The sequence below is a fragment of the Clinocottus analis genome, unplaced genomic scaffold (genome assembly GCF_023055335.1).
Source record: "Clinocottus analis isolate CAN_PGR_092001 unplaced genomic scaffold, fCliAna1.0.p SCAF_16, whole genome shotgun sequence".
NCBI lineage: Eukaryota > Metazoa > Chordata > Actinopteri > Perciformes > Cottidae > Clinocottus > Clinocottus analis.
Genome location: NW_027175887.1, coordinates 16,036,202 through 16,107,012, shown reverse-complemented (window position 1 = coordinate 16,107,012; position 70,811 = coordinate 16,036,202). Strand labels below are relative to the sequence as shown.

The 70,811-nt window shown below is 43.7% G+C and overlaps 5 protein-coding genes across 6 annotated transcripts in view; 3 read left to right on the top strand and 2 right to left on the bottom strand.

The window, feature by feature from the left end:
* Positions 1-11,144: 11,144 nt before the first annotated feature.
* atf7ip2 (activating transcription factor 7 interacting protein 2) lies at positions 11,145-17,473 on the bottom strand. The gene is made up of 15 exons (XM_068578404.1): positions 17,346-17,473; positions 16,829-16,899; positions 15,506-15,737; positions 15,100-15,172; positions 14,878-15,009; positions 14,324-14,392; positions 14,156-14,190; positions 13,997-14,043; positions 13,435-13,490; positions 13,238-13,283; positions 12,895-12,974; positions 12,543-12,688; positions 12,326-12,356; positions 12,024-12,211; positions 11,145-11,352 (listed from the first exon to the last, which is right to left on the bottom strand). Exons 3-15 carry the CDS (start codon positions 15,718-15,720, stop codon positions 11,145-11,147), a joined length of 1,326 nt encoding a protein of 441 aa, XP_068434505.1. The 5' UTR covers positions 15,721-15,737; positions 16,829-16,899; positions 17,346-17,473.
* A 642-nt stretch (positions 17,474-18,115) lies between these two features.
* On the bottom strand, positions 18,116-28,146 carry emp2 (epithelial membrane protein 2). Its single transcript, XM_068578684.1, has 5 exons — positions 27,928-28,146; positions 21,961-22,113; positions 21,747-21,855; positions 21,519-21,659; positions 18,116-20,652 (listed from the first exon to the last, which is right to left on the bottom strand). The coding sequence occupies exons 2-5, from the start codon at positions 22,036-22,038 to the stop codon at positions 20,483-20,485; spliced, it is 498 nt and encodes a 165-aa protein (XP_068434785.1). The 5' UTR covers positions 22,039-22,113; positions 27,928-28,146; the 3' UTR covers positions 18,116-20,482.
* A 12,967-nt stretch (positions 28,147-41,113) lies between these two features.
* On the top strand, positions 41,114-47,903 carry LOC137786611 (DIS3-like exonuclease 2). Of its 2 annotated transcripts, XM_068578604.1 has the most exons (20): positions 41,114-41,221; positions 41,342-41,457; positions 41,597-41,650; positions 41,851-41,952; positions 42,119-42,302; positions 42,506-42,561; positions 42,841-43,070; positions 43,145-43,318; positions 43,492-43,571; positions 43,689-43,801; positions 43,967-44,074; positions 44,228-44,461; positions 44,690-44,769; positions 44,920-45,103; positions 45,375-45,461; positions 45,786-45,930; positions 46,149-46,279; positions 46,404-46,508; positions 46,962-47,066; positions 47,151-47,903. In XM_068578604.1, the coding sequence occupies exons 1-20, from the start codon at positions 41,149-41,151 to the stop codon at positions 47,265-47,267; spliced, it is 2,478 nt and encodes an 825-aa protein (XP_068434705.1). In that variant the 5' UTR covers positions 41,114-41,148; the 3' UTR covers positions 47,268-47,903. The 2 variants fall into 2 exon arrangements, with proteins under 2 accessions (XP_068434705.1, XP_068434706.1); XM_068578605.1 differs by lacking the exon at positions 45,375-45,461.
* Positions 47,904-48,490: 587 nt separating this feature from the next.
* Positions 48,491-54,272, top strand: nubp1 (nucleotide binding protein 1 (MinD homolog, E. coli)). Its single transcript, XM_068578765.1, has 10 exons — positions 48,491-48,543; positions 49,573-49,677; positions 49,790-49,923; positions 50,693-50,761; positions 50,843-50,875; positions 50,971-51,061; positions 51,163-51,317; positions 52,649-52,759; positions 53,042-53,228; positions 53,894-54,272. The coding sequence occupies exons 1-10, from the start codon at positions 48,513-48,515 to the stop codon at positions 53,941-53,943; spliced, it is 966 nt and encodes a 321-aa protein (XP_068434866.1). The 5' UTR covers positions 48,491-48,512; the 3' UTR covers positions 53,944-54,272.
* Positions 54,273-62,046: 7,774 nt separating this feature from the next.
* The window catches only part of ciita (class II, major histocompatibility complex, transactivator), a 12,270-nt gene continuing 3,505 nt past the window's right edge, over positions 62,047-70,811 (top strand). The window contains exons 1-12 of the mRNA XM_068578949.1: positions 62,047-62,101; positions 62,563-62,610; positions 62,719-62,790; positions 63,302-63,397; positions 66,770-66,835; positions 66,949-66,996; positions 67,818-68,030; positions 68,523-68,573; positions 68,748-68,855; positions 68,948-69,007; positions 69,092-69,309; positions 69,432-70,756. Coding sequence (XP_068435050.1) covers positions 62,047-62,101; positions 62,563-62,610; positions 62,719-62,790; positions 63,302-63,397; positions 66,770-66,835; positions 66,949-66,996; positions 67,818-68,030; positions 68,523-68,573; positions 68,748-68,855; positions 68,948-69,007; positions 69,092-69,309; positions 69,432-70,756 — 2,360 coding nt within the window. The remainder of the gene's footprint in view (positions 62,102-62,562; positions 62,611-62,718; positions 62,791-63,301; positions 63,398-66,769; positions 66,836-66,948; positions 66,997-67,817; positions 68,031-68,522; positions 68,574-68,747; positions 68,856-68,947; positions 69,008-69,091; positions 69,310-69,431; positions 70,757-70,811) is intronic.

Sequence of the window (70,811 nt, the reverse complement as noted above, 5' to 3'; positions counted from 1 at the left end):
TTGTTTTTTTAGCATTTTTTCTTATTTTTTCACACTTTTATGCTATGGAGGGTGAGGGAAAAGGGATGCAATGGAATTACCACACACACACACACACACACACAGACACACACACTGTCAGGCTGGAGGTGGTTGGCTGCATGTTCTCACAGCGGCTGCTGCTGCTCTTGTAGTTGTTGTTGAAGCCGTTATTTTAGCTTTCATTTGGATGCAACCTTCTGGGGATGGTGAGCTGAATCAAATATTCATGATAGCAAAGAAAGGAAACATCAAACTCCACCAGCCGTACTTTCCCCTGCACAGAATAGAGAAGAAGAGTACGAACCCCTGCATGTGCACAGCCGCTGTCGTCTGCATGAGACGGTGTAGGCATGGAGCTCAAAGTCTTACAGGGAGACTTATTTTGGGATTTTAACTTTGCTTAAGCAAGAAATAAACCTGAATCAAGCTGATTATTCATTCATTTTGTTCGCAGGCTGTGTTTTCTTGAACAACACTACAGGACTCGATGGCTTGTCTCTCTCCGCCGTGCATGACTTGTCAGGAGACACATCTTGGCGTTTTGATGTCCGAGGCTCGCGTCTCTTTGCTCAGACAACCTGAAAAGAAATGAGGCTTTTAAATTTAACGTTTTTACTTTTTCGAAAAAGCTGGCCTCGTGAAATATTAAAGCAGAGTCTTGTCAAACAGCGATGTTGCATTAACACTCTTAACGGAGTCGTCTCTGCGCAGCCCGATGCCGCTGCTTCTTCCCTCCTTCAAGCCATCCCATGTTTCTGTGTTGTTTTTTTAAAGCAGGTATGCGGGCATGGCGGGATTAAAATAGACCACCGACATATTCCCCGTCGGCCTGTGAAGAGCTACGTTTCAAAAGATAAGATACAGAAATAGCAGCTCAGAAGAGGGGATACATATTTCTTTCAAAATAGCAACTCTTACAAAATAGGTAAATAAAGAAGGCAGCAAAACAAATCTTTAAATCCGATTTGACAAATATTTTAGATGCTTGTACAGAGTATACACAAGGTTATAAGAGATCAAGATATATTTGTATTGCCATATGCAGACAGTTACTTCAGTACAATGCTTCTACTGACACAAAGAAGTACAATACACTTAATTAGAATTAAGAACAAAACATTGCTATAAATGCTAATACTATTAGAATGTATTGAAAGATGGTGGCACTACCCACTAAGTGACTTTATACAGAGTATATGACTACATTGCAGAGTCCATCTAGTTGTATATATTGTGTACTTTGTATATTCTTGTCGTCCGTCCTACAGGACTACATTTCCCTCGGTGTTGAGCCACACAGGATCAACAGTTGGCTCATCAAGTTCCCGCCTTAAAGACGATCTCCGACTAAAAGCTCGCTTTGAGAGATTGTTGCACAGATTTAAATGCGCCGTTTGTTTTTTTTCTCCGAGCCGTTTGACAGCTCCAGGAGCCGGAGCCGAGTCGGACGCCGGCGGTACCGGGTTTCATTCCTCTCTTCCAGAGGTGCAGACGCTGACGGGCAGATCGTTTTCCTGTCAGACGGCTAAGCTACACGCTCAGATACCCGACCGACGGCTGCTGCGTGACGCTCCACGGACAAACTGATGTGGTGTCAACTCGTCTGTCTCCCAGCAAGAAGGTAGATATGCGGATAAATATATAACTATTGCCTTCAGACTTTGAGTTGGTGAAGTGGTCTGCACTTGATCAGGTTAGTCGAGATAACCACAATAACTATGTTGCGGGAATTCTTGTGTCTGTAAGTTTCTGATGCGGTTGTGTCACGTCAGATTTATTTGAATCGCTGAAAAAACATCAACTTTAGAGCAATGTAGCATGAATTATGGTCTGGAGTCTTGAACTGATTCAATAAAGTTTATTGAACTCACCTCACCGTAAGAACTATGAAGACAAAAAAATAAATAGCAATTGGTTAGCTAAAGCTCTGACACGATAGCTGTTGGTTAGCTTAAGCTCTGACATGATAGCAGTTGGTTAGCTTAAGCTCTGACATGATAGCAGTTGGTTAGCTTAAGCTCTGACACGATAGCAGTTGGTTAGCTTAAGCTTTGACATGATAGCAGTTGGTTAGCTTAAGCTTTGCAATTGATAGCAGTTGGTTAGCTTAAGCTCTGACACGATAGCAGTTGTTAGCTTAAGCTCTAACACAATAGCAGTTGGTTAGCTTGAGCTCTGACACGATAGCAGTTGGTTAGCTTAAGCTCTGACATAATAGCAGTTGTTAGCTTAAGCTCTAACACAATAGCAGTTGGTTAGCTTAAGCTCTGACATAATAGCAGTTGGTTAGCTTAAGCTCTGACACGATAGCTGTTGGTTAGCTTAAGCTCTGACACAATAGCAGTTGGTTAGCTTAAGCTCTGACACGATAGCTGTTGGTTAGCTTAAGCTCCGACATGATAGCAGTTGGTTAGCTTAAGACACAGATAGATCTTTTACAAGCAAATATTGATGAATTTGGAGCCAGTCTATAGTTCTGACGTTGGAGGAAATTAAATGAAAAGGTGCTTGTAACGCCCAGCAGACATACTGTTGAGGAAATGACATTTGTAGTAGTATAAAGTATCGTATAAACTTCTATATTTATTTTTTTGTTGCATTGTCTGCACCAAATGTTGACAAAATCAGTTTCCACTGCAGCCGACGAGTCGCGCCTCATGACCACTCGTGTGGTCTCCGTCTGCGTGGATGTGTAGCGTGTGAATGTGTGTGAGTGAACCGTCCTCATTCATAATTATGGATATGGCTTTTAGTGCATCCCACTGCAGGAACAATGGAACAACAATACCAATAGTGGCTCAAACGGCTCACCAGGTGGCTGTAAAAAAAAAAACTGTACCGGAGGAGCCTCGGGCTTGAGGATGCTTCGAAGAATTACCACTCCCTCACACACACACACACACACACACACACACCACACATACACACACACACACGATATTTGTGTTATGCAGAAAACCTCACACTCAATTATTGTTTTGCAAAAAAAAACACACGCATTAGATTAGATTTCTCAAAGTAATTATACCCGCCTGTGTTACTGTACAAAATTAAATTCTGCACTGGACATTGCATATGCATGGCGTGGGAAAAGGATGTTTTGGCAAATATATATATATATATATATATATATATATATATATATATATATATATATATATATACATATATATGAAATGTCAGCATAAGTGCGTGTGGGGAGATATGGTCCGTGTGCATGCGGTGCAGATAAAAGGTGAAGTGAGCCATATGATTTCAGTCCTCAGATGTGCGAATTTGTTGATGCAGTTGCTGTGAATGCTGTGTCGTCGATGGTCGGCCTGTCACTCCAAATCATTCGCTCCGAAACACACACACACACACACAGACACACACACACACTCTCTCCCGTCTCGCAGCTCGTCAGCTGCCTCCACAGCGGACACGACACCACGGAGTCACAAACACCAGGATAAAACATACAAACACAAACGTACGCCCTCGTTAAAGAAACACGAGAGACAACTTTGAAGCACTTTCAGAGAGAGAGGGACGGTCCACACAAAACACACACTGACACACACACACGGCCCTGGTTTTCCACCGGGGGAAGTAGTGGAGTGCAGAGGAGCGTCGTGGCTATTTTTAAGCTGGATTAAAGAATCTCTCTTTTCACATCCAAGCCGGAGCACTTGGATGTGAAAAGAGAGGAAGAGATAATGACGGAGGAAGAAAGAGGAATATGTGAGAGAGGACAGTGTGTGTCTGTGGCGGCTGGGGATCACATCGGAGGAAGCCAGAGGCCTGAACACACAACACACACACACACAGGAAATTAGATGAGACACAACTTTGACTTTTTAGCTCCAGATTTTCTGTCAAGTGACGACATGTTTCCACAGCGTGCGTATAAATGTTCTCACTCGTCTTCGTTCACGCTGAAACGATTAAAATCTCAAGTTTGGCATTTTGTGAAACATGCTTATTTCCCAAGAACATCATAACACTCGCACACCTCGCACACTTGTTGTGTAATTCCTTCTGATTTCCGGCCCATTACTCGTCCCTTCAGACTCTCTGCTGAGCTGTGATGCAACACAACACATCATTTAGTTGTTTTTTTCTTCTCATTTCCATATTTTTTTATTGTCTAATAAGTGAGAATTTAATTGTAGCTCATAAATGCTCCCTTAATGCCGTCCCCAAGGCGAACAGTTACGCTGGGATGTCCATCAAACCGCTGCTTTTTTGTTTTTTTAACGACGGCAGAGACGGAATAAACACAAGTACGGCTTAATAACAGCAGCACCTGCACGCTGCGAATGTCTTGAACGACCTTTTGTTGTGAGAGAAAGTGAGACGCAGCGGACACGTGTTCCCTCGTGCGTCCTCCTCCTCTGAAGACGACGCACATTCCAGGGATTCCTTTCTTCGTCCGTTTCCTTTCACATCGTGGCAAAAACAACAACAAAAAACTGCCGTTGCAAATGTTATTATTTGTAAGAATTGAACCCCGATGAGTGCAGCAGGCGGTAAACACCAGCTGCTCGTGAGCCGCCGCAGACGCTGTATCAAGAACCCGAGATGAGGGATCCTTCACTGCCTGGATAGCAACAACCAAAAGCTCATTTGAAATGAGGTGCAGATGTTCAACCTGGGGCAGGTGTGTGCACGGCGGTCTGCTGAGAGTTTCTACTGTCAACAGCTTCAACACAAAGACGCCGCGGCAGCACAGATGCAGCTCGTGGTTTGGCCCCGCCGGTGTGCCGTAGGTCTGCAGAGCGAAGCGTCTGAGCAGCCGATGAACACGGAGCGCCTGACGGACGCAGCAACAGCAACTATACGGGCCCTTAGTTGCTGACAAAGCCCTTAGTTGCTGACGAAGCCCTTAGTTGCTGTTGCTGTGTCCGTCTGTGTTTTGGATCATCGTTCTGTTGTTGTTGTTTTTTGGTAATTGGTTTAACAACAAACACGACTCTTCATACGCTGGTCGAGGAGTATTTAGTGAAGTGAACTGAACCAGAGATTCAGAAGATACCAGTCTACAAACATGTCTACTAAACAACTAGTAAATACAGAGTAAACTACTAGTAAATACATAGTAAACTACCAGTAAACAACTAGTAAATACATAGTAAACTACTAGTAAACATATTGTAAATATATACTAAACAGCTAGTAAACATATAGCTAATAGTAAACAGTCAGTAAACATGGTAAATATTTAGTAAACAACTAGTAAACATGTTGTAAATATCTAGTAAACAGCTACTAAATATCTAGCAAACAGCTAGTAAACATACTGTGGATATCTAGTAAACAGCTAGTAAACATATAGCTAATAGTAAACAGCCAGTAAACATGGTAAATATCTAGTGAACTACTAAACACATGTCTATGTTTTTGCATATTTAGTAAACAGCTGGTAAACAACTAGTGAACCTTTACTAAACAGCTAGTAAACAACTAGTGAACCGTTACTAACCAGCTGGTAAACAACTAGTGAACCTTTACTAAACAACTAGTGAATCTTTACTAACCAGCTGGTAACCAACTAGTGTACCTTTACTAACCAGCTGGTAAACAACTAGTGAACCTTTACTAACCAGCTGGTAAACAACTAGTGAACCTTTACTAAACAACTAGTGAATCTTTACTAACCAGCTGGTAACCAACTAGTGTACCTTTACTAACCAGCTGGTAAACAACTAGTGAACCTTTACTAACCAGCTAGTAAACAACTAGTGAACCTTTACTAACCAGCTGGTAACCAACTAGTGAACCTTTACTAACCAGCTGGTCAACAGTAGAAATGAAGTCCTTTGTCAGTGGACCATCATGCATCATGTTTCCTGCATTACGTTAAAGTTCAGGTCTCGTTTCAGACGTGAAGATTTTCATCTTCACGTCTGAATCATAACTTTCTCTGCAGAGTTTCTGAGCTGCAGCTGGTGATGAAATACAGCAGCTGGTAAAACACACAGAGTCCAGATGAGAGCTGACTCCTCTGCTGCGTCGCATGGACGAGCTTCACTCTGGACAATCACAACCTCTGGGGACAAACTGGGACAAACTGGGACAAACTGGGACAAACTGGGTCATACTGGGTCATACTGGGACATACTGGGACATACTGGGTCATACTGGGTCATACTGGGTCATACTGGGACATACTGGGTCATACTGGGTCATACTGGGTCATACTGGGACATACTGGGACATACTGGGACATACTGGGTCATACTGGGTCATACCGGGACATACCGGGTCCCCAGACTATTTTAATAATTTCGGTGAGTTTTCTTAGTTTTAAGCTTCTGAACTCGATGCGCTGTGACCTTCACCATGTGGGCAAATCAAGATGAGAATATGAATAAATAATATGCATAAATAATTTCAAACAGAAGGTGACTCATGCGTGAAGGATTTGGTCCCACCGCCTCTAAAAGTGTGCTTAGCTTCATTTATGTGTGTGTGTGTGTGTGTGTGTGTGTGTGTGTGTGTGTGTGTGTGTGTGTGTGTGTGTGTGTGTGTGTGTGTGTGTGTGTGTGTGTGTGTGTGTCCATCTGCTGTCACCTGTTCCAAGGTCCTCGTGTCCCTGAGTTGTAGTTTTACATGAAGTGGAAACATTTTTATTATAATTTAAATTCATCATTTCAGACAAACACTGCTTTTCACAGAAGCAACCCTGAAATTCAAAAGGAGTGTGTGTGTGTGTGTGTGTGTGTGTGTGTGTGTGTGTGTGTGTGTGTGTGTGTGTGTGTGTGTGTGTGTGTGTGTGTGTGTGTGCATCATTGTCTGTGCAGCAGCCCCCTCTAGTGGTCCAGCATCAGAATGCAGTGGCGGCGATGTAACGCGTGAAGTGCAGCAACGTCCTCTCACCTGAGCAGGTGCATGCTGGGAAATCACGGTTGACGCCTCAGTGTTGCCTGGAGAAAGCTTCTCTAGTGTGGAAACAGTTTGATTTAAGAGAGATTATGCGTTTATAAAGGACAACTTCTAATATTTATTGAGGGGAGGGTCTAGTTTAAAATGATGTAATCTCACCTCGAGACGACATTATGAGATTGGATGATTGTGCTAAACCCCAGATTAATTTGTAATAAATGTTAAATTCAGGGTCAGTTTTTCACATTTCGCCACTGTTTATGTATTCTTTTTGATAAGATAAAAAATGACCATTGAAAGCGTGAATCTTGCACGTGAACAAATTGTTCCTCCTCCGTTGACACAATGAAAGTATATACGGTCGGATAAGGAAGGAGAGACCCGGGAAAGGAATCCAAAAAGGAATTTTAATAGAACTTGAGTCACAGCGTGAGAAGTATAAACAAACAAATCCTCGTTCTACCAGTCTGCAGCGTATTCTGCTGAATCGACTGTTTTAATAGTTAGAAGCCATGTTTCCTTTTTTCCGTTGGCCTGCTGTAAAAAGCATCGGGGGTTGTTGTTGTTATTGTTATTGGTATTCTACTACACTCATTATATAAATAATTGCTGTCATATGCATTGAATGTGCTGTAACTATGTTAGCTGTTCATTGTGGTCACATGACATCTATTGCTTCTGCCCATCCTGATGGAAGAGGGGATGTCATCATGTTTTCTCCACATGAAGTGTAAACAAGGAGACACTTTATCATGTTTTCTCCCCAGAAAGTGTAAACAAAAAGACACTTTATCATGTTTTCTCCCCAGAAAGTGTCAACAAAAAGACACTTTATCATGTTTTCTCCAAATGAAGTGCAAACAAAAAGGCACTTTATCATGTTTTCTCCACATGAAGTGTAAACAAGAAGACACTTTATCATGTTTTCTCCACATGAAGTGTAAACAAGAAGACACTTTATCATGTTTTCTCCCCTGAAAGTGTCAACAAAAAGACACTTTATCATGTTTTCTCCACATGAAGTGCAAACAAAAAGGCACTTTATCATGTTTTCTCCACATGAAGTGTAAACAAGAAGACACTTTATCATGTTTTCTCCACATGAAGTGTAAACAAGAAGACACTTTATCATGTTTTCTCCCCTGAAAGTGTCAACAAAAAGACACTTTATCATGTTTTCTCCACATGAAGTGCAAACAAAAAGGCACTTTATCATGTTTTCTCCCCTGAAAGCTGTCAGCAAGTACTTTGTCCTCAACACTGTACCACAGTACCATGAAAGAAGAGTTTCATGTGCAGGTCACCAGCGTAGCGTCCGTGCCCTTAAGGGATGATTTTAATATCCGGCAACGTATGAACACAGAAGAGTCCACCGGCAAAAAAGAGGGCCTTCATCACCGAGGGGACGGACCCGGCTCAACACGTCTCGCTTACGATCCCCCGGCCCTCACAACCAAGATGACAAGTGGACCTGCGTCTTGAAGCGCACATTCATGAAAGGAAGTCCACACACACATCCTCCGTCGTACGGGAGGGAAGGGACTGAAGGAAGCAGGTCACCATTCTGCCAACACTTCACTTTCAAACTTTAAAGAGCGCATTTTGCTCCCTAATCACTCTCTCTGCTCCACCTCTGCTTTTCCTATCTAGCTTCTCTGCACCATCCTTTATTTTATTTTTTTTCATAAGCTCTCCCGCTCTCTCTCTCTCTCTCTCTCTCCGCTCTCTCTCTCTCTCCCGCTCTCTCTCTCTCTCTCCGCTCTCCCGCTCTCCCGCTCTCTCTCTCTCTCTCTCTCTCTCTCTCTCTCTCTCTCTCTCTCTCTCTCTCTCTCTCTCTCTCTCTCTCTCTCTCTCTCTCTCTCTCTCTCTCTCTCTCTCTCTCTCTCTCTCTCTCTCTCTCTCTCTCTCTCTCTCTCTCTCCCGCTCTCTCTCTCTCTCTCTCTCCTCTGCTGTCAGCTCTAATTAGGTCACTGTGTGTGTGCCCGGATGTGTGCGTCAGTGTGATGGTGGGTTTTGTGTTTTTAAGTGGTCTTCGGAGGCCCATCACTCTGCTGTGGTTCCCCACCGGGTCCTACTGGTCGAGGGGAGACACACACACACACACACACACACACACACACACACACACACACACACACACACACACACACACACACACACACACACACAGACTATTGCTGATGCTGCTGTGATCGGGCATGCGATGTGGTCTAATGGCTCCCGTTACAGTTGCACTCCCACTCCTTCATACACAGCATCATATCAGACACACAAGCACAACAGCACAACAACACAACAGCACAACAGCACAACAGCGGACCTTCTCTGAAACTTTCGACCCTACATGGTCACGAATGTCGTCTGGCCTGCGGGAGAGTAAATAACTCTGCAGTCGTACGAGGGGAACAGTGCAGGGGAGACAAATGACAGCAGCTCCTGAGGAAGTGCAGCTCGCTCTGTTTGCAGGGGCAAACGACCACAAACGCACCACAAGTCTTTCTATTGTACATTGTGGTGTCGCACCACAAAGAAAAATATGTCCTCAAGTGTATCTTTCTGTTGAGTTCTGCACCACAAAGCTTATCGTGCTAACAAAGCTTAGCTTATGCTAATGAAGCTAACTTGTGCAGCAGGGCTAACCGGAGATCGGCGCACAATGCATGCTGGGTAGATTTTTGTCTGACTTGCTCTGACGTCTAAGGGCGGCCGCAGTTGTTACCCTCCATCGACTGCGTGACCAGATGCATGATGGGAAATGTCTTGATGTCGTCACATCGGACAGCTGATTGGCTCTTAGATTTGACAAGTAGATGTTGTAGGAAATTTGGGAGTTATGTCTCGTGTTTCTACAGCTTCTTGTATTGCCATTCATTTCATTTCATACATTTCTCCCTTGTTGAAGATCTTTTTCTCCTGTCGTGGTTCTTTCCTTTCTCACTGGAACAGAAGACCTGACCTGCATTTAAAAACAGGCTTTTCAGTCTCTTTTTGCATTTCTCTGGTGTTTTTATCATACCTGCTGATCCATTAAAGGTTAACTGGTGCCAATAAGACAGGCGCTTATATTAAAGAAATCATAAAAAGGAATCAAATACATTGAGAAATGCACTTATTTGAGATTACGCTCTTAAAAAGAGAAACACATTTATGTGCAATGACCTACCTTTACATTGTTTTACCTCAAAGTGTCAGCTCTACATTGACTCCATCTTCTGATGTGGATTCATACGCTGATTGGCTGCTAATCTGCTAATCGCCATCATTCAGAAGTGCATCCTGTCAAAGAACTGTCAGACACAAGGCCGGACGCCACTATGAAGGATTTTGGGGGGGCGGCGGGGGGAAATCGCCTCCAGTCTTCCTCGCTTACACGTAGCTCAATGCGAGACAGCGAGGAGACTTCTGACTGCTGCCAGCTGGCGGGAGGGGAGAAAAAGCAGAAGCTCGATCAAGCGGGGAAAAAGAAGAAACATCTGGAGAGGCCGCCGCAGAGCGCCATCGCGGCTTAGCACGCACACGTGAAGGCAAAGCGCTGCGTTCTTTGTGAAGACCGCTGACGGAGGAAAAGGCTCCGTCTGCCGCCGGCTGGCACGCCGGCCTCCATCACCGTTACGGGTTACAGGTCCACAAATCATCGGGGCAAAAGGTCGCATCCCATTTGAGTCGAGTTCCAGCAGCAAAACAAGCGTCACGCTTACGTTGGAGTCTTTCAATGATCTCACACGGTGCTTCAAGCTCAATTCAAACACATGCATTTATTGGAAAAACAATTATTTGGTGAGATAGCAACGTGTTCACATACAGGCTTCAGTCTTAACACGAGCGTTACATTCAACAAGGGAAACAGAGAGAACAAGCAAACCTTTCAGATCGTAGCAGCTGTAATATCTGGTTGAGATTCTTACTTTATAAAACATTCAAAAGGACTTTAGCAGCTCGGAGGAAGAGAAAAACACTGATATGTCACTGAAACGCACAATAAACTGTTCATTTATATCCTAACAGACGTCTGCGTGAGCGCCGGACGGATGAAGAAGAAGCCTTCAACGCGGCTGTGTGCACTTCCTGCAGATAGAACTGAACTAATTACTGGACGGTTCATGAAACTGAAAATTGCATTCGACCGAGAAACCCGCGAAAATAAATCAAAAGGGTTTCCTCCCGGCCGTTGTTGTCGGTGTCGTCAACATTGAGGCACTTTGTGAAGAGCGTTTGGGGCGTAAAGCGGGCGGATCCCTCTGGCGTCCTCGTCCCGGCTACTCGGGTAAGGACGCGGTCTCCACGGCGCTGTACGGGCCGTAGCGGCCAAACTTGTCTTTGCCGACCACGGCGACGCACACCTTGCGTCCGGGCTTGTTCTTGCTGATCATCAAGCAATCGGGCAGCTCTCTCGCAACCACCTGACTGCAGGTCCAATCGGGGAAGACGTTGCTCCCCTTCGCCTTCTCCACGGTCATGTAGACGCTGCAGCGGGGACGCCGACACAGAGAGAGACAAACATGTGAGCGACTAATAGAAAGACGTGAGAAGAGACGCGGCGGACGGAAGCAGAGGATCTTTCTGCTTCCCTGAAGTCAGAGTAGTATGCTAAGCTAAGCTAAGCTACACGCCAATACCAGGCGCCACCCAAGCAAACAGGAGATAAACACACAGGCTGGAGGTTCGGGTTTAGGAACAGGATTGAGTTTGATTTCTGCAGGCGAGGATAAAACTAAAGTACGCTTCTGCCATCTAGTGGCGGTTTAAGAGTTTGCTCTCAAGGTTCTCTCATAAGACATTGAGCTAACATTTTAAATAAATGATTTAAAATTTGACTGCCAGGCCCCCGGCCCGGGTGTGATACATTCCTAAAACAATATATAATTTGAAAATCTGAAATTGTAACGGATATAAAAGTTCAAAATCTGTCGATCTTCACGAATCAAGACTTGATATATCCTGTTAAAATCAAAAAGAATCTTGCACTTTGTGAAGAAGGACCTTTCTGCAGTTCAAGCGTCTTAAATGGCCGCTTCCTTCGCCATCTGCAGCCGCACACATGCAGGACAACGAGCCGGTGGACGGGGACAAACGCAGCGAAAAGAAGCCGCCGCTTCACCGTTAACACACCAGACGCCGCGGTGGCTCGGCCTCACCTGTAGGTGGCCATGGGCGGCTTGCAGGAGTCGTCCCCCAGCGTGTTCCAGAGCACCGAGAGGCCCGCGGGGTTCCTGATGAGGCCCAAGCGCACGTGCAGCCTCTGGGGGATGCTGTACGAGGCCGCGTCCGAGTCCAGGATGGCGGGGGAGGTGTTGGTGGGGAGAGGCGGGTACGGGAGCTTGACCTTTAGAGGAAGGGGGGGGTCAAAGGAGGGGGAGGGTCAAAGGAGGGGGAGGGTCAACGCGAGGAGCAAACAAGTCACGTGGACTACAGATGAAGGGCGAGCGCGAGCGTCTACCTCCTTGGAGTCGGCGTCTTCGGGACCGCCGCTCTCGCCGAGAGGGAGGGGCTCCACTTTCACCATCCCGGCCTTCAGTTCCTCGCGTTGCTGCTGCTGCTGCTGCAGCTGCAGCTGCAGCTGATGCTGCTGCAGATGCTGCTGCTGATGCTGATGCTGCTGCTGATGCTGATGCTGCTGCTGATGCTGCTGCTGATGCTGCTGCTGCTGATGCTGCTGCTGATGCTGCTGCTGCTGATGCTGCTGCTGATGCTGCTGCAGCTGATGCTGCTGCTGCAGCTGATGCTGCTGCAGCTGATGCTGCTGCTGCGCCGTGGCGTCGTTCTCCATGTCCTGCTCCTCTTTGGGCTTTTTCACTTCCACCTTGACACGTCAGCGACAGAACAAAAACACACACAATGACGATGAAGCTCTTATACACAACCGCCGTTAGCTACAGTACACGTGTGTGTGTGTGTGTGTGTGTGTGTGTGTGTGTGTGTGTGTGTGTGTGTGTGTGTGTGTGTGTGTGTGTGTGTGTGTGTGTGTGTGTGTGTGTGTGTGTGTGTAAAGGACGACAAACAGCCTACCTTCACCACAGGAGAACCGTACGGGGTGAGAACCGGAGGAGGCGGCTCTGCGCTTAAGTCTGCGATGGCACCCGTCAAAGCTTAACGTGGATTAGGTGCAATGACAAGTAACAGGAGGAAGGAGACGGGGAAGAGCGGGAGGAAAAAGAGAAAAAGGATGCGGTTATTAATTCATGTACTCGCTGACTCATATTATTTAATTTGGGTCATTATGACAGCTTATCGTGTCAGGTTCTCTCACTGCGAGGAGGAAAGGCGTCACCAGGCGCGAGTTAGAGAGTTTAAACGAGAGCTGTTCATCCAGCGTGTGTGTGTGTGAGTGTGTGTGTGTGTTTCTTCTTACCTGTATTTTCAGATTTGATCTGCTTCAGTGCCTTTTTTGTCTGTTCCTGAACAGAAAACATTGATCAACTTCACCTGAACATTTCTTTTCAAGTCAAAACGACGTAAGCCACAACCTGAATGAGCAAATAACACATTTTCTAAAGACAACACACACGGACACACACACCAACTAAAGATAAACAACTGCACACTCACCATCGCCATGAAGACGTCTCCCTTCTCGTCCTCGCAGTCCGTGCTCTGCTCGCCGGCTGAAACATTAAATTGCATGTAATAAATTGCTCGCGCGACGGTAAATTCTTACCTTAAATTACAATATTTTACATTTAACTGACGCCTTCATCCCAAGCGACTGACAATAATAACGACCGTGAGTGCAGAACAAGAATCAAGGAAGTATAATTTCTTCAAGAAAGCCAAACCACAAAGTGCTGAGAGTGAGCGGCATTTAAGTGCTTAAAGCTGCGATGACGACCATCTAAGAACCAGAACTCGTCTGTGAAATGATATTCTTACAAGAATAAGACTCACAATGCACACACTTGTATAAACTAAAGGTGTTGACAGAAGGAACATGTCGTCTCAGGATGCGACGAGAACAAAGGACAGAAAACACCTAAAGGTCTTCGTCACGGCCTTAATGTGTGACAACCGCAGGAGAGGAGGTTTGTGATCCGCCTCGTCAGATGCATCGATAAAATACATCTAAGAATATACGACGTCCATTACGCCCTCGAATGCAAACACACAAACACACCTGCTGGGGTCTGCGGCTGTGCCGAGGTTTCCATGGCTTCGTCGGGCCTGTGGAGATGGACATCCAATCAAAACGCACATAATATAACGTTTAAAAAGAAGAAGAAAAAGCTACACAATCAAACCGAGCCGTCTGAACGTTCACGCCGGTTCTACGCACCTCGTGATGGCGTTGACAGAAGGCGGCGCTGGGACCTGAGAGCCAGAGGAAAATGTTGTTCACACATTCGTTACGCTCACACAAACACCGCTTACAGCTCACACTGAGCAGAACTCTGGAGCGTACTTATATTTAATATGTCGAGTTAATTTGAGAATCTCTTCAAACCTTATTCTGTGCCTCCGCCATGAAGGCCATCGCTGCCTCCGCCCGCTCGCTTATTCTGTTAATTCGGGTCTGAGGAAGAGAGGAACACTCCGTCAAGACTTAGTGGGGTTTTAAAAAGATATTCTTCATAATCGTGTTTGGTTCTTCTGCTTAAAAGAGAGCAGGAATGGCAGAAAGGACAAAAAATGTGGATCAAATGGTTTTGATGGCGAGCGTCAGAGGTTTCAATTTAAAGGGTAGAAGAAGAAGAAAAACTTGATGGAGAACAACGGACGGATGCGTAAAGGATTTACCAGCAGCTGTTGAATTTAGAGAGGAAGAGGAGGGAGAGGAGGAAGAAGAAGAGCCGGATTCTGAGACAGCTTGAAGAAATGAAAAAAAGTAAGACGACAAAAACAAGACGGAACAAAGAAATGTGATGAATGTGACAGATGTGCAAACAAGTCAAGTCGTTAACAGAAAGAAAAGGAAAAAGGTAAATTGCTCGACTCCCATGAAGCCGCGTGTTTTGTTTAAAGAGTGAGTTTAACGTGCGCAGCGCTCCGACCACCGACCTCCAGCTTCTTCATGGCCGTCTCGTAGTCGACGGCGCGATCCAGCTTCTGGATCGTTCTTATCAAACCGTGAAGCTTGTTTTTCCTACTCTGCACTGTGGCCTGAACCTCCTGCTCCACCAGCTCCTGCATCTGTGGACAGACGGTTATGGTCCAGTGTGACGTCGCCGATGCACAGACAACGTATACATTTAATAAATCATAATAAATGTGCTCGCTTACTTCCGATCGGGAGACTTTAATCTTCTCATCGTCGGCTCCAGAGGAAGAGAAGCTGGTGGGCAACTTCTTCGTGCTGCAGGCGGACGTACAGAAGGTCAGGATTATTTTAATATAAGAACAATACTTTACTTTTATATAGAGAGCTTGTCTGAATGCTCAAAGACGCACAAAAACAATACAAAGACAAAAAAATAAACAGAGCATTTTTGGTATAATTTTAACGGATTTTTCTGCTTCAATACATTTATATTTAAGGAAAAAACATGCTGCGGTGTTGCCAACTCTTTTTTCAATTTAAAAAAGGTACAGGCCTCCCTCCAAGGCTTCCCCTCAGCTGTCCACATCCTTAACACACACACACACACACACACACACACACACAGAAGCAGTTTGGACGTGAACTCACATGTCCATCAGGCTCAGGGCCACCTCGGCGTCGGTCTTCCATCCTTTTGCCGCTTTCATTGAACGCCACTGTTTGAACGCCACGCCGATGTCCACGCGCGTCTCCCTCTGTCTCTGTGTGAGGCCGCGAGGGGAAAGTTTGCGTTTCTTGCCTTTGGTGGGAAGCTTTTCCGTCCTGAGCGGAGTCGTTATTTTGGAGCGTGAGCGATCTGCCATATTCTTCTGTGGCGCAGCTGTCGAGACAAAAAGGTGTACGTTGAGTGTGAAGGTTAGAGAAGACAAAGAGGACAAAGAGTAAACACAAAGAGTTAATCATTCATCCATCGCCTGGTCCGTTACTTCTGCTTCACTCCGACGTTACTGGACTCTTTGCTTCAGAGCGACTCTGACGCGACGCAGAGCAGCCCAACAAGTATTCTCAGCATTTACAAATGTACATTTCTCTAAAAGAAAAAAGCTTTGAGTTTCGGCCTCATTGACACACAACATGGAGAACACAAATTAATAAATAAATATACATATATATATATTTCAGAGTGCACGAGTTACAGTGAATTAGGTAAGTAAGTAGGTATATAGGTAAGTAGATAGGTAAAAAGGTATACAAGTAGATAGGTAGCTAGATAAGTAGGTAGATAAGCAGATAGATAGATAAGTAGAAAGGTAGATAGATAAGTAGATAGGTAGATAGATAGATAAGTAGAAAGGTAGATAAGTAGATAGATAAGTAGAAAGGTAGATAGGTAGATAAGTAGATAGATAAGTAGAAAGGTAGATAGATAAGTAGATAGATAAGTAGAAAGGTAGATAGATAAGTAGATAGATAAGTAGATAGGTAGATAGATAGATAAGTAGAAAGGTAGATAAGTAGATAGATAAGTAAGTAGATAGATAGATAAGTAGAAAGGTAGATAAGTAGATAGATAAGTAAGTAGATAGATAGATAAGTAGAAAGGTAGATAAGTAGATAGGTAGATAGATAGATAAGTAGAAAGGTAGATAAGTAGATAGGTAGATAGATAGATAAGTAGAAAGGTAGATAAGTAGATAGGTAGATACGTTGATAGATAAGTAGAAAGGTAGATAGATTGATAAGTAGATAGATAAGTATGTAGACAAGAAAGTAAGTAAGGAGGTAAGTAAGTAAGGAGGTAGGTAAATAAGGAGATGGATAGATAGATACTAGATTTACAGTAGAAAGTTACATAGAAATATACAAATGCATATCAGCTTGGCCCCTGCGTCGTGTGAGTATCTAATCTGTCGTGTGGTATCGAGCAAAGAGTCTCCAAGGCTTAATAACAGGTGTCGTATTGATCATCACCTGTGTTGTCCGTCGGGTCTCCTCTGCGCCGTAAAGCAGTCCTTTAACGTCGTTATCTGCAACGTCGCAAACTGAGGAATCACCAGAAAGAGAGAGATTAAGTGCACATAATTCAGATTAAAACATCAGTTTATAAAAGCAGACTGCACATCAACCCTGGTGGGAGTTGGTTTTCTAGCAACTTTACAACATATAACGTTCAAAAGTAACTTTTTTTTTTAATCTCAGGACTAGAAGATACTTTCGGTTTATCTTAATCCGCCTCCAGTTCTCGGATGATTTCCCGTTACCGGACAGTAATCCCGCACCGTTATGTTGGCGGGACGACGACCAGTTACCTCTTTATGAATAAATAACTGTCGTATTGTCCTCGCGATGCACGTCAGCGGCATAAACCCGTCGTATGATGGTCGAAAAACAGAAATTAGGACGTAAATCAGACGTTAAACTCGGTTCGCTTGCTGCTAAATTGTAAAATAACTGAAGCTTTTCGCGAATTATTCCTTTTTCCACAAACCTGTAAAGATGTTTAACGTCCGCGAACAAGATGTCTGCCTCGTTAACGGCGTTTAAAATGCGATGGAGTGAAAGTTTTCACTGCTGCGGCGCCCGTTACCTGATGAAACCTTCACGCGCTGAAGAGCTTTCCCGGCGTCAACTTCCGCCCACCGACTTCCGGTTCAGTTTATTTCAGAATAAAAGCGTCATCGCAAGGCGGAAAAAAAAAGTACAGAAAATAGTTTAAGAAAATAATCTGCTCTAAACTAAGTAAATGTCAAAAGTCTTCCTGACACATTTTTACGACTAATATTGTGAATATTAAATATTATTTTTTTTTTTTTAAATGTGTTTGTATATTTGTATTTTTTATGTTTGTAATAAATAAATGTCATTGTATATTGTATATTTGTAATACTATAGGCGCTTCCAAATATTTTGGAACGTCACCGATTACTTTCAGAATATTTCAAAACAGTGGCATCATAAAATAGATCAGGTCAGAGTTCACAGTGACCCAAAGAAAGCATAAATATAGTACAATTCCTTATTACTGTATAGCAAAATACACATAATGCATACAGTGGATGTCAGCCAGACTATTCCTTCTGCCAGAATATCTTCATCTCTTAAATATGAATATCTAGAAAGTAGTAATCTTGAAGCATGCAAGAGAGAATTATTGATCTCAAGGACAGATGTGTCACACACAAACACAGTTTATTAATTGTAAAATACATTTATTGAGATCCATCTGATGGATCAACAGGATCCAACAGGGTGGAGGGGAAGAGCACCTTTATATTCTCGACGGGGGGATCTTTGTTTCTGAATCTGTTGGAAGTTTGTCCAATCTGTTATTCTGAGATTAGAGCAGCAGCAGAATCAAGTTCATTCCTTTCAGGAGCGACTGACAGCATCTGGACGCGGTCGATTCCAGAGCCTGAAACCATGAAAACCAAAACCTCCACATCGTGTAGTTTTCTATCTACATCACATTTTAGTTCGATGACATGTGAACACATGAGTAGGATTGGACAGATTACAGATTACAGCAGCAGACGATATTACAACAGATGTCAACATAAATTGCATGTCTTTATATAATTGGCCTGAAATTATAAAAGCAAAAAAAAGCCTGAAACAAGCAGACACACTCCCATTTCACCCATTTCAAAACTAACAAAAACTGTTGGATGAATTTTATGCAAGAAAAGAAAGTTTATTTTGTTTTAACTCCTTAAAACATTGACCACTTTAACATGTTTACATTTGACTCGCCAAAAAAAGAATACTTAATCAAGCATTAGAAATATTTAAACTGCAAAAAAAAAAGAAAATACAGTTTGTGCTTCAGCAGCTCACGTCTGTTTACTTGTATACATCTACGACTAAGATAAAGTACATCTACGTTGATATAAAACTACAGGAAAATGATAATCCTAAAACAAAACAATCTGAAACTCAACGCTTAGAGGGGATTTCTGTTCAATACCTGCAACAAGGTTTGCACTAAAGTTCAAGTATTCTAAATTTAGATCGGTTTCATAATCACTAAAGCAAAACTAAATAGACAGAAACTTTAAATCACCTTGAATAAACCTTTTATTTTTTAAGCCTCAGCCAATTTCTGAGCATGGCGGCTTATTAAAGCAGTGAAACTCACACGATGACCTACACACCTGCACACCAGACATGTTCTTTTGATCATTTTCAAGCGTCATCTTGGGGGCAAAAAGCTTCACTTCCACTTCTCCTGCCTGAATCTTCAGCATTGGTGAGATGGTGAGATGCCACCAGACTCCAAATGTGGCCCCTCGACGTGAAAATATTAATATCACAAATCACAAAATAACTCCTCTGAAGGAACAATCACGTCCAAGCTTCATGCGTTGATACCCGGCTGGTCTCCATTCACCGTTTAACCCTTAAACTCACTCAGAAAGGAGGGAAACCATCCACGCTGCGCTGCTGAGGGCTCCAAGAGCACAAGTAAAAGTAAGTCTGCGGCGGGTATAGTACAGTTACATTTATTGTTGGTGAATGCCAGAGCACACATGTGCACAGATGTTTCAGTAAAAAGGACCAAATAGACAGAATCGTCACTTCAGGCTAAAATACACAACAGTGGTTTTCAAACGATAAATAGCTTTTGTCTTTTTTCTCTCAGTGAAGATGCAAACAAAACAAAAACACAATAATAACAAAGAAAATGTTCATTCATAGTTCAAGTTTGCACGTTATTTTGTCATTTGAAATCCCGAATATCACAGCACATCACTGGGTCCTTTTTTCACCGATAAAACACACAAGTCAGCGACAGAAGAATACAAAGAAAATGAAAATCCTACATATTAAACCTCAACCAGCGCCTCACTACACTTCCTGTTTGCTATGCTTAACAGAAGGTTTGCTATTCTTTTTTCTCATATATATATAGTTTTAGTATTTCATTCTGCGAAATATAAGCAATTTTGGCAAATACCTGAACTATACAAACACAGCAAATATGTACAAAATAAATTCCGTTGTACTGTAGATTCACAAAGAAAGTATGGACCCTTTGGGAAGTCAAATCCCTCGCCACGTGTCGTCAGCCGCCATCCTGTCGTGATCACATATATGAATGGAGTTGCTAGGAAGCAGGACACAAGGAAGCAGGACACAAGGAAGCGTGCGAAGGGGACAAATCAGTATGTTGGAACAGTGCTCACGTCCTGTGAAAGGGCAGAGGGGGGTGGAAAAGTGGGAAGAGGAGAGCGACGGCATGTGTTCTCGGTAAAAAAACGCAGCTGAGGGAGCGAGGGTGGTGGGTGGGGGAGTGCAGCAGGGCTCCTGTTTGGGGCCTCTCGCGATCTATCCCGCAAGCAACAACAAACACCACCCGACACACCGTGGGTCTGCCACCTGTCGGCAGTGTGTCTGAGGCTCTGATGTGTTAAATACGGCCTGCCAGAAGGAACAATATACCCTCAGGAGGGGCGACGCCGGGCAACTATTTTATGGTTTTGAGTGCGTGAGGTGGAACGCTTCATCGGCGCCTGCAGAGAGAACGTGTGCATGTTTGTTTCTTGGTGGGGGAAGAGTGTATTTTTTGTTTTGTATGCATGTGTCCAAGTGCTCTTGTTGTGTATTTTATTTGAAGGCCCGTCGCATCTATTTGCGCTTCCTGAGCACCAGGTACATGAGGCCGCTGATGAGGGTCATGGGGAAGGTGATCCAGGCCAGGATGTAGGAGGAGCCGAAGGAGCCCTGCTGGAGACTCGCCACGTGGAAGCTCTTGTTCTGAGCCGTGTAGACGGACGCCGCGATCAACACGCATAGACCTGTGGAGAGGAAGAGGAAGAGGAAGATGGAAATTACACGCCATCGCTGAGGAAGGAATTACATTTCTACCTCTGAAATATCGGCCAGTTTGGTGCCACTTAAATAGTTTGAATCTACCAATTAAATTCAAATCTTTCGACTTTCCTCAGTCAAAAAAGCTGTAAACCAAGACAATGAGAGCAGAGGTTCTGCTAGTTGTTCCATCGATGTGTGGCAGGTCAGATGTTTGACCCAACATTTGGAGACTTTTGCTGATCTTGAAGCGAGAATGATGAAAAAAGAGCCCCGTGTCGCGTGCAAAACGTTCACATTCTAGTTCATTCAACCTCAGAAATGTGTGGAGAGAAATCTTACCGCAACGACCTCACTGCAGTGGAAACAACGGTCATGAAAGCTGCATTGAAAAGTTGTGTGTGTGGGTGTGTACTAGGAAAATATAGTATTGCAATGTTAAACTGATTTAAATGTTTCTCTGTGACGTTGGAAGCAGACGGTGTGAGGGGAAGTGAAGGGACAGTCAAAGGACTGTCTCCTCCGTATGAATATGAGGGGGTCGTAAACAACTCGTGAACTGACGGGGTGTTGAAATTCCCAGGGCAAAGGAGATTGTGACTTCTTTGTAGTCAAGGACCAAGAGACGAAAGGTCTAGGATGGGCGGGTTCCCTTTCTTCCCTTTGTTCCACGTGGTTTGAAGGTGTGAACCTCATCGTGTATAAAAGAGAGCTGTGACTGTTGTTTCATTGAATTGTGTGTCGCAGACTGCTTTGGGTGGCTGTGGCAGGCCGTTCCTTCTTGCAAGAATAAACGGACTAAAGACAGATGAACTGAGAAAATCTTCCATGACAGTGTGTGTGGGTTACTCACAGGCCAGCAGCTCGATGACAGCAGTGAAAACAAATCTCTCCCCCTGTTGCAGCCTGAAGAGCTGAAGGATGAAGACGAAGAAGCTGACGCAACAGAAAATGGTGGCCAGAATCATAGTAGCCTGGACGGTCTGCAGATAGGCTGAGGAGGGAGGAGCGAGAGGAGGCGTTACACACACACACACACACGCAACACTTAGCGACGCTACGTAGCGGCGGCGCGTCTCACCTGCATCAGCAGTGTGGCTGTTCTCCACCGGGAAGCAGGTGGAGTTGCAGGAGTACCACAGGTCGGCGTAGATGACCTCGCGGCCCGCCGGCGACACCACCCACCAGGCCTACAGCAGTGGAGGGAGGGGGGGGCACACACACACACAACACGTAGAGGGTTAGCATGACCGAAACCCCCCCGCTGTGTGCGCTCATGCTCGGTTCGTACTCACGTTGTTGATGGTCGCGACGAAGAGGAGGATGGCTGCAGCCAAGTGGAAGAGGAGGATGAAGGCGAGGATGATCAACATGGCTGCACGAGCGTGGAGGTCTCACAGGCGTCGGGTTGGCAGGCTGGTGGTCGAGGTCCTTCACATGAAAGGGATCTGTTGGGAGCGACATGTTGTCGTGTTTAATAACACAAAACCGCACAAATGCAGGAAAGATGAATCCATGTGTCATCAGCAAACTATTCAGAGGTCCTTCACAGCGGTATTTGGCCTCAAATGTTCGTAAAAACCTGAACACATACCGACCGACAGCTCATGAGGATGTGCAGAAAGCAGGTTTTTTTAATTTTTTACTTTTTTGGATTCACTTTAGGAAAAAATAAGTGTGCCATTTTATGAATTTAAGTTTTAATTTGTCAGGTAAGATAAACAGAACTGTTCCGCTTTGTTGTTTAAAAAGGAAGAAAGTGTGAAATAAGATGAATAATTACCTTATTTTACACTTTTATAGATTATTATACAGCAGATTTTTTTGGACAGCTTTAAAAGAAAACGTGCTTCATTACTTGTCGACCCACAGGATGGTTAAAGAAGAAAATTAAAATAAACGGCTGAACATGTGAAGCATCTTTGTCTGCAGACTTAATTATTGCATCGACTCAAATTAAGATTATTAAAACTGAGAAGAGGAAGGAAACACCTGATGCAGGGCGACGGCTGCACGCAAAGGACAGAAAATCCTTCTGAGATGTGAGCTGAAGCGTGCTGCGTTTCTACGCATGCCAAACTGTGTGTGTGTTTGAGAGTGTGTGTGTGTGTGTGTGAGCACAGTGTGTGTGACCGTAGTGTTTACTCTGCAGTGATTGAAGGCCTTAATCCCGACTCGGACTTGTTTATGGAAGCGGGGAGTCGACCGTTTGCGTCTTGAAATGGGCCGTCTGTGCTCGGCTGCCTGAGTGTCGACCAGGACACAACGCTGCTGCTGTGTTAAGGTCAGAGGTCAGAGGTCACCGTGTGTGTGAAACTAAGACGCTGTTGGAGTCTCACGCTTATTCCTCCGGTTTCTGCAGCTCGACCTTGGAAGTTGTGGCATTAAAACAGGAATGTATGGCGTGAGACAACACTGTTGACAGTCATCACAGGGTGTGTGTGTGTGTGTGTGTGTGTGTGTGTGTGTGGGGCAGGGGTGTGTTTGATATGATCGTCTACTGAGGCCTTGATTATGTTTGTGTACTTTTCCTTTTTTGCACTTTTTCTTCTGGAGGGAAAAGTAATAAACTGACGGCTAAAGTTACTCTTTCCCTCGAGAGAGACAGAATTATTTTTGTTGGGAGGGAAAAATTAAATAAAATGTCCCCAAAACATCCAGAAACCCATCAGTGTGTGTGTCCAGGACAGAAGTTTGTGATGTGAAATGCTTCATCAGCATCCTTCTGTCTGACGTTCAAAGTTTCTCATACAAAACATATTCAGCCGTACGTTTCCAACGTCTTCATCAGTGAAGGATGTAAAGGAGCATCGTGGTGCGTTCAGGTGCCACTGCACGGGAAACGCAAGACTCAACTTTATTTTGAGGAACAAGCGACGGCTTGTTGGAGTTCTGCAAAGTCACAGACAAATTAAGCCTCTTATCACAAATCACAACCACGGTGTCAGACTTTACAGAGCGACGCTGCTGCAGAGAGAGAACAAAGATGGAGGAGGAAGAGGAGGAGGAGGAAGAGGAAGCACAGACGAGACAAGGTAAAGAACAACAACTCAATTTACTACATCCTTTTGCAAAGCATCTCTCTGGTATTTGAGTCTAATCTGCAGGAACATTCTGTGGAGCAGCAAGTAGTCTCTCACACACACACACACACACACACACACACACACACACACAGGATTCCATCTGCAGCTGCTTTCTTGTCTCAGTCTGGAGAAGTGAGGGCGGAGAAGTGAGGAGGAAGAAGGGAACCCCATTGGAAGGAAATGGAGGGAAAGAAGAAAAACAACGACAAGAGTGTAAACACACACACACACACACACACACACCTAGATGTGGAGGCTTGTATTCCCCGGGGATCCCTGGGAACGGTGTTGCCTTGCAGAGGTTTCACTCAGCGCTGATAGCAAAGTGCAAAAGCTCTGAGACAACAGCTGCACGCACACACACACACACACACACAGTATGTGCAACACATATCTCACGCCGTATCCGTCTCCACGTTACAACTTTTCACAAACTCCGTCAGGCGGCTGAGTACAGAAATGCGTCGCACAAGAGAAGCAGAGAGATAAAGAAGCTGCAGCGGCGTGACGGCGTGATGGAGTCACACTGCAGCCGCCTCGACTGACACGCACACTGACAATCAGGCCGCCATTCCTCCTCTCCACTCAGCCTTATAATAGGAGGCTGGGGGACTCGGCATGCGTGTGCACGAGTGTGTGTGTGTGTGTGTGTGTGTGTGCTGACTGGTTCCAGTGCCTGGTGGAAAATGCTGACTTTTAATGTCCTTTTTTTTCCTCTTTTCATAAAACACAAAGCCACAGACTTAACTGGGCCTCACTATCCCCCTCTCTCTCTCTCTGTGTGTGTGTGTGTCTGTCTTTGGCCATGGAAAAACTGATTGGGGGAAAAGAGAAAAGGCAAGATGGCTTCCAGTGGAGCCCTCCGGCCCCTTGTGAGGTCGCGCAGTTGAGTCTCAATATGCAACGTTTCCTTCTCCAAAACTCACTTTTAGTCTCCAGCCTTCATCGCACCGGTTTAAACTAACGCAACATGTGTAACAGACACCTCGCTTTGTATCGCGTTGAATCCCCTGAGGTCACGCGACAATAACACAACACAGATCGTCTGTGTCGGTACAGCAAACTGGTGTATAGGGAACAATAATGAAAGCGACAGTTTGCGGCGCACCGGCGCAGGAGAGTGTCAGGTGTCTGTTTGAGACGGTCAAAAGCTCTGAAAAAAAAGTGCACCTGGAGTTTATTTTTGCTTTTTTTTGTTTCCCCCCACACAGTTACAGCGTCTAAACGGCATGACAGTGGCGTAAAGGGATCTGCGTGTGTGTACACAGCAACAACAGCCGAGCGAAGGCTTTATTTTTAGAGGAAACACAAAAGGCACATCTTCCCCCGGTGAGCAAACACGGCGTTGTTTGGGAAGCGCACACAGACCCGTCGAGTCACGCGCTCAGACACACAACTCTGCTTTGAACTCAAAACCTTACACACTTTTACTGCCACCCTCACCGCCACCGTCGTACACGTGTTGGAGCGTCCATCCACGTGGCAAAGCGGCGCAAAAGTGCAGAATTATAAATGCAAAAAAATGTGACGTGATCACACGATGGAGTGACAGGAGCTTTTTACACAAAGCGGCTGGAACAACAGTGTGTAAGTGTGTTGCCGTCTGCACGTCTTTACCACCAGAGAGCCAGAGAGTTGACAGTTTGGCTCGCGGGTATCACCAGAGGATCGTAGATGAAAGCCACCCTGCATGGATGCGACCCAACGCAGCGCTGCAGGGACGAGTCCACCTAGAAATAAGTCGACGTGCGTGCACTTCCTGTTCCTTAACTCCTCAAGCCAACAGGTTTTAGGTGAGAACTCATCTCAAGTTATACAGGCGTAGCCGAACTTATGCTAAGCTGTGCTACGAGCTCAACACTAACAGCTTCGTTAACTTGTGTTGAGGATGATGATTCACATGCTACGGTGCTAACAGTTAGCATGTCATGAGGAGAAGACCAAACATCCTGAACTCACAGAAGAGAAACCATCGTCCGCAGCATCCTGTGAAGCTCCTTCACATCCGGATGCGACTCTGTCACTTTCTCACCGTCCACACGACATGAATGAGCCAAGAGGGGAAAATCCCCGCTGAAAACATACGTATGGGATTAAATTTAAATCCAACATTTGGAAAATTGATTACGAGTGCAAACAAACGATGCATTCAGGGCGCAAATGGAGGACACGGTGGTTTCAAACTGCCTTTTCTTTCTGCTCATAAAAGGTCATGAGACATGTTTTATTACCGGCAACACACGGCTAATAACTTAACAGATCTTTATTCTCATGACTCAGAATATGTCAGTCCCCCCAAATTACTCGTATCAAGTAATAAAACACCGGCTTTGAAGTAAATATTTGAGCTTCATTGAGTTTTGCTGAATATCAGGAGAGAAGGAGGAGTTGTTGTTCTGCTCCGTGAAGCCTGTATTTGTTGCAGCGGAGTGTGTGTGTGTGTGTGTGTGTGTGCGTGTCTTCCTTCAGGAATCAGAGACTTAACTAATTGACAAATGTGCACACACATGCCCTCAACAGGTTTTCCTGCTGGGTTTACACTTTAAAGACTTCCCTCTGATGCAGGACGTCGTGTGTGTGTGTGTGTGTGTGTGTGTGTTTTCACACACACATTCCTAACGTGACAGCGCTGAGTAATGACTCCCACATGGCAGAAAGAAGCTGAGGACACCTGGCAAAAAAAAAAAAAAAAAAAAGAGCCATCCATCCTCATCCTTTTATCATCCCACTGCCCCTCCCCCCTCTGTTCTTCTCTCCAGGCACTTCACACTTGTTCCCTGATAGTTTTCATCTGTCATCGCCTCTTAAAAAACCTCCCCACGACTAATCCACCTCCTATCAAGTGTCCCACACCTCTCTCTTCCCACCACGTTCAGTGGGACTGAAAATACGTTCAAATTAACGCCGCAAAGGGTCCAAACACTACACACTACACACTTCAGGTTGCTTTCGGCCTCGGCACGGCTCAAACTGGCCATTAATCTGGTGTGTGTATGTGTGTGTGTGTGTGTGTGTGTGTGTGTGTGTGTGTGTGTGTGTGTGTGTGTGTGTGTGTGTGTAATGCCACCACATTACATGCTGCAAGTTGTACCAGTCATTCATTCAGCTGTTTGTTGGTGGTTGTCTGACTCGTTACTTCACACATTTGGTGACTGTGAGGCTCGTGAAACTAAAAACAAAGCAAGAAGAGAAGAGAAGAAAAGATGGCGGTGTTTTAAGACTTTCTACTCATTCTCCAGAGAGAGAGAGATAAATAGATAGAGTATTTTCTGTTAACGTCGCCTGATGAGGATCTCCATTTCTCGGAGGAAAATCTCCCCACCATGGAAAACCTGGAGCAAGCTGTCGTGGTCGTGTTCAGCCACGAGGGGGCGCCCTGTCCAGTGATGGGTGAACGCAACAGAGATCACCTGCCTCAGCAAAAGGAAGATCATCAAATCCGTGAACAGCGGAGGCCCCATCGTGCAATGAAGCTCACGAGGGCCCGGATGTAAAACCCGCTCTGTGAGACTTAAACCACACTGGACACCTTAAACACTAAATATCAAGTTTAATAGTTTAACAGCAATGTGGTGAGGCCGTGCAGCGAAGCAGCAACATGTTAAAAAAAAGTTAAATAGACACACTTAAAAGTGCGCGCGCACATTTCCTGTTGCCATTGAAACAAATGGCAGTTTATCTTCGCTGGAAACACACACTGTTCATTCAGAGCTCACTCAGACAGGCTTCACACACACACACACACACACACACACACACACACGACAACGCCCCTTTCATTTCCAATGTCTGGACCCTGGAGCCACGAGCTGTTAAAAAATGAAATAAAATGCCCACGAGCTCAAGAAACACGACATCAAAGGCTCCTTGAAACGCCGCCGTGGTGAAACCGGTTCCAACTTTAACATATCGAGACAGGGAACCAATTATTTTTTAGGAATATTTCAGGCTTAAAATAATCCCAACGTTGCGTTTATAGGCTTAAATTAATCCGCGGCATTGAAGCGGGACAGCTGGGCTCAAAACTCAGCAGAGAGACGAGTTAATAGCGATATTTGGTGTAATAAAGACACACGAGGCCACGAGTAGGCTTTGAATGGGACAGAGAAGGTTCCGTGCGGCATTCAAACAACATGCAAAGTGTACAAAAAAAAAGAGGAAAAGAAGTTTACTCACCGGGTTTTGGGTCCGAGAAGGAAGCAAAGCGCGTGGACCTGCAGACGGGACTGCGTGATATGTGGAAAAGGGGAATTAAGGGACGATAAATTAGGGGGTAAAAAAAATGCAGAAGGGGGAGAAGAAGAAAGCTTTCCAAACGTGACGAAACGGCAGCTGGAGCTCGCGCTGGTAGTCCACCTTCCCCCCCCAAAAAAAGTTTGTTCTTGTGCGCACGATCCCTGGAGAGGCTGTCGGGAGCGCGCGCTGGAGGGCTGGAGCTGGGTGTGGTTTGGGTTTTTAATACGCTGGGAGATGCGTTCACGTGTGTATGTGTGAGTGTGTGTGTGAGTGTGTGTGTGTGTGACACATGGACGGATTTGGTGACAGGAGTGGAGGCCTTTCGAAAAAGTAGCTGTAAAAAATAGATATTTATGGCAGTCAGAGAGGAAGTTTAAAAAGTCTGCGTTTCCTCACATGGCAGACAGACCGAGCGGGAGACAAGAAAACAAACCGCAGAGGTCAGACGAGAGGAAATTAAGAGGATGAAATGGGATGAAGAATCATGAATGGTTGGAAGGAATGGTGAAAAAGGAGCACGAGGGGTTAGAAGAGAAACGTAGAAGTGAAAAGAAGCAATAATGTGAGGCTTTATTCCCTTTTTTCTACATTTTCATTACTATTAAAGTTCTAATGAGAGTCTTTACTTTCCTGTATTTGTTTAATAACCATTGACTTCCTAATTTGCATTATTTTATCAGCTGGGAATTCTCCTTTTTCTTTTTGTTGTCGTGGTGTTTGTGCACCGCCGCCCAGCAGGATGGGCAGCGCTCAGAGGCCCGTTTGCGTTCTCCGCTCATAAAGTTTGTGTTCTCGACTCTTTTTCTTGGCGGGCGATCACAGCTCTTCATAATGAAAACAGCTCTTCTTCTCTACCGCTGCCACACATGTGAAACATCCCCCATTCGACTGCACATGGTTAGCAATGTCTACACAACAACAAGAGTCAAGATATGTTTTTGCTGTGTCAATAAAAAGGTAAAAATAACGCACAAAATATAGTAAAGGTATTGCACAAGGATAAGACACAAGAATGTGATGGCAGTGTTGCACAAACAGTGAATAAAGTGCAATATGGACAGATTCAAATGTACACTACAACAACAAAAGCACGCATAAAAAAGACAACCAGCAAACATATTGGAAAAATACATTTCTGTCTTTTGTTTCCCTCATTCAGAGCGCTCGAGACTTTAACCCCAACCCTCTTCAGTTGTTCATTGAGGGATGGTTTGTTATTTTTGGGAAATAGTTTTATTAGCTTTCTTGCCAGGAGTGAGACGAGAAGATTGATACCACACTTGTGTATGTTTGGTGACTATGAGGCGACAGCCAGCTACTGGTTATCTTAGCTTAGCTTAGCATAAAGACCACAGGGAAAACAGCGTGTCTGTCATTGGAAAAAGACCCTGACGCAGGAAGTCACCGTGTCAATTTATACAAAATCCTTACAAGCTCTTGGTTTGTCCTCAGTGGTCCGATGTCGCCGGCGTCGACCTCGCGGCGTCACAAGGAGCCCGTTAGTCCGGACGGGCACGAGGGGATGAAGAGGGCATTGTCCCAGGTTGGTATGCAGCGCATCGCTCGATTGCATTTTTTCCACAACACGGGACTGCCGTTTAAAAATCTCTACAGCTTTGGGAAAAACAAGTGAGCTTTCGCTTGCAATTCATTACATTCTCGGTGTGAAACACAATCAGAGGGAGCGCTTGTGCTGCCCAGGTGACCACCCCCCCCGCCCCGCCGCCCCGTCACGTGACATCCAGTACGAAGGCAAACTAATGCGGGACAAACAGCACCGAGCGTGAGAGCTGCCGATTAAATTACACCCACAAAAAAGGAACTTCTGGTCGAAAACAAGCTCCATCTTCAGTGTGAGCGGGTTAGCCTAGCGTGCTAGTTCCAACTCCCCAAGAGAAACGTGGACATGACAGCTTGATAGGGCGAAACCACACAATATCTGCTATGTATACGAGAAAAAATGAAGATTTAAACGTGGAAATGGAAGAGCAACGGCTCTACGAATCTATCAGTAAAACATCTACGATCTTCTTTTGAAAAGTGGGAGTGGCATGCACATTAGCCTCGCTGTCGGGGACATAAAAACTGAAGAAAATGTTTAATTAAAATAGAGTTTGAGTGAAAATAGAACCAAAAAAAGTGGGAAAACTTGGCCTCAAAGCCTCCAGAAAAGATTTACAGAGAGCTTTTGTACGTTTTAATGACGGCCATGTTTCACAGTGAAGCTCCCACGTTGGACGGCTGTGAGCGTCGTGTTGCTGCGGGACGACAGCACGTCTCCAAGGACAAACATTCCCGTAGTCGCGCTCAGTGATTCAGTTACTGGGTTGCACGCGCTCGTGCACATTCACAAGAGTCATCGCCGTGCACGTGCATCATCTCCAGAACCCGTAAAATGATGGAGAACGATGGAGGAAGTCCGTATGTTGAGCTGATGATGCCTCACTGCAGCGCATCGTAATGGACACTCTCTCGCTTTTGCTTTCTGCTTCTTTGCTGAGAGACAAGCACACACACACACACACACACACACACACACACACACGCACACACACACACACACACACACACACACACACACACACACGACTGCATGACAACGAAAGACTTCAGAAAATGTCTATAAACTGACACAGGATTTCAATTGTTCTCTATTGTAGAGGATTTTATACCTTTAACATTTGGAGTTTTATGGGCAGAGATGGTGCACACACACACACACACACACACACACACACACACACACACACACACACACACACACACACACTCACACATGCCCACAGGTAGTGTTTAAACAACACTAGCTCCTCGGGCGACTGACCCCCGCACCACTGTCCCCCAAACACACACACAAACACACACACACACACACACACACACACACACACACACACACACACACTCACATGAGGGAACAGGTTTTGCCTCCCTGCCAGGTGTCAGGTGTCCTCCACACAGGTAAACACACTGTAACACCGGCGACCCTCTACACACCGGACGTCACCGAAGACACGTATCAGCTTCGTGCTTTTGTTGAGAGACATTTAGGAGACAATGATGTGTACACAGCTCCACCCTGGAAGGAGTTTATTTTTTGTACAGTCGTATCTCACCTGGGGCAGAAACAGGTCACCGCTGCCTCGCGCTGTAAGTCGTCACCTTCAGAGTTTGAAACTTTCCTGTTTCTGCAGCTTGACCGAGAGGCAAGGAGTGTTGCGCAATAAAAGTGCTGCAAATCTGCACTGGAAGAAGTATTCAAACCCTTTATTTAAGTTAAATATAATGCATTAAAAGGATTATACTCATTAGGCAACATATGTAATCTACAATAATGCATTATATTTGCGTCCAGATAGCCTAGAAAATGAATATATAATATTATCAGTTCTATATTTTGCTGTTTTTTGTGCAGCATACAGAATCCATTCACATGGAAATGGTGAGCGGAGTTTCTCTTTCAAAATAAACTTCAGCGAGTGTCTCTCCCCCAGTGAAACTAAAATCCTCTCTTTGCCCAGCACTTTTACCTGGATGGATGCCAGACACACACACACACACACACACACACACACACACACACACACACACACACACACACACACACACACACACACACACAAGAAAACACACAAAAAGATCTACCGCCAGACAGGAAGCAACCCCCCACCTCTCCTGTTCCTGTTTCTCACAGTATGGATGCGTGTGTGTTTTCTCGTGTGTGTGTGTGTGTGTGTGTGTGTGTGTGTGTGTGTGTGTGTCCACGCTCGCTCCATACAGGCCTGCTACTGTCGGCAATCAGCAGGAGGCAGATTGAGCAACACAGGAAAAGAATGACACAAAGACACGAGAAGATACTGGAGGATAGAAGCAAATATACTGAGCGGAAACAACACACATGTGCAAAAAGAATTAACACAGAGACACAAAAAGGGGGGACAGTAAAAGATGTGACAATCTGCTGGACAATCTGACTGTTTTCTACACCTCTCTCCTCCCTCCCTTCCTCTCCACCGCAGCTGGATGGAGAGACTCAACTCGCGATGAACTGTTTAACTCCTGAGGACATTTTGTAACCGTTTCCAACGTTTTGACGCGACAAAAGTTGCGCATTATTCCAAATGGACACACAAAACATGAAACGGAGGCCTCGCATGGGCACCGTTTTGTTTCTGTCGGTGTTGTCGGACAGCTGCATGAGTTTAAAATACTGTTTTTAATGCACGGCCGTAAATACATGGAGATCCGCCGCCAGCGCTCAGCACTTTGAGGTTGGTCGCACACACGAGGAGGCCCACTTACGACGGCAAAATAAACAAAATAATGGAATAAAAAGTAACAATTCTGAGATAGAAAGAGTGCATGCACACTTTCTATTGTCTTTTATCTCATATTTACTTTTCTTTTGTTGTCAGAAATGGGCTTCCATACGTACATGTCACGTCAGGAGCTTGAGAAAGTGTGGTTTTCAGAGCACATGATCCCACTGAATACATATTTACAGATGTACTCGTGTTGGTTTGCTGTTACTACGCCACATTAAAGAGAACGCAGCACTCGTCTGCTTTTGTTTCAAGCGGCAGAAATCACCCGAAAGATAAGACGTGCAGCTTAAACAGAGCAACGCAAAAATGTTACTGCAATAACTCTAACCGCAGATATTAATAACGATCATCTGAAGGAGAGCGGGGCGTCCGAGAGGAACAAAAAGAACATATTTAACTAAGTTGACTTTGTCTTTTTTGCATCAACAGCCCTGAGGGGAGACAGAGCAAACACACAAAGGTAACGCACTCTGCAGCGTCAGGTTGTGCGACCGCCTTCCAGTGTGTGTAACCCGACTATAGTGTGTGGAAGATAAAAGATCACACACACACACTCACGCTGCTTTCCATCAGGATTTGCATCCCCAGATTTTTCCTCCATTTGCTTAATAAGCTCCTGCCAGAGGAGACCATGCTGGACCGAAGCAGACCAATGCAAAATGGAGGAAGAAATCAAGCTGGGAGGAAGGTTTAGGTCAGACACACACAGACACACACACAGAGACACACACAGACAAAGAGGGCAGAGCCTCCCAAAGCCCACAAATCAACAAGGAAATGACCACTGGCACAAGTCCGGCCCTGATAAGAATCCGGCCATCAAGAATGTGTAATTTACACAGGCACCACGGATTATCAGCACTTTCTCTCTCAGCCGATGGACACACACACACACACACACACACACACAAATAACACAAGCACAGTTTCATCCCCGTGCAGACTCACTGTTTACTCATATAATCCGTCAAAAACAAATATTTTGTGACCATTTTATGATGATTGGTTGCCGTTTGTGTGTGTGTGGTGCACTTATTTTTTTACCTGACCTTTGACATTTGTATGGAAGCTCATTTCCGCCACACCAAAAAAAAATTAGAACCAAAAAAAAAAAAAAAGAAAAAAATACTTTTTTTCAAGTCAATAAAAAAAAGACAACAAAAAAAAAATTCTTTTTTTTTTTTTTTTTGGGGTCCAAATTTTTTTTTTTTTTTGGGTCCAAATTTTTTTTTTTTTTCTTGGGTCCAAATTTATTTTTTTTTTGGGTCCAAATTTTTCTTTATTTTTTTTTGGGGTCCAAATTTTTTTTTTTTTTTGGGTCCAAATTTTTTTTTTTTTTCTTGGGTCCAAATTTTTTTTTTTTTTGGGTCCAAATTTTTCTTTATTTTTTTTTGGGGTCCAAATTTTTTTTTTTTTTTTGGGTCCAAATTTTTTTTTTTTTTTTTTGGGTCCAAATTTTTTTTTTTTTTTTTTTGGGTCATAATTTTTTTTTTTTTTCTTGGGTCCAAATTTTTTTTTTTTTGGGTCCAAATTTTTCTTTATTTTTTTTTGGGGTCCAAATTTTTTTTTTTTTTTTTGGTCCAAATTTTTTTTTTTTTTTTTTGGGTCCAAATTTTTTTTTTTTTTTTTTGGGGTCATAATTTTTTTTTTTTTTCTTGGGTCCAAATTTTTTTTTTTTTTGGGTCCAAATTTTTTTTTTTTTTTTGGGTCCAAATTTTTTTTTTTTTTTTTTGGGTCCAAATTTTTTTTTTTTTTTGGGTCCAAATTTTTCTTTATTTTTATTTTGGGTCCAAATTTATTTTTTTATTTTTTTGGGTCCAAATTTTTTTTGTTTTTGTTTTTTTGGGTCATAATTTTTTCTGTGTGTGTGTGTGTGGCAAAAATGGGCATCAATACATTGGAAAGACAAAAGCAAGGAATACAGTTAGTTTCCAAAAAAAACGTTTTTGTCTTTTTCATAATTTTTGTTTCATGATTTCATGAATCAAACTTGTCAGAAAGTGAGTTCACAGCGATGAGGAAGCGTCTGTCAAGTGAATGATCGTAGTCGTGACTATAAAAATGTGGTTTCATCCTCTTGACGATTCAGCAGACGGCTAAAAATAATATTTATATTCCGCTGCATTTCAAGAGTTTGATCGGTCGGAATTGATGGCTGAATAAATCTCCATATTTCTCTGATTTAAACGTCACATCTGCACAAAGTGGAAAGGGGAGAATGATAATAACTTTATTCATACAGCACCTTTAAAAACAAAGCTTACAAAGAGCTCTTCAGAGAAGAAAAGCAAAGTCAAACATATCTGAAATACAAAAAGATCATACCATAAAGACAATGACTCCAACAGCATGAATACAGTGTTTAAGTTAAGAGTAAACAGCCTCACTTGCCTGTCTGTCTTTGTGTGTATTTCATAGGAATTGTGCAAAATATTTGTATTTCTATGCTCGGAAATGCAGAAGAAAACACGTCTATCTCGGTCCGCGCTGCCAGAAATAGGCGGATGGCTAATCTTCCTTCCTTCACGTAAATAATCTGACAGTCGAGGACACGCGCGACCGGCCTCCCCTTCCTCGGGAACAAAGATATTTTCATTGTCAACGCAACTGTCAACGCAGACGCACACGCGGAGATAACGCCGGTTTATTCTGGGATGTTCCGCTCGGGTCGGCGAAGACGGGACAGCTGAAGGGGAACAAGGGGGGACACCCATCAGCGCGACACCCAACCTCTCCAATCTGACGACCTCTGACCTCTTCAGGCTGTGTGTGTGTGCGTGTGTGTGTCTGTGTGTGTGTGTGTGTTCACTCGTAGGATCTGCCGCCTTCAGCCTCTGTGATAGAGGCCGTTTGAAGTGAGACGGTTTTTGGCAAGAGGCCAAAGGTCAAGTGAGGATACGACCCCCACAAACACACACACACACTCCGCCGTCTCACGTTCACACACACACACACGCACACACACACACACACACACACACACACACACACACACACACACACTTCGTCTTTCAAACTTCAATACAACAACTTGAGGCATATATCGAGATATTGTGATGCACAATTACGTCGTCTAAATTGTGACTAAAATGAGAAAATTCTTCTCATTTGTCAAGTATTTAATACACATGGGATTATACATACATACATATATATATATATATATATATATATATATATATATACATATATATATATATATATATATATATATATATATATACATATATATATATATATATATATATATATATATATATATATATATATATATATATATATATATATATATATATATATATATGGCCTAATAGCCCCTCCATAAGCTGAGCTTAGTTTATTTGGGATGAAGGTTGTGTTTAGTTTAGATTATTAGTTATGTATTCATATGTCTGGTCCGGGGAGCTGTGTGTGTGTGTGTGTGTGTGTTTGTGTGTGTGTGTGTGTGTGTGTGTGTGTGCACAAATATAGAGTCAATGTCTGAGATTCTTCTGGCTGCAGCCCGACCAGAATAAACTGCAAGAAATATCTAAAATTCCATGTGGATCGCACGTCTCCTGCACGGTGTCTAGACAGCAAATTATGACACAATTATGTACACAATATGATTTGTTTTCATATCATTTCATCATCTGTGAACATAATGTCAGGACACTGTACGTTTAGATGGAAGTCATCTTTATTATGTGCATCTCTTCCATGAAGAATAAGCGATAAAAGAAAAAAATCCAAAGTATGATCTGGATGGGCGCCGAGGAGAGATTTGCATGTGTTATCACTCAGGGAGTGTCCACACACACACACACACACACAATGCATGCATGCACACACAATGTGAACACAATGTGTGCCTTGTGATGGTGAGCAATGATTTTTGCATAGTCTATGTTTAATGCGTGTGTGTGTGTTGCTTTGCACGTCGTTGGGTGTGGACTGTGCAACAAACATTCCTGTTTCTGAGTGAAAAGAGGAACTTTTAAAAGTCTCTTACAAGCCGGAGAAAGTGCTCGCTGTTTACCCGACACTGATGTCGAGGTCTTCGACACTTTCTACAGACGACACTACGGCGAGAGGCGCAGTTAAAAACAGTCTCCGAGGGGACGACCCGACGTGACCGCGACAGCTGAGAATTTCATAAGAGAGGGAAGGAAATAGAAGAATGGGAAAGAGAGAGAGAGAGAGAGAGAGAGAGAGAGAGGGAGAGGGGGGGGAGGATCAGAGGGCCGGAGAACGACGGAGGAGGATCCCAAACCACACGGACGTGGTTGTTAAAGTGAACTGAACCTGGTGCGTTCTGTCGTCCCGCCTCTGGGACGTCTCTAACCGCCGGGGGGCCACCGTGAATCGCTCGCCCGACCCAATGGGACCCAGCGGGGTGCCGCAGAGGAGATCCCAGCCCAGCAAGTCCTCCAAGTTAAACCAACAAAACAAAAACATTGGTTTGCGTTTTCCTCCGTCAGCTAAAGCCCCGCCCTCTGGCTGTCAGAGCCCACACTGTCACGAACTGCACTCGCTGGATAAATATTATCTTTAAACAGAAAAGAAAAGGTGCGTTTGAAGGTAGAAGATGAGAGACAGAAGACAATGAATATAGGAACAACTCTGTGTTGCTGAAACAACTGATTTTGTCTTTTTTTGCTGCAAAATAAATTGTGCTTTGTCAGCTTTTAGTGCAGGTCAAACATGCCAGCGCGTATGAAGTTACAAATCAAACATTTTTAATCACAGGTCCAGGATACCTGAGTGTCTTAAAACAATGAAATCCACAAACTGTTTCCTCCCGTCTTCTGTAACCGCTCCACAACCAGAACACGCCCATCTTCTTTCCATAAACGACTCGCTTCCTGTTTCCTCTGCAGTTGTGTGACTCTTTTATACACACTCGCACACGCTTTCCCCTCCGAACGCACAAGAAAAACTTCCTCTGGTAATCCAGGCCGGTGTGTGTGGCCTCGTCCCCGGTGTGATGACTGCTTGTGCAGCCAAAGCTTAACTTTTGTGCTGAGTAACTCTGTGACCCGGGTCTGACCCGAGTCTATCAGTGTGTATGTGTGTGTGTGTAGCTATCTTTGTGAGGACCGATATGATCTGTGGAGCTTTAGAGTGAGGACCTTTTTTTAGAAAAGTGAGGACACGTTGTCCGGTACTCAAACACTCAAAGTCTTGTTTTGGGCGTTGAGATGTGGGTTTTAAGTTTCAGCTTAGAATGAAGTTTAGGTTAAGCTAACAGTCGGGGTCCAGCTTTAAGTTGTGATAGTTAACGTGAGGGTGAAGGCGCTAAAAGAGAGCCGATGAGTGTCCTCACAAAGATAGAAGTACGAGGTCGTGTGTGCGTAAACCACTTGCTGATTCGGCAGAATGTGCGTGACTTCATGATGGATTGTGTGGTCTAGTGTGTGCGTGTGTGTGTGTGTGTGTGTGTGTGTGTGTGTGTGTGTGTGTGTGTGTGTGACTGACTGACAGATGATGTCATCGCTCAAATAAACTGCATGCACTTGCACATAACTCACAAAATGTTTGAAATGTTTACTCTGATTAAGATGAATAGTTGGTCCAGGAGCTTTACGGCAGAGAACAAATGCTCAGTAAGTCACACACACACACACACACACACACACACACACACACACATACAAACACACACACACGGACGGACGTGTCTAGTGAGCATATTTCTACGATTTTTTTGACAGACATTCTTGGTCTCCAGAGGATGAATCCCACTGTCCATATTTTTCCTTAATGGTTAAACAATTAGCTTTAGCTGTACTTTGTAGTTAGTGACAATAAGCTAACGTTAGCATGCGTTTGATGTCAATAGATTGCTGTTTCCAACCGTTTCCACTCTTGTGCTAAGCTAAGCTACTGGTAGCTTTGTATTATTCATTTGTGTACTTTCTTCCTGTATTCTATCAAGATGCAGTACTCGTGTATACATGTAGTGTGTAGCCTAAACACATGAGCACGAACTGCCACCGTAAGGGTTTGATTCCACTTTAAATATGCGTGATCTCATGTGGATAAAAGTGTCCAACGGAGTTTGTTTCCTCCCCGTCTGGAGGTTTAGCAGAGCATTGTGCGCAGGGTGGTGTCAGCTTCTCTCTGCATTTAAGGAGCTAATTGAACCTTTTCAGCGCTTCCATTAAGAGGGAGTGTGTGTGGAGGATAAGTGAAGAGGAAAGAGGAAGGATATCGTGGCAATTTCACAAACTATTCTGCACTGTTTGTCTCTCTGTCTTTCATTTGGAGGGATGAATTACACACCTGATGACACCCAATGTCTCTGCTCCGTCTCTGCGCTGCACCCTTTTGTCTTTATTAGACTATCAAACAAATATACAAAGTACTGAAGGCATCAATGGTTTGTGTGATGTAAATCAGCGAGTCATTTAAATGCATGCGTGTCTCATTTTGTTGCAAAAATGACGTTTTTAAAAAGGATTGTGAGGCTTTGATTGCAGCCAAATTCCTCGCATACGTATGGCAGAATAAAACAATCTGTAATGTAATTTACAAGATTTTAAATCCCATTTGGTGTCCGGTTTCTTTTCCTTTCTTTGTGGATAATACGAGTTTTCAGCGGCCAGACGACACAGTAAGACGATCCCGTCTGAATACACAGAGTTCTGCATAACTGCTGATTGAAAGCCTGAACTGTAAACTACAGAGAGAGAAAGCGGTGAATAAAGCTCGTGAGAGGTTTTGCGGGAATACGTTTCTCACTTGAGGACAGATGAGCCGACACAAAGAAAATATCTCATTACACACTCTTGACAGGGCAAACAATTGGGGGAGGTGAGTGCACAAATACACACACACACACACACACACACACACACACACACACACACACACACACACACACACACAAACACCTCAAAGTAACCTGTCGACCAATCACCTTCTCCCCCAGTGAGCCAATTAAACAGCGTGGTCACAGAGTTTAAACGTGCTCGAGGGCCACAAAGACACATGTGTTACAGTCGAGCGCGATCGTGAAGCTGCTCTTTACATAATTACCATGTAACACGTCATAAATGTGAGTAGCAGCAGTTCAGGAGGTGTGTAAAGGGCTCGTTAAAGGTACTCATATCCTCAGGAGTAATCAACAATGCAGTTGACGTGGGTAACACTGCGTCGTTGTGTAAACAACATGGAAACAGTTACTTTGACAATTAAGAAAGAAAATGCTGCAACGTCTTTCTCCTCTTTTATCGCCTTTTATGCCCCTTGTTTCCGCTCCTGAATGTGTGTGTGTGTGGCTGTAACTCTAAAGTGAAATAATACAATAAATCTAAACAACAACACCGACGATACGTTAACTCTCTGCAGATTTAGGGAAATTTCTGAAACTATAGGGCCCTCTTTGTCAAACATATACACACAAAAACATAGACACAAACTGCTGAATACCTTATCTTATCTCTTGCAAAATAAACTCTAATTTTGCATCACAACTTTGCACACAAACACCAAAATGCTTTCGGGAATTTTTGGCATGCCATACATTGATCTGTTTTTCCTGTATTCTGTTGAGGTATCATCAATGCACCTCAACACCACACTAAAAAACCCTTTTTAGAGGTAACACATTTAAATGAATCATTTACAAAAATTACAATATGTATATTTAATGAGTGCAACACAGAATGTAGGAATACCTCCGTTTATTAGATTTATTTAGGTTAGATGGTGTGCATATCCAACGTAAAAATAAAAATAAAATGTATATTTGGGGACTACCCTTTGCGCATGCGCCAGATCGCGCGCTCTCAGTCGTTTTTTCCGCCTTTTCCCTGACTGTGACCGACCCCGGCTGTCACCAACCACAGTCAATAGTACATTATTTGGTAAGTAACTGTATTTAGTTATTTATATTAGTTTAAAATGAACCTCGCTATCATGTAATGCCTTCATTCTGTAGTAATTACCACAATATGTGAAACAGCCGTGATAACTTAGCCAGGCAAAAAAGGTCCGAATTGGCAGGCTAACTAGCTGGTAAGCTAGGTAGCCGATGTGGGTAGCATTACAGACCGGTCATTGTCAGGTCATTGTTATGGCTCGGACACAGAGCTGCAGTGGCTCCTTATGGACCGTTAGCACTAAAAAAAAAAAATGGACAGCCATTAAACCAGCAGACTACGGTTCTCCATGAACTAGCTGGCAAGCTAGGTAGCCGCAGGCAAAACGTCTGAATTACCAGGCTAACTAGCTAGCTGTCAAGCTAGTTTCATAATGAATTTTTTACTAGCTGGGAAGCTAGGTAGCCGGCGTGGTTAGCATTATATACCGGTCATTGCCATGGCTAAGACACAGCACTGCAGCGCTTCCTTATGAACCGTTTCCACACAAAAAAACGGAGAGCCGTTAAACCAGCAGACTATGAGTCTCTTCCTCTCCGAGTAATGTCGGCAGGCAGAAGCAGGCCGCAAGAAGTCACTCGCGGGCAACTGTTACGTTGTTTTACGGCAGCGGTCCGTAGAAATAGAAGTAAAGTAGAATGGACATGCGCAGTCAAGTCGACATAGCGGAGTCACAGCGGCGGACCGTCCTTGTGATAAAGAAAGGATATATTACGCTATTACTATTATGCTATGGGCAATGCGCAGAGTTGAGCAATTATCTTTTTGAACTAGATAAATGAAGAAGACAAACACAATGTCCGTTCTACTCATTGTATTTCTATGTGTGATTGCGTTACGGCGATGCTGTTAATTTAACACAAACACACCACAAGTGTCAAGGCAAACTGTTTGATATTTGATTGAAATTACTGTCTTAATCATATTTCAGGGACATCGTTTTATTAAGGACTGCTAGAACGTCCCCAAAGATGAAGAAGGCCAAGATTGACCCTCAGACATCAAGCTCTTGTGGTAAATCGAAAAAACGCCAGCAGCCCAGAGGTAAATTGATGTTTTTGTTTTTGAGATGTTATTTCTCAGCAGGTATTTGTTATGATGTTTTAGTTGTATACATTTGATGGTTTATGATGGATGAACACAATTAGTTTTATTATTTTTCAGCCAATTCTCCTGCTTACAAGGGTAAGAACAAAGGACACAAAGGATCAAACATTTTTGAGTCCTACATTAATCTGAAGGAGGTGTCCATTGGGCTGAAACAAGGAGAACTCATTCAGGTAGTTACTGTTACCTGGGACTGTATTAATATCTTTATTGAGTATGAATAGTATTGCTCAAGGTGGTCAAACTATTAAAGCAGTAAATACGTAATATCCTGGTGGATACATTTCTAAAGTCTACATACTTTCTCTGCAGGGACAGTTAAGAATCAACCCAAAGAAATACCAAGAAGCTTTCATCCCATCTCCTGTAAGTTCAACCCAAGATGCATTTCACAATGAATGTTTTGCTGCCTCAACAACTTGTTAAATCTGTTCTATAAAAGCACCGTTTAGCTATTATCTGTGATTTCATTGTATCTGCTTTTACAATAACATCTGTCTTGAAAGGTTTACAAAGTTCAAAGCAGGCTGGAGACGTCAAGTAATCACTTTTTTTAATCTTTGCAGGACGGCGCACGAGATATACTTCTGGATGGGATTGTAGCTCGCAACAGAGCAATGAACGGCGATATAGTGGTGGTGCGAATCCTCCCTCGGGATCAGTGGAAGGTAGACTACAATCAATGTACAATGTATTTGTAGTTTGTAAGCCGCATGTTTTACACCTTTGAGTTTAAAGTTAGAATATTGTAACAGGCTTCATTTTTAGCTCCACAAGACAGTAAAACATACCAGTGCTGAGTGTCAAGAGGATGATGAATGTATGTCATTTTAGGTTGTGAAGGTCGATATAGAAGGTAAGGGTGCCAGCGTGTCGGATACCCAGAAAGAAAGCGTTGTGAAAACCGCACAGAAGAAGACGGATCACATGCCCTGGCCCGTTGATATTGTGGAAGACCGATCTTGCGACCTGGATAAACTCGCCCGTAAAATGCAGAATACGACCTTAATGGACACAGGTACTGTGATGGCTTTGTGATTAAAGCAGCTGTGGCCACTCACGATTAATAAGGGGATATTAAATTATAATAATTCAGTTGGTAGTTGGATATGATCAGTAAACTGTGTTTGAAGAGTATTGATGCCCAGAAGCAAAAACAAATAACGGCAGTAGGTTCAGGTAATGCGTCCACATTTTGTTCTTTCATCTGATAAAAAATAGGGGAACATCAGGAAGACTCCTCAACCCCATTGGAAATACTCCAAAAGACTGCTAAAGTGAGTGTCTCGCATATCAGTTTTGCTGTATTTCTTACTCAACCCAACTCAATTTTCAAGATAAAAATGTCCAGATTAACGAGCTATGCCAAGTTGCCAACAAATCATTTCACCTGGCTACTTCATAAAAACTATTCATGTGTTTTCTCTAAAAGGCTGTAACTATAAACAACAAAAAATAGTTATTGTTTGCATTAACGATATCCAAAGGTTACGAAAATATTTCTTACTTGGGTTCAGAGTATAAAAAATAAAATAAAACACCCGTTTGTCTTGTAGGTGGTGTACATTGTTGAAAAGAAACACTCAAGAGCTGTGACAGGCTTCCTGAAATTCCTACCGGATAAGCCTTTTGCCCTGTTCTCTCCCGTGGACCACCGGGTGCCCCGGATTAACGTTCTCCTCGCCGACTGTCCCCAAGACTTCCGTTCCCGCCAGGCCGACTACACATACACCTTGTTCATATGTCGGATCACCAACTGGCCAGCGAACAGCAACTTCGCAGAAGGGTGAGTGTCACATTCAAAGCTTGATGCCATTTTAACAACCAAGCAGGTGTTTATTTTCTTCTCGTTTTCTCCAGTCAACTTATTAAGACTCTAGGCCAAGCTGGACAAATTGAGCCTGAGACGGAGGGCATCCTGCTGGAGTACGAAGTAGATTTTTCTGAGTTCTCAGAGGAGGTGGTAAACTGCCTTCCCAAGGACCTGCCCTGGAGCATTCCCGCAGAGGAGATAAAAAAGAGGAAAGACCTGAGGTAGCTCTGGGAAGTAGCTTTACATTCTTTCTGTTTTTGTGAATATGCTTCATGACCCAGATCCAGCGTGAGCTGCTGACGCATAACCGCTGTATTTATCTGGCTAATAACTGCGCTATCGAGAACACACTCATATGTATATGATTCACAAATCACTGTTTTCTAATGTACAGGAAGGAGTGCATTTTCACTATCGACCCTGCTACCGCCAGAGACCTGGACGATGCCCTGTCCTGTAAAGTACTCCCCGATGGTAAACTATATTAACTGAAGAGCCCGGTAAAGATAATTAATTCCGATTTAAAGCTCTAGATACTTTTACTCCTCTGGATATGAGGTTGTCTCATAGACTGTCCTTTTTTAAACACAGGTAACTTCGAGGTGGGAGTTCACATCGCTGATGTGAGTTACTTTGTGGGGGAGAACAACGCTCTGGACGCCGTCGCCAGTCAGAGAACGACCAGCGTGTACATGGTTCAGAAGGTCAATGTTCCTCCATCAGTGTTATAGTTGATCTGACGACATTGTGCCACAGTTTGTCTTCTTGGATATTGTTTTCAACATAATCCACTCGGTCAAATGAAGCAGTGATGAGTGACAATAAACATATCTGTCGTGTTTTTGTTCACGTATTTTCCCCTCGCCCAGGTGATCCCCATGTTGCCCAGGTTGCTGTGCGAGGAGCTGTGCTGCCTCAACCCGCGCACAGACAGACTCGCCTTCTCTGTGATTTGGCAAATGACACCAAAGGGGAAGGTATAGACCATTTAAACTTCATGGACCTGTTGGAGTTGCACTCAAACAATTAAAAGTTAACTTCACAAGTTGATTGATTTAAGGCTGGTATTGTGATGGCATCTCTGTCTCTCTCACTGGTTCCACTTCGCCTATCTCTCCTCCCTTCCCCAGATCCTCAGTGAGTGGTTTGGCCGCTCGGTGATCTGCTCCTGTGTGAAGCTCAGTTACGACCACGCCCAGAGCATGATCGAATCCCCTGGAAAGACGTTCACGCCAGAGGAACTGACACCTGTCGACCCCGCGCACCGCATTGATGTGATCCATCGGGCCGTGCTCAATCTGCACTCCATAGCGCAGAACCTCCGGACTCAACGGTTTGCAGAAGGAGCTCTCAGACTGGACCAGGTCAGCCCTCGTTCCCTTGTGTTTGGTGGCTCTTGTCTCTGGTACGGTTTTCCTCTCATGGTATTTATTTCAAAATAAAAGTTTGAGGTTTACTGTATGCTTTGGAATTCTCATTGTGAGTTTAAATATTACTACTTTTCAAGGTTTGGTTTAAAGTCATGGATATTCATTGGTCAATATGTGTATGAACCCTGTTTCATATACATGCTTTGTGTGTTTTTGTTTAAGTCGAAACTGTCCTTCACGCTGGACAAGGAGACCATGATGCCTCAGGGCTGCTATGTTTACCAATACAAGGACAGTAACAAGTGAGTAGCAAACCCTCCTCAGATACATCTCTTCCTTCCAAAATTAACATTTATTTGATGTGAGATACACTCTTCTGGAGTGCTTGAATATCAGTCCTTCTACCGCTCTGGTCATTTAACAACAGTATCGTTTAAATCTGTGTTCCCTAGGTTAGTGGAGGAGTTCATGCTACTAGCGAACATTGCAACGGCCAAACACATCCACGCAAGATTCCCCCAGCTGGCTCTCCTCAGACGCCACCCTCCACCAAAAGCCAAAATGGTGGAAGAGCTGCAGGAACTTTGTAATCAGTTGGAGATTAACATGGATCTCTCCTCTGCTGGAGCGTTGCAAGTCAGTACTTTCAATACAGCAAATGTAGCCTAGCTTTTTTAAGTATATATACCAGAGAAATTATATTTCGTCCTTCTTTTAGTGATCACAGTTTGAATTGCAGCATTAACATAATTATATTTGTTGTCTTTTTCATTTGTTTTGTGTTGTATGTAGATATGTCATATGAAGCTCAATAAGTGATTGAATAATTTGATTTACTCAAAAGGATGTACAATAGAGAATCGATATTAATGATTAAAACCTTTTATTCTGCTTTTACGACATGCAGAGGAGTCTCAACGCTGCTCTTGGTCATAATGAATACTCCAGCGCCAGAAAAGAAGTGCTGACCCACATGTGCTCCAAGCCGATGCGGGTTAGAGCTGCGGGACACCGACCGTTTTTGCATTCATATGTCAAGCTTGTGTGGAATACGTTTGCTTTTGTAAACCGTTTAATGACGGGTTTTTAATAGGAATGTGCATTTCAAGCAAAAAATGATATTCGATAGTTTTTGGGAACTATTTGATCATTCTTTAAAGGTAAATGTTGCATCAGCTATTTGATTTTTTTCACGACCATCCCTACTTAACATAAGACAGACACATTTTAGTAATATGTACTATTTTTAACACACAACCTTTTCCAGTGATATTTCTGTAAGTTTCGGTCTTTAATGTGGATTATTGTTGTTTTGCAGATGGCGTCGTACTTCTGTGCAGGTTTGCCTGGGGAGGAGTCCTTTAACCACTACGCGCTCAACGTTCCTCTGTACAATCACTTCACGTCACCGATCAGGCGCTACGCCGACCTCGTGGTCCACCGGCTGCTGGCTTCTTCACTGAGTGAGAACTGTCTCTACTAATGTCTCTTCTGCACACAAACATTTAAATGCAGAAGAGAACAAAGAAGCCTCAGATGTCACAACTGGTTGATGCATTGTTTGTGCTGTTGCCAATGTTTCTGCCCTTCCTGCTGTACATGTATGACAGTTTAAAATTGTGTGATTTCTTTTCTTAGTACTCATTATGTGCATATCTCTCCATTGAATGTGTACATGCAGATTGCGGGCCTAGTTTCGAGCTGTCGATGGAAGACGTCAAAAAACAGGCGTTGCACTGTAACGACAAGAAGACGGTGTCCAAGAGAGTCCAGGAGCTCAGCGCTGAGCTCTTCTTTGGAGCGTTTGTAAAGGTGGGTTGCCAAAATTGCACATGGGTTTTTTTTCCACTTGTGTTTTTTTACATGCATTTATTGATTTTACACATTATAGATATTTTCTATAACAATATATTGAAGTATCTTTTTTGCGCCACAGAGTTGTGGTCCTCTGGACGCGGACGGCATGGTGATGGGGGTGCTGGATCTGTGCTTTGATGTGCTGGTCCTCCGGTATAGAGTGCAGAAACGCATCTACTGCAAGGTGAGCTCCAGTACATTCAACTTAAAGAGAGCAATGTAGTAGTAGTAGTAGTTAAGTCACAGCAGACAATAAAGTATGAACAGCAGATGAATTCAAGTACAATACGACTGAAAAGGCACGTCGGAGTCATAATGCTCCTTTATGCCTATCCTATATTATCATTTAAGACCCACTGGAAGAGCGCCACTCTGCCATTGCAAGTCAAATTGTTTGTTTTTGCCATACTTACTTCAATATCACCAGCAGAATACCTCCATTTACTACAACCATGCAACTACTAATAGGCCTTGTTGGGAATGATTGCATCCACAAAGTGTATTTTACTCGTGTTTATCCATTTACCCCAAAATGAGCTCATTCAGGAGAGACAAATAAATGTCCAGAGAGTAAACGGACTGACACGATGAAGTGAAAGTTTGAAGTGAAACAGAAATCATTTGTTTCCACCTTCAGCATGTTAAGGGCCTGCAGTCGTTCCGGCATCGTCAGGTGGGGAAGAAACATGAGCTGACTCTGCTCTGGCGAGCAGAAGGCTCAGAGAAAGCTCCGATTGAACAGGTGAAAGGGCAGAAAGTGTCTTGGACAAAGCAATCTGACGGAACATAAATTGCAATAATCCTAATTTCCTCCTCCCGCTTGCAGGTCATCTCAATCTTCTCGCTGGTGGAGGTGCAGCTCAAAGCTGACGCTGCGCCCATGAAGTACAGCGCCGTGCTGAAGAGGCCGGAAGAGAACCAGCCGAAGACTAAAAAGTGCTGAAGAGACCTCAAACGCTCCATGTGGGACATTTTGATTTGCAAATCTCCTTTTCATTGTTGTAAATAATATTCGCGCTAAGTGAGGGAATAGCTGATCAGATCGATCAGATTTTAATTGAAGTTCCCCCTGCATTTCAGATTTTAACTTGAAGACACATTACAGTGTGTTTTTTGTTGATTTGCATTTATTTACACAAGACATAGGTCACATTTTAGACATGCAACATGCATCCATCTCAGGCATGAAAGGCAAGTTGGCATTGGCACTTTTTCATAAATTAATTGACATTAAAGTAGAGACATTGACCTTTTATAATTTTTAATACGCCTTTTAAAACATGTAAACTCTCGACACTTTTAATGTAATTTTTACATTGTGTATGTTTAAAGTGTGGCCTCTGTTGACGAGCGCATGTTCTTTGGGCTTCTTCCAATTGTCTGTGAGGATTTTTATGCTTTGAGTCAGTTTGACTTGTGCAGCTGGAATACTATACTACTGTATTAATATCAACTGTGAATTTCAGCCTGAATGTAATTAAGCAGATACAATATTTTGTTGTAAAGCTGCACATTTTAAAATGTTTTTCTGCCTCTCATTTCTCTTGATTTGTAATGTCATACATAAGCTGCAAAACATCTGTACAGTTGTTTTTATTTTTGGTTTTCAAATATCTTTTGTTTGACTAAAAGTTATTTTTGAAATACCATTCGACGAGTGTTTTTCAATCATTTCCACTCACATGAACTGTTAGTTTTTCCCTTGAGGTATGAAGTCCAACTTCCACCCTGACGCAGTAGATAACAGAATTTCATTAAAATTGTGACCTCCAATTCAAAAGATAGTCAGTTTAATCTCATATTTACATCTTTTATTGCATGAACATTTTTGAGATGCCTACCAGATTTACACACTCATATGACTATGCTCGGTCTATGTCATGACCATTTACATAATGACTTATTTAATAACAAAATACGAACATGCTATGTCTAAAATAGCATCTGTTTAGATATTTTACATGACCACCATTGATTTTATTTTTCCATCAAAAATGAAGTTTATGAAAATGAATCCCTCAGAAATTTAGAGATATTTGCAAGTGAACTCATCTGGTATTTTTCTTTTGCAATTATTTTGTATTCTCCAGTTTTTTTCTATTTTCTCTCCAACGGATGTAAAGAATCGGCGCGGCGCGCATGCGGAACCTTCGGAGGGGAAGACTTTGAGGGGAGCACACGAGTAAAGATGGCAGACGTACCAGAAAATGCACCTGAGCGTGAGTTTTTTAAACTTTAATTTGGGGTCGGTGGTCACTTAGACGTCCCAGTTGTTTCACAACGTGCACTGCGGCAGTAACCCGTCAGGTTGTGTTGTTTTTTTAAACAAACGTGTCGCTGTTCCTGTTAAATTCGTCCCTGTTGTTGTTTCATCTCTCCGGTAATGTCGGCGACAGCAGCCGTGACGTTCTTCTAATATCGCAGTTTTCAGCACATCGGTTCGCTAAAATAACATTTAAACAATTCGTATGGACCGATGCTATGAAATAAAACATACATCGCTTGTCGCGTTATGAACTTAAATGACACACTTCCTAAAGTTGTCACAATTTTAATGTTTAATTTTAACGTCGTAGAAAAGGCCAGAAACGAGAAATAATGAATACACATTCATTTTATCTCTTAATTAAACAGCACTTAAAATGTATTTGTTTAATAAACCGCCAACCGACTCCCAGAGATGTTGCTGAGTCACTGTGACACTACAGCTGTTATTTACTGATAATAACATCCCAGTAGCCTGTTACATTGAAGACCTAATATATATATATATATATATATATATATATATATATATATATATATATATATATATATATATATATATGTGTATATATATATGTGTGTGTGTGTGTGTATATATATATATATATATATATATATATATATATATATACTGAAAGTCAGCTTACATGTAAATTCATAACTTCACAATTTCCAATTTTCAAAGGGCTTTAAAAAAAGATCCGTAAAGTGAAATTACAATGCAGTTTATACTGACCTCTGCTATGTCCATGTGTATGGTCTTGAGATTTTACTGTACAGTTTTGGAGAAAAGTGACTTCAATGTCAGCTTCAATGATATTCATATAGTCACATTTTCCAATATTCAAACGGCAATAAAAACAGATCCTTAAACTTGTAAAGTGAAACTACAATGTTCATGATGACCTCTGCTATGCACATGTGCATGGGCATGAGATTGAAAGCGACACATTGACGGCGTGTTCTGTGTTCGATCCCTTCAGACTGCCCGGGCACGCAAAGTGATGCAGCGGGAAAGTCCTCGTCATGTCAGGGATGTCCCAACCAGAACATCTGCGCTTCTGGAGCCACCAAGGCCCCCGACCCCGGTAAGGCTGTGCAGACACAGAGCAACAGATACCACGTGCTCTGATGCGTTGACCAGGAAGCGTTTCAGTGAATTGCTGCTTCTGAGAGTCTTCTCCGTCCTCCTCCTCTCAGCCATCGGCGAGATAGGAGCCAAGCTGTCCACGGTCAAACACAAGATCCTCGTGCTGTCGGGGAAAGGAGGCGTGGGGAAGAGTACCTTCAGCGCTCACCTGGCCCACGCGCTGGCAGCTGACAGCACCAAGGAGGTGATGCTTCCATTTCCATCTTGGTTTTCACAGCGCTAAAAACACATGAAGTAGCCATTAAAGGCGACTCTGACGTATTCTTTCTGGGTGTTTTTCTTCCTCGAGGGGGTACTGAAATCCATCTTTCTGTGTCCTTTGGAAGCTGAACCCTTTAGTTGCTTTTTCTTGTGGCGATCAAGTAAACGCCTCTAGAGGTCACTGCTCACCCGGTTAACACAAGTTTAAGGAATGAGGCCAGAAAGTCATTTAGGCTAAATGATGAAAAAATAATAATTGCTCTCCTTTTCTTTTTATAGAGACATATACTAATGATTATGATGTGTGTTTGTACCTAATAAAGAAGTTTTCTTTAGTTTTAAGTCCCTGCAGAGCGACAATATTACATTTAAAATGTTATTTTAACACATTTAGCCTTAAACAAATATTTTTTTCTCCTGAAATTTGAAAATGTCAGTGTGCCATATTGAAGATTTGATCATTATAGTTCGATTATTCAGCCCAGATCTCCACATTGATCTTTTTCTTTCTGGATCAATGACATTTCTCTGATGGACCTCGTGAGGTGACGTCCTCATGGACCCGGCCAGCTGCTTCGTTCCAGCCCGTCTTTAACACGTCGTCATATTCAGCCGCATTTTTTAAAACCCCTTCAAGTTCTAGTTGAGCTGAACCGGTGCTGGAACCCGCAGACCTCGCTGCTCTCGGCTGCTTTTAGAGCTCAGAAAAGACTCCGGTCGGCTGGAGGCTTGAAGACTGTCTCTGTTTCTAGGTCGCCCTGCTGGACGTCGACATCTGCGGTCCGTCCATCCCGAGGATCATGGGCGTGGAGGGTGAACAGGTGAGTTGTGGGGTTAGAAACACACACAGGTGTCCACGTGGAGCTGCTCCTCACAGCTGTAATCTGTTCTCTGTCGCGCAGGTTCACCAGAGCGGCTCGGGCTGGTCTCCTGTGGTGAGTCCAGTCAAAACGCTGCTGCTTCAGCTTTTAATAATGGAGTTCTTTTAATGTATGTATTTATATACGTATGTGTGTATTGTGTGTCGCAGTATGTGGAAGACAACCTGGCGGTCATGTCTATTGGCTTCCTGCTCAGTAGCCCCGATGATGCCGTGATCTGGAGAGGCCCCAAGAAGAATGGTAGTGTGTGTGTGTGTGTGTGTGTGTGTGTGTGTGTGTGTGTAATAAAATGTCTCTAGCGTCGCTGCATTGTGACCCGTGTGGCGTCTGTGTTGACTCAGGGATGATCAAGCAGTTCTTGAGGGACGTCGACTGGGGCGAGCTGGATTACCTCGTCGTGGACACGCCCCCCGGCACCTCCGACGAGCACCTGTCGCTCGTCCAGTACCTGAGCTCCACCCACGTGGACGGAGCCGTCATCGTCACCACGCCACAGGTAACACACACACACACACACACGTGTGACTCTCATAAACAGATGCATTCACAGTAAAGGTAAAAGGTAAATTCCTCCCCGCTTCTCCAGATTTGACAAAATATATGAACTCAATTATTTTGTACTATTATTCTAGTGATGCGTATGGATATACAAAACAGCTTCCTCTTGATATTCTATTGCAAACTTAACCTTATAAGCACTAACGCTCGCTCTTTTTTTCTCTTCTCAGCTCAAATTTTGTCATGTTATGAACCGAAAAACAAAATTTTTGAACCGAACATGCTTCCTAACATGTCAATTTAGATGCTTTAGGTCGTGATATTTCCAAAAATGTGCAGTATTACTCTGTGGGTTGATGGGAAGGCATCAAACAATACAATTACAAAAACACTTAACTGTAAGAAAAGCACAATAGAAGAAGAGAGGAGAGAGCCATTGTTTAAGCTAGTTGTGTTTTAATTAAAGGGTTGGACTCTGATTTCATCTCAACTGGAAAACCCCTGACTTCCCTCACGGCTGTAACTGCCTCGAACCTCTCCAGCTCTCCAGCCTGAACTTCACCGCTGGGCCTTTTGCACACGGGATAAACTTGTAGGAAAAACCCACACAGCCTTGTTGTTGGAAGATTTTTATCCGACTTTTATTCCGATTTTATCTCTTTCACTTCCTGGTGCTTGAATCAAACCCAATGAGGTCAGACGGCAGCGGGATCGCTTCCTCGTTCCTCGACCAAAACTAAACACACGAGAGCCGGGAATCACCCAAACGAGGGTTTACTGTTTAATATCATGTTTAATATTAACAGACAAGCTGCCCGGCTCTTCACATCAAAGACAACACACTCTTTATTTTATGGATTTTTCCCTCATTTCAAGCTGCCCAGTTTATCAAGGTCACTACTTTTCTCAAGGTAACAGTGATGTCAGACGTGTGGCAACGAGAAAATGTTCTTTTCTCATACTTCCTCTCTTGCGTCACGCTTCTTATTCCCTTCTTTTCTCTTTCCCTTCTTCTCTCTTTCCCTTCTTTTCTCTTTCCCTTCTTCTCTCTTTCCCTTCTTCTCTCTTTCCTTTCTTCTCTCTTTCCCTTCTTCTCTCTTTCCCTTCTTTTCTCTTTCCCTTCTTCTCTCTTTCCCTTCTTCTCTCTTTCCCTTCTTCTCTCTTTCCTTTCTTCTCTCTTTCCCTTCTTCTCTCTTTCCCTTCTTTTCTCTTTCCCTTCTTCTCTCTTTCCCTTCTTCTCTCTTTCCCTTCTTCTCTCTTTCCCTTCTTTTCTCTTTCCCTTCTTCTCTCTTTCCCTTCTTTTCTCTTTCCCTTCTTTTCTCTTTCTAGGAAATCGCGCTGCAGGACGTTCGGAAGGAGATCCGGTTCTGTCAGAAGGTCAAGCTGCCGATCATCGGAGTGGTGGAGAACATGAGCGGCTTCGTTTGTCCGTCGTGCAAGGTCACTGACACACACACACTCACACACACACACACACACACATAACATCCGTGTACTGAACTCCTAAAGTGACGCGTCCCCAATAGTTTAATCTGTGTATTTTCTCTGGAGGATCACCACAGAGCAGGTGCATCATGTCCTCTGTGACTTTTGCACAACGTAAAGCCTGCGTTCAAAACATAGGACGTAGCGTTTGAGCAAGAGCTGCTGTTGAGTTGCATTGTGGGAAATATAGCAGTGTTTTTGGAGCATGCGTAACTTTGATTTCCTCTCTCTTTGCAGAACACGTCGCAGATCTTCCCTCCCACCAGCGGCGGCGCCGAGCGCATGTGTGCGGATCTCGACCTGCCGCTGCTCGGAAAGGTGCCGCTGGACCCGAGGATAGCGAGGAGCTGCGACGAGGGGAAGTCTTTCCTCGCCGAGGTCCCAGAATCCCCTGCTGCCAGAGTCTACCAGAGCATCGTGCAGAGTGAGTGTTCACACGGGGACGGACCCCACGCGCTCGGCCTTCACATGCAGATTCTGCTGCGTCCTCCATAAAGGAAGCGGTGTGTGTGTGTGTGTGTGTGTGTGTGTGTGTGTGTGTGTGTGTGTGTGTAAACACACACACGGATTCCAGTGAAGTCCCTTTTTTTATTTTCTGATGACTCGAGGGTTTGCTTGATGTCTCAATTCCGATTAAAAGTAATGAAAGAAGAAGTGATCACACAAACAAATGGGAAGGAGTCTATTAAAAGGGAAGAGGGAAATAAGTCAACTCAATTCAATAACTACTCGCGTCACGAGATCAAAGTTTAGGAATTAAATGAGGTTTGTGTAACAAGCAAAGACCTTTAAATGCATATATATATATATATATGTATATATATATATGTATATATATATATATATATATATATATATATATATATATATATTTAAAGGTCATTTAAAGGTCTTTGCTATATATATTATATATATATATATATATATACATATATATATATGTATATATATATATATATATACATATGTATATATGTATATATATATATATATATACATATGTATATATGTATATATATATGTGTGTGTTTCTTTATCAAATCTACCGCCATCCTCCTCCTCGTCATCATCCTCTTCCTCCTCCTCCAGGTATTCAGGACTACTGCTCCAACCGTGTGAAGGAGCAGAGCAACAGCTGAGCCGATGGCGGCCATTTTGGACCAGAACACCGAGAGAGCGGTCACATGATGAGGACGATTAACTCCTGAACAAGAAACACACCTCAGAAGAGTGAATCGGCTTCTGTGAATGTTTTATTAACGCTGTCAGGTTTCTGTGGAAGTTATGACATTATGACATCATGACATCATGACATCATGACATTATGACATCATGACATTATGACATCATGACATTATGACATTATGACATCATGACATTATGACATCATGACATTATGACATCATGACATCATGACATTATGACATTATGACATCATGACATTATGACATCATGACATTATGACATCATGACATCATGACATTATGACATGACATCATTACATCATGACATCATGACATCATGACATTATGACATCATGACATTATGACATCATGACATTATGACATCATGACATCATGACATTATGACATCATGGCATTATGACATTATGACATCATGACATTATGACATGACATTATGACATCATGACATCATGACATCATGACATTATGACATCATGACATTATGACATCATGACATCATGACATTATGACATTATGACATCATGACATCATGACATGACATTATGACATCATGACATTATGACATCTTGACATTATGACATGACATTATGACATCATGACATTATGACATCATGACAGACAGTGAGCTGGTCAGACAGCAGTGCAGTAGTTTACTCTGCAGTAGTTTACTCTGCAGTAGTTTATTCTGCAGTAGTTTTACTCTGCAGGTGTTTAGGATCTTGTTCCTCTTTCTGATTAATTGAGTATAATTCCAGCTTCATAATGATGGGTTGTCTTATTGAAATTAGTACTTGAACCTAATTTTGATCCAAAAAGATGAATGGAAACATGACCTCAAACCTGTGAGGAAACTCTGTATATAACGTTTTTTATAACTGAGTTGAGATGAATACACTTTAAAATCCCTGTAAAAGTGTAATTTATATGAGGCAATTTGAAATGTTTATCATAAAAGATACAATTGTTGATATTCTTATTTGTTATTGTCTTGTAATTACAATTAAAAGTTTAAAAAAAATGTAAAAACGCGAGTAAGTCTTGTATTTATTGGGGATTAACTCAGACTTCATCGCCCTTCATCACATGACAGGAACTCGTCAGTGAAACAGGAGTCTGCGTCGCCCGAGGACCAAACATCAGAGAGCAAAGTGCGGTCAAATTATTTAATAAACAAAAGCAGACACAGGTGCTGAAGTCCACGCAGCAATAAAGACGGAAAATAATGACTGAAGACACAAAAAGAAGACGATGCGGCAGACGAGAAGAGGACTTTCCAACCAAAACAGGAAACAAACCAGAGACAGAGGAAACCTGTGGGACCGTGACGAGCAGCGAAGAAACCACATGACGCCCGTGTGCACAGCCAATAATTCACCAATTAGTGCTGTAATTGGAGAGTTTGGTCCGTACTTTGGAACGGTTGACGATAAAGAGATTAACCACCAGCACCGGGATTTGAAATAAAAAGCGCAGCATCATCTGCGTAATGTCGACTTCTGTTTAGTCCAAACCGTCAATGTTTTTCTATCAAAGTGACCAAACTATCAAGCAAATATGATTCAGATGACCTTCTCTTATATATTGAAACCCACACTTTGAGTATTTTGGTTGTTGTTGGTAGAAGAGCTGTGATCCAGCCCCACATGTCTTTCCACCATGTTGTTATTTGCGTGGGTGTCTGAGTGTGTACAGGCGGTCGTGGTAGTTCCTCTGTGGTTCACAAAAAAAAAAACATGTGAAACTGCGTCTGATTAAACAATAACAGCCACACACACACACACACACAGAGTTTCTCACATGTAGATCTACTTTTATTGTTGATTGAGTCGGTTGCAGCCTGTTGAGATATAAAAGTGCGACTTAAAGCGCCGACGTGCAGGAAAAATTCAGTCTAATAAAAAAATACAAACGTTGCAAAAAATTCGCGTGGGTTGGATTTCCTACAATTCCAGCGCAACAATGTTCCCGAGTAAAGGGCTCAAGGTCTTTAAAGGTCGTGGTGTCCGTGACTTATTCTTTGTAACGTCTTCAGAATTCATCGAACAGGAAAAATAACGCAGAAGAAGAAACAAAACCTCGACCCTCGACTCCTTCAACGAGCCGCCTTGCTGTCCTAATTCAAAACATTAAAATACCAGAAAACAATCCCACAATCATGTTTTGTGAATTTCTGAAGTAGCGCCTTTAATTTTATGACGTCTTCTGTGGTTAAAGAGGAGTGGCTGGACTGGTGCCGCTAAGGAAATGGAAAGAATATATGGTTAATAAAAGACCTGCATTGTTGAGCCAAACCAGAAGTGACTGAATAGAGTGGCATGATAATTTGTGCACATGATAATTAGTGGACGTAATAACTGGAGACACAGGTTAGCTCATGTAGCAGCTCAAATGCTGCATTGTGTGTCCTGCACATCGGACCTGTTTTCTTTTGACAATCCTGAGATGTTTTAATAAGATAAGAGACATTCATTAAAAAGTATCATGAGCAATAAAAATGTGTATTATTTTATAATATCAGATAATATATTTTAAGCCTGAGCGCAACGTAACGATGAGTCTCCCCTTGTTTTCAGTTTATATTTCAGAATCGCTGTTTATATTTTACCTGAGTATTACACGTCGTCTTCAGGGTGAGAACGAGCCAAAATAACAAACAAAACAATCTGTGCAAGTAAGACAAACTCCCAAAAAACCAACGAACATTTATGTTCCTTATCTCCCTCACCGAAAACAAGAGAGAACATAGTTGAACAAAAAGGGAATAACAAACAATAACAAACATACAGCATTACATTTAATAATCAAATGCTGTCCTGTGATTGTGTTGACATGTATTTTCGTGTGCGTGGTGTAACACTGCACTCATATGTGTAAACAAACAGCAGAGCAGTGTTTCTAGTTTGCTCAATAATCGATGCAGGAAGTTGATTAAATCATCGCGTCTGAGACTGAACTTCCTCGTTGGAGCTTGATCTCTCCTCACTTCCTACTAACGCCGACGTCTGTGTCTGCGGGACGTTAAAGTCTCTCACATGCGACCCGAAAAGCAAAAAAAAAAGCTGAAACAAGTCTTCCGACACGCCTCCACCTTTCTACCGCGCAAGCTCCTCCCTCTTTGAATGACAGAAATCGTTCCGGCCCTTTAAAAAAATCAACAACAACCTCAAACTCAATCGACTCTGCGGGGAGCTGTCATCAACGGCAACGGCCCGGTTTGAGGCGCTGACCTCTGACCTCTGCGGCCTCCAGATCCCTGCTGGACGGTTGGGTGGAGGAGCGTCTCCCCTCGGGGACGAGGCCGAGGGGGGAAACATCCCCTTCAACTAGAAATCTGTTCATCACAGTCCACCGTGAAATAGCAGAACTGTTTGAGAATCGCTGAATCAATGCAGGAGCCGAGAAGCGATAGTGAAAGTGTGGGCGAAGGGGGAATTTGCAGCATGAGAGGGAGTGGCTACAGCAGGTAGAGAGGAGGCCCGCTGGGAGGATCGCCGTCTCCCTCAGTGGCAGCGCCCGGCGACGGAGGAAGGAGGACGTCAGCTGCCCTCGGTTCACACGGCGCCGGCAGTGCGATGCCCGGCTCTGAACATGCAAGAGGAAACGGAGCTCGCGATGGCTTGCAGGACGTTGGGTTTGTACGCCGACAGCTTCGAACGCGCAGAGGTGGAGCTCACGGGCGCCAGCTCCTCGCCGGATGCAGGAGGAGAGCCGGGAGGAGCGCCGGGAGGAGCGCCGGGAGGAGCGCCGGGAGGAGAGCCGGGAGGAGCGCCGGGAGGAGGCCTCCGTTACTGCTGGGACGACGGCGCGTGGTCAACTCTTTTGAACCCGGATCATTGCGCAACCGCGCCCGTTCGAGGCCGGGCCGCGGCTCCCGGGCCGCTGGGGGGTCCGGACGTCCGCTGGGAGGCGGACGGGCCGGCGGACTCGGTGGAGGACCTGCTGTCTCTGATGAGAGAGGTGCATAGCGGAGGCTTCCCAGAAGACATTGCACACTTATTCTCTGCCGGCGCTTGGGATAGCTCTTTTTGCCCCGACGCAGACCGCGGCGTGACGCTCGGCATCGGCGAGAACATTTTCAGGGCGGCTTATAGCGCGAAGACAGACGGCCTGCAGCATGGAGAGCTGGAGGAGCGGCCGGATGCCCACTGGGGTAAGAAGGCACTCGACCGCGTGATGACTCCTCTTGCTTTTCCTCCCTCGTCTTTAACAGCGTGTCTGCGGGTCAGAGCAGCGCTCTCGAGGCCGTGACGCCGCACGCCGGCTGAGAGAAACTTCTTAGAAAACTTCAGGTGCTTTCCGTTTGCTCTGCGGTACTTTCCACCTGTACTCACCTGCCTGAGAGCGCCTCTTTGTTCGGTGATGATTTAGGTAAATTAGGAGGCAAAGGTGTGACTCACTTTCACTTTTTATTTTGCCCTTGAGTTAATCCCCGGGCTGACAAGTTTGTTGAAAAGAGGGTGTGTGTGTGATTGTGTGTGTGTGTGTGTGTGTGTGTTTTTCAATGCCGGCCACGTGGGCTCAAGGGTCCCTTGAGGCCTTTCCAGTACGTTTAAGTACTTTTATACATGTTTTTTATTCCATCTGTGTATTTAATATTCTTCTTACTGTTCATTTTGATTATCACCGTTCTACTGTTTATTTATATTACGTGATTTTTATCTTTATTTACTTTGTGAGCAATGCTGCTGTAATCCTGTGACCTTCCCACTGAGGGACTAATAAAGGATTATCTTATGTTTGTCGTGGGAAACCTGCTTTGTGGAGTGGAGGCAGAGAAAAAAACCCATGTTTGGAGTAGATTAGTTTCATGTAAAACGACCTAATTAAAAGTCTCTGTCAACAGTTGACTTCCTGCTGACTACCAGTGAGTCAGTTTGATGCTATTGGGTTGTGTGAAATGTGCTGGGCATGAATACGTTTGGCTCTCCGTCGCTTTCCCGCTGCAGACTTTGTGTTTTCATAACAGAGGAAAAAACAAAAGGCTGCATCCTGGTGAAGCCTTCACCTCCACCTCTCCTCCCTTTGTTCTTTCCTCTCGTCTTCAGTCGTCTCGCTCACATCGTCCGGACTCTTTCTTTCCTCCTTCAAGCATGGAGCGCCATGTCTCCAAGCATTAACCTTGTGTGTGTGTGTTTGCACACACACTCAATGTGTTTTTGCCAGTATCACCAGGTGGACAAACAGATTTGAATGCTCGGATGCCACATGTGTGACCACATGCCAGAACACGCTTTCTCCAATCGGCAGAGAGCCGGTCGAGCCGGTTCTCTGCCGATCCCGCCGAGACAATACAAAGCGACCTTTTAGGGAAAAGTGCTCAACTGGAAAGACGTGAACAGTTTGAGCTCAAACTCTTGTGGAAAGAGGACTTTAGACGGAGAGGGGAAGGAGGAAGTGACATGAGAACAATAACAGATGATAGCAATAGTACTCTTACTTTTGTGTAGTAACTGATTCCTGCCAAACATGTGAAAAAGGGAGTTTGGAGTCAGGCTGGCTGTCTTCAGGATCAATCATTGGTCAATGAGAGAGGTATCGTGGGCACATGTTGGCAAGGAAGTCCTGAGGAAGGTCATGAATAGATGTTTAAGAAAGGAAAATAAAATCCTGGAAGCCAGAGCAGGCAGGGAGTTAAGAACAGGAGAAGTGTGAGCAGTTTAAACTCCTTGCACCTTTCGGTTTACTCGCCTTCTGGCTCCATCACATCCCCCCCACAACAACCCTTTCTACTCATTTAAGGAGTGACAGTTTTCTTTTAGCAGTTGCACGAAGCCCTGAACTGAAACTTGCAGTCTCCTCCAGCAGCAAACTGCCGCTTCTGCCCCTCCCGCCTCCCCTCCGCCTCAGTGGGAACTCTGATGCGCCATCAGTCAAAGTGAAAGTAAAACGCGCGCTGCGTGTTGCGTTGCGCGCACTGACTCCGGGTTGCTAAGGCGCACCAGACGACGTGCGCGCTGCGTTTGGAGAGCACACAAGCAGCTTAATGCACTGGAGGAGAGGGGGGAATAAACAGCTTCACAGCGGGACATCAGCGCGCCTGAGCGTCAGTCCTGGAGGAGGGAGGCCGCACGGACAGGTAACAGGTGCCTCTGGGCCCGACGGCACGTTCATCCAAAGAGCGCAGGCGTGGTCAGGAAGAGATGTCGGAGGGCCTGTGGGGGTCCTCTCCTCTATTCATGGCGTATTTACGCATGATTTACAGTTGTCTTTCTGGACAATGCAGAGTGAAAACAGTTTGATTCATGTTCTGAGTCATTTAGGTGATCTATAAATAACCTTTTAACCTAAAAAATAATGCCTATCATATACATATTTTAACATTGGTGCTTTGTATTTGCTTCCAAAACTTCGGTCGAGTAAACTCCATTATGTGTAACGTGTCTCCAACATGTCTGCCTGTGCAAAATGGTGCATTGTGATTGAAAGGGTGTTGTAGTGGAAGTTAGTGAAAGCAGGTTATTTAGGGGACTTCCTTCCGTTGAATAATGAGAAAGCATAAAGTAGATATAGGACGGTGAATGTCTACTGATTCATAGTCAACATTCAAGCTTTTTCTTGCAGCTTTTCTCACCTCGGCCATGAGCCGCGTGGCGTGTGTTTGTTGTCTTGTGCTTGTTTTTTATTGGCAAAGTGTTTGTGTCACAGCATGCCTGGTGATGACTTATTAAGTTAGTTCCTCATAGCTTCTTTTGTTTCACGCAGCGCTGCTATTAATGGACTAAAATGGCACCTGGTGCATGTGTTACCGCCATGCTTTCACAGCAAGTGCACACATACGCTCCGCGTAACAGGAGACAAGATTCATGTATTGGTTTATTTATTGGATTTCAAAGTCCGCAGTTGATGTGGTGGCTTCTGGCTATGAGCCTGTTTTCTGTTTTGTATGGTGAGGGTGTGTCTGTGTGTGTCTGTGTGGTAGGAAACCTGCTGCCACGATCGAACCTGAGAGGTCATCAAACAACATTCCTTGCATTGTATTTGTCAGCCTGGCTCTGCCATCTGGATCCTCAACCTATCTTGGATTTTCTTCAAATGTTTCCTGAAGTGTTTTGGTGGTGCGACCAGAGAGCCGAGAGGGCGTTGAACATGACATGTCAGACTGAATGACTCCCAAACGGAGAGAGAAGATCAGGCCCTTCAAACGCCACCTGACGTGGATCAGATCAGAAGATCAGAAGCAGCGTTTTCTGGCTCTGCTCTTTCTGACGCTCCAAAAAAAAAAACACCAGAAAGGTCCATGTGCCTTCATTTGTGTGCTTTCCGGCAGCTGCCGCTTTTGTTTTGTCTAGCTCCAACCCTCCTGCACCGGGTCGACGTGAAGATTGAGAGTTATTTATTGTGTCCAAATCGGCCCGATGAGTCACCGCGATAAGCTTCTCAAATGGCTCAACCGGGCGCCAGGACTTGTTTCGTCTCGTCTCCTGTTTGAAGTTCATCCCATGCGGCTTGATAATGATTTGAAATATTGCGTCAGGACTCAAACTATCAACTCTTTGGTGGGCCTCAAACAAAAAGCTGCAGACCGATGAGTCACAACGCTCCCCTATAGGCTTCATTCATGACTATAGCAGCGTGCTAGCTTCAAATGTCAATAATTTGAAGCTATATATATATATATATAGTGTGATTCACAGCCCCGCCCACTACATATAATAATACACAAGTCTTAGAGGATTATCAATTGACGATGGCAGGCAGGTGTGCCGCCTCGGCCGGGTCCAGGTGAGTGTCAGGACATACAATGAGACACAAACAGAGACTTTGTAATCTGAAGCTCTTTCATCTGCACTCACTTCTCACCCTTTGTGTGTTTTAGGGGAAGAAAGACGACGGCATGAGGGCTCAAAATTAGATTTAGAAAAAGAGGAAATTCTGACACTTGAAGTGGGAACATGTGCAAAGATTGATAACAAACACACACAAAAAGCGTTGAGGCCGCTCAGACACGCCGACCCCTCATCAATCGGATCAACTTCAGTCCTCAAGCGTCAATATCCTAATTTCATTTGCTGTGTTTGTGTGTTGTCAGGCGTAAAGATGCAGGATTTGGATCAGGACCCGTATATCTCTTCAAACTGGGGAGATCTACCAGGTCAGTGTTGTTTGAACATGGTGACACAAAAAGATGCTGCTTTTACCACATTTTATCCAAAATATGAAGCAGAGCAACAACATAAGACTAAACAAAGATATACTGGGGGAAATATAGTGAGTTTAACCAGGATACTGTTGCATTTCTTGCAGCAATGCAATGGAAAACTTAATTATTATTATCAGATTAAGGAAGATTAAGGATCTGAGCTGGTATGTTGAACGGGAATGACTTATTTAAACATTACTGGCATTTAATAGTTTAATTTAATAGTGTTCACAACTAAAAAGAGGAGATTAAGAAGACATCTGATCACATTTGTTCACATTCGGACTTGGTTCTTCAGTCCAACACGACTCAAAAACAGTTTAACTGAGACGTGCTGGATTTAGGAAAAGCATTGAACATATTGAATAAAAGCAAACTGTTGTAAGTAATAAAAGTCATTCTTTGTGTTTTAGAGGATTTATCTGAGTTCTTGAATGACGATTTCCTGGTGAACTTTGGGGGTAAGTTGCAACCGAACCTTCCCTTTAAGAACGCAATAACACGCTTGAGTTCGGTCTCGAATGGGTTTGATGATGATGATGATGCGTGGTCCGATTCCCTCCCTGCAGTTTCTTACCTGGACACAGACGTGCTCTTTGATGACCCGTTGTTGACTTGTGAGGATGAACTCAGCACCTGCAGTAAGAAACTCTTCTTTTTATTTTTACAACTGATAACACCGACAATAAATGTGATTGAAGGAAACGTAATAAAAACTCGTTTTTTATCAGATAATACAAAGTGGTAATCATAGAAGGTCATAGTCCATATCACATACAATTAAGATATTTCCTTATTTGGTGTAATCACAATGCTGTTTGGCCACTTTTGGGCTTTTTCGTTACCTTCAGCGGCCGACAATGTCATAAGTTCAACAGTTTTCGAGATATTTGGTTTTAAAAGGATGGAATTTGATGCAAAACTCGTTGCGGTGGTGACGTTAGACCCAAAACACCACCACGGGTTCAGAAGCTCTTCCCGTGGTGGTGTTGGCAGTCACAGTTGCAGGTTTCACCGTCTGCAGAGCGACACGCTTCACTGGCCTGAGTCTCAGTTCATTACCGAAACGCATGAGCAAAACAACTATTTCTGGTTGCTGTGGTGTTCACTGTTACCACTGACGCTCTGACTTCCTCTATTCCATCGCGTCAGCTGCTCTTCCCACGGCGAGCGAGCTGCCCGACCAAGAGAGCCAGCGGGAGGCGCAGCGGGACAAGACGACCAATAACAGGAGGAAAAGACCCAGAGGTAGAAAACCCATCCACCTAGATCAAACCCATCCACCCAGAACAAACACATCCACCTAGATCAAACACATCCACCTAGAACAAACACATCCACCTAGAACAAACACATCCACCCAGAACAAACCCATCCACCTAGAACAAACACATCCACCTAGAACAAACACATCCACCTAGAACAAACACATCCACCCAGAACAAACCCATCAACCTAGAACAAACACATCCACCCAGAACAAACACATCCACCTAGATCAAACCCATCCACCCAGAACAAACACATCCACCTAGAACAAACACATCCACCTAGAACAAACACATCCACCTAGATCAAACCCATCCACCTAGATCAAACCCATCCACCCAGAACAAACACATCCACCTAGATCAAACCCATCCACCTAGATCAAACCCATCCACCTAGAACAAACACATCCACCTAGAACAAACACATCCACCTAGATCAAACCCATCCACCCAGAACAAACACATCCACCCAGAACAAACACATCCACCTAGATCAAACCCATCCACCCAGAACAAACACATCCACCCAGAACAAACACATCCACCCAGAACAAACACATCCACCTAGAACAAACACATCCACCTAGATCAAACCCATCCACCCAGAACAAACACATCCACCCAGAACAAACACATCCACCTAGATCAAACCCATCCACCCAGAACAAACACATCCACCCACAACAAACACATCCACCCAGAACAAACACATCCACCTAGAACAAACACATCCACCTAGATCAAACCCATCCACCCAGAACAAACACATCCACCCAGAACAAACACATCCACCCAGAACAAACACATCCACCTAGATCAAACCCATCCACCCAGAACAAACACATCCACCCACAACAAACACATCCACCCAGAACAAACACATCCACCTAGAACAAACACATCCACCTAGATCAAACCCATCCACCCAGAACAAACACATCCACCCAGAACAAACACATCCACCTAGATCAAACCCATCCACCCAGAACAAACACATCCACCCAGAACAAACACATCCACCCAGAACAAACACATCCACCTAGAACAAACACATCAACCTAGAACAAACACATCCACCTAGATCAAACCCATCCACCCAGAACAAACACATCCACCCAGAACAAACACATCCACCTAGATCAAACCCATCCACCCAGAACAAACACATCCACCCACAACAAACACATCCACCCAGAACAAACACATCCACCCAGAACAAACACATCCACCTAGAACAAACACATCCACCTAGATCAAACCCATCCACCCAGAACAAACACATCCACCTAGATCAAACACATCCACCTAGAACAAACACATCCACCCAGAACAAACACATCCACCCAGAACAAACACATCCACCTAGAACAAACACATCCACCTAGATCAAACCCATCCACCCAGAACAAACACATCCACCTAGATCAAACCCATCCACCTAGAACAAACACATCCACCTAGAACAAACCCATCCACCTAGAACAAACACATCCACCCAGAACAAACACATCAACCTAGAACAAACACATCCACCTAGATCAAACCCATCCACCCAGAACAAACACATCCACCTAGATCAAACACATCCACCTAGATCAAACCCATCCACCTAGAACAAACACATCCACCTAGAACAAACACATCCACCTAGATCAAACCCATCCACCTAGAACAAACACATCCACCTAGAACAAACCCATCCACCCAGAACAAACCCATCAACCTAGAACAAACACATCCACCTAGATCAAACCCATCAACCTAGAACAAACACATCCACCTAGAACAAACACATCCACCTAGATCAAACCCATCAACCTAGAACAAACACATCCACCTAGAACAAACACATCCACCTAGATCAAACCCATCCACCTAGAACAAACACATCCACCTAGAACAAACCCATCCACCCAGAACAAACCCATCAACCTAGAACAAACACATCCACCTAGAACAAACCCATCCACCTAGAACAAACACATCCACCTAGAACAAACACATCCACCTAGAACAAACACATCCACCCAGAACAAACACATCCACCTAGAACAAACACATCCACCCAGAACAAACACATCCACCTAGAACAAACACATCCACCCAGAACAAACACATCCACCTAGAACAAACACATCCACCTGGAACAAACACATCCACCTAGAACAAACACATCCACCTAGAACAAACCCATCCACCTAGAACAAACACATCCACCTAGAACAAACACATCCACCTAGAACAAACACATCCACCCAGAACAAACACATCCACCTAGAACAAACACATCCACCCAGAACAAACACATCCACCTAGAACAAACACATCCACCCAGATCAAACACATCCACCCAGAACAAACACATCCACCTAGAACAAACACATCCACCTGGAACAAACACATCCACCTAGAACAAACACATCCACCTAGAACAAACACATCCACCTAGAACAAACACATCCACCCAGAACAAACACATCCACCTAGAACAAACACATCCACCTGGAACAAACACATCCACCTAGAACAAACACATCCACCTAGAACAAACACATCCACCTAGAACAAACACATCCACCTGGAACAAACACATCCACCTAGAACAAACACATCCACCTGGAACAAACACATCCACCTAGAACAAACACATCCACCTGGAACAAACACATCCACCTAGAACAAACACATCCACCTAGAACAAACACATCCACCTAGAACAAACACATCCACCTAGAACAAACACATCCACCCATCCACCTGCTCACTGTCGTCTTCTGATTGCTCCTTTGTCAGAGAAAAACCACAACATCCAGCCCTCACTTCTCTCTCACTAAAAAAAATAATTAAAAATAAATATATATGTATATATATATATATATATATATATATATATATATATGTTTTAAATATATATATATATATATATATATATATATATATACATATATATATATATAAATAAAATATATATATAAAATAAATATATATGTATATATATATATATATATATATATATATATTTACATATATATATATGTTTATTTTATTTTTTATTTTTGTTTCATTTATTTATTTTTAATTTAATGTAATTTAATTTAGTTATTTTATATATATTTTTTTTTATCATTGTTGTTTTCTTTTAGCCTCTTTTTTAATTTTCTTCTTTTTTTTTTTTTAAATATTATTATTTGTATGTGTTTGTCATCCTGTATTGTCTCCAGGTCATCATTGCAAATGAGAATTGGTTCTCAACTGATTTTACCTGGTTAAATAAAGGTCTAATAATAATAATAATAATAATAATAATAATTCAAGTAATTAATTCGTTGTATTTCATTTGCTCCTCCAGTTCCACGGGCACAACGGTGCACTGACGAGAACACGCCATCGCGGTCAAAAAGACAGAGAGCAGCAGGTGAACGACACAGACTGTTTGTTTTCTGTCATATAAATATCATATTCCTTTAGTGCGTTCATGTGAGGTTTGCAGAGAACCACGTTGTAATGTTGGTTCTTCGACTCTTGCAGCTCGACCAAGAACCAAAGTGGCACAGACTCAATCACCTGTCACTCAAGGTAAGAGTCTACTGTCCCTGCTGTAAACTGATGCAATTACTTAAAGGAACAGATTTTTCTTTAAATATAAATATTTAAGCCTCTGAACACGTACATTTACACAAAAACACACACACTAACAGCATCAATATACTCTTCTAGTTTCTCTCTTTTCAGCAATATTTCACTTTCTGACAATAGAAGAAAGAAGTAATGCATACTCTTTAACTCATTCATAGTCTTTTAACTGCTTCTGCATACAGATTTAACATCATGCATTCGACTTCTGTAACTAAAATGACCTTTTTACAAGCAGCTCGAGTATAAAACAGTAAACGTGTGGGTGAAGGGGATGCTGGTTGGCTATCGCTCGACTTGGTTGCTTCATGCCAATGGATTGCAGATCCAGAAACAGGAAGTGACATTTTAAAGTCATCAGAGTGAGCACAAGTTGATGAACTAAAAGAAGAACTCTCACTTCACCCGGCTTCCTCCAGATCACTTTTGTGCTTTTTATAAATTCAAATCAGTTCTCAGTTTGATAAAAAACTAGTGTTGTTCCAGATGACTGGCTGTTACTTGCTGTACACTGTTGTAAGTTCAGGGTTTTCAGTCTTTTGTTGAGCTTTGAGCTTTCATTTTTATGTTCTTCTTAATCTGCTGAAATGAAAGTTTCAGTCTTGACACAAAATAGTTCGCTCTAAACCTTTTTGTATCCCTTTAAAACCCCAAAAAGTCAGTTTGTTTTCGTTGTCCAATCTTTGTTTTCCGACACGCTCAAGGTTAACGAAAGCCGTGGGCGGAGGACGATAAGGACGCTGTCTTTTCTGCTTCTTCTGCAGGCGCTGACACGGAGGAGTCAGAGGCGAGTTCAGCAGAGACGACGGGCCTCTCCGCCACCCCACCAAGAGTCGTTCATGTCCATCCCTCCTCCATTCAGTTCATCACCATCCCGGACACCTCAGCATATCAGGTTGTTGGGACGCTGAGGCTCTCTCATCCGGTTCTCAGGCTTCCGATCCCAAATACAGCTGCTGCACCTACTTATATTTTAGGTGAGGGAAGTATTCACACATAAAGCCACGCAATGCTGTCGTCCGATTGGATATTATGCTGCATTTGAGTCAATTCTGTGTAATCAGCGGCTTGCGGAGTCCCCCAAGGTGCAGTCCTCGGCCCACTGTTGTTTAAAGCAGCGGTCCGCAACCTTTTTTAGGCCGCAGACTTTTTTTTTGTGTCAAGGCAATATTTTCAGGGACCGGACTTTACGGTGTGGGCAATAAACATGACATAATAAACCTGTCGTAATAAACGTGACGTAATAAACACAACATAATAAACTGGACATAAACATTTGTTGTAAATCCAATGTTGTTTCTTGTAATTTTCTTTGTGTTGTAATGTGTTATTCTTTTACTAATATATGTAACCTGTGCACTATGTAAAGAACTTAGTACATGAAAGATGTCAAACTAATTAGCTCATGTATGTATATGAATTGCACATTATGCTAAATCAATATACTCTAACGTCTGTTTCTAATATAGTTCCCGCGGCCTCACCACCCTTCAAACAGCAGGAGCCGCCTCTCTCCCCGAGTGAGTGAATAAAGTCTTTAATCTGTTGTGGACCTCTTTACCTCAGAGACCTCATTCTGGTCCACTCTCTGACAACTTCTGTGTGTGTGTGAATGCAGATTCTTAATAATAATAATAATAATAATAATAATAATAATAATAATAATAATAATAATGATTGTGTTGTGTTCGTAGTGAACGGAGCAGTAGCGCCGGTCCAAATGAGTTCCCCCCCACTTGGATCTCTGTCAGACACCAAAGCCATGTCTCCCCATTGGGCCTTACCCCTCTCCCCCAACAATGGTGAGAACCCGGTACTCTCTGATTTCTCTAAATCACCCTTGCATTGAGTCATTGCCATGTTACAAAAATGACCTTGGCCCTTTGCATTTCAGAGATGTCCACATGTAAGGAATCCCCTCTTCCTCAGTCTCCCACTGCCCTGGATATTCCACGTATGTTACCACACAATCTCTTTAAAATTATCGCACAAAATCATGGGGAAGCAGGTTCAAATTCAGTTTCCCTTCCCTTTGCAGAGGTTGTAAAGGACTACATTCAGAAAGCCAAAGCACACGTGAGTCAACCCGGCCAGGACACGGAGTCGGGCCTCGGTCTGTCTTCTCGTTACGTAGACGTGCAAGTGAGCCGGAGAGAGATTCTCCGCTCTGGAAAGAATGCCAACAAAGTCCTGGACAAGGATCTCGTCATTACGGGAGACACAGATCGGCAAAAAAGCTGCTTGGGCCACATGCAGGTGAGCCTTATGATCAAGTGCTTTTTGAACACAAACAAATTCAATCGTTTGAAGTATAAGTTGAAGGTCAAGGACATTGCCGCCTCTACCTAAAGTGTACGTTTCTCTCTTTTTCCACTCAGATATTCGAAGGTTTAAACGGAGACAAGCCCAAATGCTACATATTGCTTCTTGGCAACGCCGGCATGGGAAAAACCACCCTGGTCAGAAAGCTGTGTCTTGACTGGTCCATGAACTGCCTCCCACAGTTTGACTTTGTCTTCGTTTTAGACGGCAAAGCCCTCTCTTTGTCAGCGGCGACCCACAGCCTTCAGACCCTCCTGTTAGACTCCTCCTCTTTTGCCGCTCCCTGCGCCGACCCGGAGGCGGTGTACGCCCAAATTCTCGCCGCCCCTAAGCGCGTGCTCGTCGTTTTCGACGGGTTCGACGAGTTGCGGGACTTTGAAATACTTCTCCAGACTCAAGAAAAGGACTCGATGACGTCGTTGCAGAAAGACAGCAAAGCGCGGGCCTACACGGTGAGACAGTTGTATTCGGCCGTCCTCCAGAGGCTCCTCCTCCCGGGCTGCACCCTTCTGCTCGCCACTCGACCGAGAGGCGCCGCCAGCCAGCTGCTCAGGCGGACGGACAGTCTTCTGGAGGTGTGCGGCTTCACCCCCACCAACGTGGAGACATATATATCCCGGTACTTCACCGATCCCGACGTCGGAGCAGCTGCTTTGAACTGCTTAAAAAACTGCAGCTATCTACGACTCCTCTGTTGGAACCCTGGACTTTGTCGGTTGGTGTGCTTGGTTTTGGAACGGTGCAAAAGTTTTGAGGACCTACCGAGAACTTTAACCGGACTCTGTCATCGAGTGCTTCGTCTGAAACTGGAAAAGGATGAGAGTCAATCGGAAGTGCAACCAGAAGAAGAAGAGCAAATCTCAGGAAGTTCTCTTGAGAAGAGGCGTCAGAAAAACACTCGGACAAAGCCCGGAGCGCTGGTTCGCACTCGCACCCGAAGCACGAAGGGGTCCAAAAAACAGGAGGAAGACGGAGGTGACGTTGATGGGGTGGGCATAAAGAGCGTTGGTGGGGAAGTAGATAAAGCAGACAGAGAGATGCTGTCCCAGCTGAGCTGTCTGGCCTGGAAGGGGGTCAAAGCAAACTCCTCCATCCTCCCCACAGAATGGGCCGTATCGGCCGAACTCGAGGCGTTCGGCCGACGGACGGGGCTCATCTCCTCTTACCACCCGAGGCCGAGGGAGGTCGCCTCAAGTGACGAGACAGGGGGAGGAGGAAGACCGGATAGAGAGGAGATGGCAAGACGAAAGATTGGAGAAAAGAGAGGAAAGAAGGGCAGGACGTCGACTGAACACGTCGACGTGAGCGATGACCACATCCTGTCGTGGGCCAACCCGTTCCTTCAGAGTTACCTGGCAGCGGTTCATCTGTCTCTGTCAAGGTAAAAGCTTCTTAATTCATCAGAAGAAACTGGAATAAATGTGGTTGTCTGATAG

Excerpts from the sequence above, each read along its gene's own strand:
- atf7ip2 (XM_068578404.1), bottom strand. The coding sequence starts at position 15,720 with ATGGCAGATCGCTCACGCTCCAAAATAACGACTCCGCTCAGGACGGAA. Across the intron at positions 14,044-14,155 it reads TCTGTCAACGCCATCACGAG|GCCCGACGAAGCCATGGAAA; the intron begins GTGCGTAGAACC and ends CCATCTCCACAG. Across the intron at positions 11,353-12,023 it reads CCGCCCATGGCCACCTACAG|CGTCTACATGACCGTGGAGA; the intron begins GTGAGGCCGAGC and ends TCCCCGCTGCAG.
- nubp1 (XM_068578765.1), top strand. The coding sequence starts at position 48,513 with ATGGCAGACGTACCAGAAAATGCACCTGAGC. Across the intron at positions 50,762-50,842 it reads TGGGCGTGGAGGGTGAACAG|GTTCACCAGAGCGGCTCGGG; the intron begins GTGAGTTGTGGG and ends TCTGTCGCGCAG. Across the intron at positions 51,318-52,648 it reads TCATCGTCACCACGCCACAG|GAAATCGCGCTGCAGGACGT; the intron begins GTAACACACACA and ends TTCTCTTTCTAG.
- LOC137786611 (XM_068578604.1), top strand. The coding sequence starts at position 41,149 with ATGAAGAAGGCCAAGATTGACCCTCAGACATCAAGCTCTTGTGGTAAA. Across the intron at positions 41,458-41,596 it reads AACAAGGAGAACTCATTCAG|GGACAGTTAAGAATCAACCC; the intron begins GTAGTTACTGTT and ends CTTTCTCTGCAG. Across the intron at positions 47,067-47,150 it reads AGAAAGCTCCGATTGAACAG|GTCATCTCAATCTTCTCGCT; the intron begins GTGAAAGGGCAG and ends TCCCGCTTGCAG.
- emp2 (XM_068578684.1), bottom strand. The coding sequence starts at position 22,038 with ATGTTGATCATCCTCGCCTTCATCCTCCTCTTCCACTTGGCTGCAGCC. Across the intron at positions 21,856-21,960 it reads TCGTCGCGACCATCAACAAC|GCCTGGTGGGTGGTGTCGCC; the intron begins GTGAGTACGAAC and ends CCACTGCTGTAG. Across the intron at positions 21,660-21,746 it reads CAGCCACACTGCTGATGCAG|CCTATCTGCAGACCGTCCAG; the intron begins GTGAGACGCGCC and ends CTCCCTCCTCAG.